The following is a 72089-nucleotide window of genomic DNA, read 5'->3' on the forward strand; positions in this document are numbered from 1 at the left end:
TGCAAGCCAATCGGCCCTTCAAGCCAGCACCGCCATTCAATGGTGATCATGGCTGATCATTAACAATCAGTACCCCGTTCCTGCCTTCTCCCCATATACCCTGACCGCCATCTTCAAGAGTGGATTGGCAGTGGAGGCCAATTCTCTGGAGGCTTTCAAGAGAGAAATAGATAGAGCTCTTAAAGATAGCAGACTCAAGGGATATGGGGAGAAGGCAGGAAAAGGGTACTGATTGTGGATGATCATCGAAATGTCTATTTCATGAAATATATATTTTTTCGGGGGTTATTTTACTGCTTCTAAGCTTCGGTTATGTAAACTACCAGCTACCAGCTTGAGAATCACTTTCAATTTATTGAAAATGCAGGAGCTTCAGGGGGCTCTGCCCCTGGACCCAACCGGGGGCCTAGCCCAGCCTCCTGGACCCCCGGCCAATATTTCTAACTTTATTTCTGGAGGTGAATATCATGCTTAGTCCACATTGTTTAAAAATTTGGAGCCTACTGTATGAGAAGGATTTAAAAAAAAATGTATAATAGTGTAATTCAATACAAAATAATAATTAAAATAAAATTAAACGGTTATTAAAGTATCATGTAGGCTAGCCGTAAACAATAAACATTCACATTAAGGATGTTTCATTCTAAATATATTTAATATAAAATAATTATAAATAATTGAAAACACTATTATTATTTATGACATAAATTAATATTTGTGGTGTTCTGTCGTGGAACAACCCCATTGATGAAGATAACAGTGGTTGCCCAGACCTCGTTCCTGGTTGCGAAGGGGCCCCATAACTGTTCAAGCTTCAGGGCCCGCCACTGGATGGGGAGAAGGTTGCAGCCAACAACTTTCTCAGCAGCAGTTTTTAAAAACACTCCCCTACCAATAAGAGCCAAATATGGGTGGAAAAGGGCAAATTCTACACGCAGTTCGATAAACTACAGGAGGCAGTCTCCAAATTATTTGTTTTCCCACACAAACATAAAGAACCTCAAAAAGGAACATGCGGTGCCCACAGGCACCATGGGGGGTTTCCAGCACCGCTGAGCATTGTGGAGGGTTGACTGCCTCCTAGATCAGGATTGTAATATAGTTATTTAATATTTAGTATTTAGAATATTCAGTCATTTTTGTATTTGGCAGTACAGCTGGTTTTTAAATATTATTGTTTGTAAATAATTGAATTTTTATTTTTGGTTAAAAAGTATTCTCCCAACAAAGAATATTGTAATTTCAATACTACAACAACATGCTATTTGAACGCTGGTCCTAAAGGAATGGTGTTACTTTAAAGAATCTTCATGGGCGAGGTTCAATCTGTGTGGGAAGCAACTGCAGACGCTGGTTTACACTGGAGATAGACAAGAAATGCTGGAGTAAATCAGCGGGTCAGGCAGCATCTCTGGAGAAAAGGAATGGGTGACGTTTCGGGTCGAGACCCTTTTTCAGACCACCTGCTCCTTCTCTCCAAGAGATGCTTCCCGTCCCATTGACTTGGCCTCCACAGCCTTCTGTGGCAATGAATTCCGCAGATTCACCACCCTCTGACTAAAGAAATTCTTCCTCCTCCTCTCCTTCCTAAAGGAACACTGAGTTACTCCAGCATGTTGTGTCTATTGGCGGTTGTATCTGTAGACTGGTTCTGGTCATGTATAACCTTACTGGCAGCTTAGACGGCGTCGTTGTGGATGGACATTTGATCTCTTCAGTTTCACAACAATGATATCAGCAGCGATTTACGTCGGGCCCCACCCCAGTACAACCCATGTTGTAGGTATGTTGCAAAGCCTACCTGAAGCGTCGTTGAAAATCTGTCGCTGCGGGTGTGCGCGATTTTGGCGCCGTTTAGAGGGGGCGGGATTAAAACGCGATTTTCTCTAGGCTGTTCAAATCGAAGATGTTCAGCCTAGTTAATTATTAACGAAAAATCGCTGGAAGACCCCGTCGCAAAAGCTATTATTAGTTTTAAAGGCCTCGTATAATAGTTATAGTAGTTTAAAAATCAATCTCTAAACCCGCGACCGCCAGCAACCGCAGGGTCTCATAAAGCAAATATCTGAAGTTAGGCTGTATATTTTTACATTAAAAAGGGCTTCTAAAGAACCCTTTATACAAAGTTTAATATTGCGAGTAGCTCATTTTGGGCCGATTATATCCCGCAGTATTTTTCTGGGCATTTGGGGCACAAATCTACAGCAATGTGAACGTTCTAAACCAGCGCGTTCCACAGGGACCCACTGGAAAGCTGATTTAAATGGGCATTTATTTACAGCAATTGAGCACTAAATTCCTTCCATTTGGTCTATAAATTAATGTAAATGAGATTTAAAAATCATGTTTTATTGTGAATTATTTGTGAATATTATTTGGACATTTAGGCTATTTAAAAATGTTAATCATTTATTAAGAAATGGATAGATGTTTAGATCTAGTAATTGAAGTCTGAAATTAGCTACAATTAGGTAACTAACTAATTATATGCTTTAATTTCAGGTCATCCAAGTAAGATTATTTTATATTTGTTTCAGAATGCTTCAATCTATGATAACTGAAAATTTCATTCAGTTCTCTTAATATTTAAGAAAGTTATGGGCTTTTGACTGTTCACGATCACAGCTTTTTTGTTATGTCCATAGAAAATCAATAGGGAACAAGATGCTCATTTCCGAGTATGAAAATGGCCATAACTTTTTAAATACTTGAGATATGAAAGTGAATTAGGTGTCAAATTAAACTTATTTTTATGCTTTATCTGATGGGATAAATTAGACTTGATTTTTAAAATCTCAAAATTTTGTAACATTGCTACATGTTGTCTCTTGGGATCTAACATATTGATTCCAGATGTTACAGTAGGTATGTTGCAAAGCCTACCTGAAGTGTCGCTGAAAATCTGTCGCTGCGAGTGTGCGCGATTTTGGCGCCGTTTAGAGGGGGCGGGTTTAAAACGCGATTTTCTCTAAGCTGTTCCAATCGAAAATGTTCAGCCTAGTTAATTATTAACGAAAAATCGCTGAAAGACCCCGTCGCAAAAGCTATTATTAGGTTTAAAGGCCTTGAATAATAGTTATAGTAGTTTAAAAATCAATCTCTAAACCCGCGACCGCCAGCAACCGCAGGGTCTCATAAAGCAAACCACAGAAGGTTGGCTGTATATTTTTACATTAAAAAGGGCTTCTAAAGATCCCTTTATACAAAGTTTAATATTGCGAGTAGCTCATTTTGGGCCCATTATATCCCGCAGTATTTTTCTGGGCATTTGGGGCACAAATCTACCGCAATGTGAACGTTCTAAACCAGCGCGTTCCACAGGGACCCACTGGAAAGCTGATTTAAATGGACATTTATTTACAGCAATTAAACACAAAATTCCTTCCATTTGGCCTATAAATTAATGTAAATGAGATTTTAAAATCATGTTTTATTGTGAATTATTTGTGAATATTATTTGGACATTTAGGCTATTTAAAAATGTTAATCATTTATTAAGAAATGGATAGATGTTTAGATCTAGTAATTGAAGTCTGAAATTAGCTACAATTAGGTAACTAACTAATTATATGCTTTAATTTCAGGTCATCCAAGTAAGATTATTTTATATTTGTTTCAGAATGCTTCAATCTATGATAACTGAAAATTTCATTCAGTTCTCTTAATTTTTAAGAAAGTTATGGGCTTTTGACTGTTCACGATCACAGCTTTTTTGTTATGTCCATAGAAAATCAATAGGGAACCTATTTTCCCAGTATGAAAATGGCCATAACTTTTTAAATACTTGAGATATGAAAGTGAATTAGGTGTCAAATTAAACTTATTTTTATGCTTTATCTGATGGGATAAATTACAGACTTGATTTTTAAAATCTCAAAATTTTGTAACATTGCTAGTTACAGTGAGATTTGCAAGCGAGGCGAGAATTGGGTGCAAAATTGTCTCAGTAGTTTGCGTCAGTGCATGGAGAGGTGTGGGGGTGGGGGGAGGGTGTTTCCACGGGAGACGCTGTGCTCTCACCTGCCGACAGGTAAACGCCTGCCCAAAATAGGCAACAAACATCCGGACGGCAGCCAATAGCCGAGGTAGCGATTCGCACCTGGACTAGGAGCAACGCCTCCTGAAGTTGGCGAGGCGTTAAATCTTACTCAGAGGCGAAAGTTGGCAATAAGCCCCAACGCAGGAGAAGCAGAGCGGAGAGAGACGGAGCAATACCGGGGAGAGACTGAGAGTAATACCGGAGAGAGACGAAGAGCAATACCGGGGAGAGACTGAGAGCAATACCGGAGAGAGACGAAGAGCAGGCAATCACTGGCGTTGCAATGAGTAGTAGTTCTACCTTCTCCTTGGGAGTGTTCGCGCTGTTGCTGCTGTTCCAGGTAAGTCCTGGCCGCCGCCGCCCTCAGGTGTGTCCGCCCGCCCGCCCAGCGGGAGAGTTTGGCCGCTGCGATCCCAGATGTAAACTGCGCTCCTTGTCTTTCCCCGTCATCTTATTGATCTCACGGCAATTGGAGTTACTCGAGCGGGGACAGTTGCGGCGAGTGGCGTTGGGTTGGACAAGGGTTGAGTTTGTGGGGGGTGGGGGGGGGGGACTGGTTGGGAGGTTGTTTCTGTTGTCTAACACCAAGCGGCATCTCCTCCACAGGTCTGGGGCGGCGAGGGTTCACCGCGATGCCCAGGGTTCGCTCAGGACACGTACCTTTTCCACGTGGAGTCTCTGGCGCCAGGTCAAGTCGTCGGCAGAGGTGAGACGGAGGGGAAGGTGTCGGGGTGGGGTGGGGGGGTTAACGCGGGAAAGGTGCCCGGCGGCAATTCCAGAGTCTTGCCAGGAAAGGGTGGAGATTACTAGCGGAGTGGACATTGTCTCGGGGGGCAGCGCAGCTCCACAGCCGGTAGAGTTGCTGCCCCTCACACCGCCGGAGACCCGGGTTCGAGCCCGACTTCGGCGACTCTCTGTGTGGAGTTTTTTTATAATGTTCTCCCCCCGTGACCGCGTGGGTTTAGTCCGGGTGCTCCAGATTCCCACATCCCGAAGGCGTAAATTGGTCTGTGTAAATTGCTCGCGGTGTGTAGGAAAGTGAGATAATGTTGAAATGGTGTGATCGATGGTCGGGGTGGGCCGAAGGGCCTGTTTTCCATGTTGTATCTCTGAACTAGACTAGCGATGCTTTGATATGAGGGGGGAGGTAGGTGGTGAGGGGGGGAGGTAGGTGGTGAGGGGGTGGGGGGTGCGGTGGGGGAAGGGAGGGATGCGGTGGTGGTTTCCTCACAACGCGCATTCTCCCCCCAAAAAAGCACAGTGAAAATTGGATGGTTAAAAAGGTTGTGGCCATCTGCACCGCGTGTGTGTTTGGGCGGAAACGGCACTTTCGATTATGAAGGTGTGTATGTATTCCTCAGATGCGCCTTGCAGTAAGTCGAGCTGCTCTGTGAATTGCAACTGTGTATTGTCTGTTCCAAATACAAACCACTTGCTACCGTTGAAAAATCTTTGAGTGGTTTTGTGACCTGTTCCTCTACTGTGGTTCCAGTAAAGTTGTGAACAGGTGTGCAGTTATCGAGATAACATTGTCATCTTGGGTAGACAGCAACTTTTTGGCCAATTTGTGTTTTCTAAACTAAAAGTTTATAACTACATCAAACAACTATATTCAAAACTTTAAAAAAAAAAGTTTTGCTACCTATGTTTTGAACTATTTTCTGTGTTTGATTTTGGATCAATTTTGTACAAAATGGATTCCATCAAATTTCATAAACAGATTCCATTTACCTCAGAAGAGTCTTCTGACAAATGCAGTGTGCCTGTGACTCTCATAGCAAATAGTTGGGGGTTTTTTAAATAATGGGTGCTTTTCATTGAAATGGTTTACTTTCCACAGACTGGACTGATGTCCATTGAGCAGTCCTCGTGGAACTAATCCCTGAAACCTTCAGGGGTTTATTATGTAGCCTTCACTGTAGGATCTGGCAAAAATGTGTTTGCATTGGTGTAATAACTGTCACAATAATGACATTCATTAAATGCAGCAGTCACTGGATTTGCAGTTTTGTATTTTCATTTAGTTACATAATTTAAAATGCAAAAGATTGGTACTGTTCAACCCTGCAGCATTTTCTCACAAAGACCCGTCATTTATTTATTTGCCTCAGTACTCCACAATTTGAGATTTGTAATAGAAAAAATCACATGTGGTTAAAGTGCACATTGTCAGATTTTAATAAAGGCTGTTTTTATACATTTTGGTTTCACCATGTAGAAATTACAGCAGTGTTTATACATAGTCTCCCCATTTCAGGGCACCGTAATGTTTGGAACACAGCAATGTCATGTAAATGAATGTAGCCGTGTTTAGTATTTTGTTGCATATCCTTTGCATGCGATGACTGCTTGAAATCTGCAATTCATAGACATCACCAGTTGCTGGTGATGCTCTGCCAGGCCTGGATTGCAGACATCTTTAGCTTATGCTTGTTTTGGGGGCTAGTCCCCTTCAGTTTTCTCTTCAACATATAAAAGGCATGCTCAATTGGGTTCAGATCGGGTGATTGACTTAGCCACTCAAGAATTGACCCTTTTTTAGCTTTGAAAAACCTGTATGTTTGGAATTATTGTCTTGCTGTAGAATGAACCGCCAGCCAATGAGTTTTGAGGCATTTGTTTGAACTTAAGCGTGTGGGATGTGTCTATACACTTCAGAATTAATTATGCTACTACCATCAGTGGTTGTATCATCAATGAGGATAAGTGAGCCAGTGCCTTCAGCAGCCGTACATTCCCAGGCCATAACACCCCCACCACCGTGTTTTACAGATCTTGGGAAGTTCCTTCTCTCCTCCATACTTTGCTCTTGCCATCACTCTGATATGTTAATCTTCGTCTCATCTACAAGACCTTTGTCCCAAACATTACGGAGGGCACTGAACATAATTTAAAATGCAAAGGTTGCTCTTTTAAGTACTTCTTGGCAAACTATAACCTGGCCATCCTATTTTTGCGGCTAACCAGTGGTTAGCATCTTTCAGTTTAGCCTCTGTATTTCTGTTCATGAAGTCTTTGGCAGACAGTGGACATTGAGAAATTCACACCTGACTCCTGAAGAGTGTTTCTGATCTGTCGAACAGGTGTTTGGAGATTTTTCTTTATTGTAGAGAGATTACTTCTGTCATCATCTGTGGAGGTCTTCCCTGGCCTGCTAGTGCCTTTGCGATTAGCGAGCTCACCAGTGCTCTCTTTCTTCTTAATGATGTTCCAAACAGTTTATTTTGGTAAGCCTAACGTTTGGCTGATGTCTCTAACAGTTTTATTCTTTTTTCTCAATCTCATAATGGTTCTTTGACTTTCATTGGCACAATTTTGGTCCTCATGTTGATAAAACGGCAATAAAAGTTTCCAAAGGTGATGGAAAGACTGGGTGCTGAACTCTTTTATACCTGCATGAAGGAGGCATTTAAACACACCTGAGCAATTACAAACACCTGTGAATCCCTGTGTCCCAAACATTATGATGCCATGAAATGGGGGACTATGTATAAACACAGCTGTAATTTCTACATGGTGAAACCAAAATGTATTAAAATGGCCTTTATTAAAATCTGACCATGTGCAGTTTAACCACATGTGTGATTTTTTCCCCCTTTTTTTTTCTATTACATATCTCAAATTGTGGATTACTGAGGCAAATAAATAAATTATGGGTATTTGTCCCAAACGGAGGGCACTGAACATAATTTAAATACAAAGGTTTGATACAGTTCAACCCTGCAGCATTTTCTTAGATGGTAACATTCCACTGAGGTTTACTTGATATGCAAGGGTATGTTTGAAATGTTCCATTATACTTTATTCACTCGTGATAGTACAAAGGGACCAATAAAATAGTTCTTCGATTTCAAGCCAGCTTAAAAGTTAAGAGCCCAGCCAACATGTACAAACATGATAAATGAAACACTACCCAACATGGTTCCATCTTAGACACTACCCAACATAACAAATCCATGGTTCCATCTTAGACATTATAATTTATTCACTCGTGATAGTACAAAGGGACCAATAAAATAGTTCATCGTCAAGGGTTTTTTCTTGTGTGAGGTGAAGTTTTATTTGCCAGGAAGGAATTAGATAATTAAATAATGTCCAAACACCATGCCTGTTCTTTTCCTCCCTCCTCCCCACCCAGCTACATCTTGCCACCATTTTAAACATATTTTCCATATAGTCATGCTGTCACTTTTAAATAGGATAATGAGGAGCAGCATAAAGAGAAACATCATTCCTTATAGCATTAGAACAATGTATACTTTCTTTCAAGTAATCGCCTCCGACCCATTAAGCTTCATGGCCACCACCTCTACTGTGCCATTTCTATAAATCTCAGACATGGAATGTGTTGATGTATAGAAATTGACTACATCAACACGGAAAGTCATGGTTTATTTTCATCACCCTATGAATTGAATGAGTGAATTGCCAGGGCAGTAATTAAGTTTCACATGACTTGTGACACATGCCTATCTAATAATGACAACATTGTTGTGGTGTTCTTTTCTGTAACCCTTCCAGCTGATCAGTTGCAATTACATATTATCAACAACAACCGTAGCCTTTTGGTTTGGGGCTTGTTTTATTTTTCATCTCAACTTCAGCCCTGTTTATTTTGCAATCTATTGATTAAGAGATCAGAAGAGTCACCACTCCTCTGTTTTGAAGTCTTTGACATCCATTTAAAACAAATTAACTTTGAGTCAGGAACTTTTTTATAAGACTGCACCTCGTATGAAAATGGTTTGTCAGAGATGGATACTGTGAAGCGTAAAAAAATAATAATAATTTGGTGAAATGAAATCATAATTTTTTATTTTTTATTTTGGAGAAGTGTGTGTAATGAAGAGTTACTAGGTTGTCATCTCGTATGGCAAAAATGCAGATAGTTGGAACGCTGGAAAATTGTATCTGTTCAAAGGCTTGTGTAAGGTTGATAGAACTCGATTGTTTAGTTTTTGGTTCAGGAATGATAAAAGAGCAGAGAAAGATGTAACTTGAATTTGCTTCCAGGGTTAGATGTACCTCAGCCATGGTCAATGTTCACAGTTAAATTTGAATGGAGAGCTAGGGGATACATAAGGAACTGTGCGGAAATGTAAATAAAACCATGTCTAAGATGGAACCATGGATTTGTTATGTTGATTAGTGTTTCATTTATCGTGTTTGTACATGTTGGCTGGGCTCTTAACATAAGCTGGTTTGAAATCGAGGAACTGCTGGTGATCAGAGGCTGGTGGAAATACCCTGTAGGTTAGTGAGCACTGCCTGAGAAGCAGTTAATGGTTTGGCTTCCAGAAAGTATTTTTAAATGTTAAACCTTCAATGGGAGTGCTGTACACTAGTGTTTTACACGTATTTGACTTTCCTCAAGTATAAATTTTGACCTTTTGTGCAGTGAATTCAAAATGTAGGCAGTGTGTCATGTTACATTCATAGCCGAACTATACACACAATGAAGGTACACAAAATTGCTGGGGAAACTCAGCGGGTGCAGCAGCATCTATGGAGCGAAGGAAATAGGCGACGTTTCGGGCCGAAACCCTCCTTCAGACTGGTGGGGGGGGGGGGGGGGGGGGGGAAGAAGGAAAAGGGGTGGGGGGGGGGGTGGAGCCCGAGGGCGGGCGGATGGGAGGGTGGGAGGAGACAGCTAGAGGGTTAAGGAAGGGGAGGAGACAGCAAGGGCTAGCAAAATTGGGAGAATTCAATGTTAATGCCATACGGACGCAATATACACACAATGAACTTTGTTCTTTTCCACCCCTTCCTGGCAAATAAACAAATTGAAATTGCAAATGCTGTAAACATTTAATTGGTCTGTCGAAGGTGAAGCAGAGATTCAATTGGAATGCTTTTGGTTGATAAAAGGACACAAGGTGCTGGAGTAACTCAGCAGGTCAGACAGCATCTCTGGAGAACATGAATGAGTATTGACATATTTCATGTCCATACCCTTCCACCCAAAGATCATCTATGATCTTTGTTTCTACCTATCCACGTTCTCCAGAGATGTTGCCTGACCTGCTGAGTGACTCCAGCACTTTTTGTCTTTGTGTATTAACCAGCATCTGCAGTTCTTTGTTTCTACTTCTTCTGATTCATCTTTGATCTGAAATGTTAACTCTGCTTCACCTTCTATAGACACTACCTGACCAATTAAATGTTTATTGCATTTGCTAATTCAAGAATTTGTTTATTCATCATCAGGGAGGAGTGGGAAAGAACAAAGTTCATATTGTGTATGACTTTGCTATGAATGTAATGTGATACACTAACTACATTTTGAATCTTCTGCCCAAGTGGTTAAAATTTAAACTTTGGGAAAGTAAAACACAGCGTTGGTTTTTGTAAGGAATTGTGTCATTAGTTTAGCAGGTCAAAATTATCACAATTCATTATGCTTTCAGTATTACTGGCAAATCTGCTTGTTTATTTTCTGCACAATTACTTAATAGACCCAGTACCAATTGACTGAACTTAATTTAATGCAAATCTTACCTACCGATAAGTTTAACATGCTTAAATTATTTGATACAAGAGTCCAGGCAAAGGTGTTTAATTGTCAGATGTACCAACAATGGAACAATGAAATTCTTAATTTCAGATGCATAAAAGGCCTGTAAAAGCTATACATAGATAATATATAACACAAAGATCAATAAATTAGAAGCCCCAATAAAAAAAGACTGTAGTCTTCAGTGCAAGACAGTTCATAGTTGAGATTGGTGCTGTGGCAGCTTTGACAGTCCGGAGTCGCCTTCCAGTGGGAAGTGCTTCAAAGAGTTTGTGGCCAGTGTAAGAGGGTGATCTTACCCGCAGTGTACGGTTCGTCGATGGGGGGGGGGGGGGGAGGTGACACCATCATGCCAGCTGTGTGACTTCCTGTCTGTAAGCAGATTCCTCCCCATCCTGGATCAGACCAACCAGAGTTGTGTCATCTGCAAACTTGAGAATCTTGTATAGAGGGGAGCCCCAATTGGGTTTACACTCCCATGACCCTGATGCCCACAGAAGAACCCTGCAGATTCTGAATCTGATAGTCAGTCGATATGGCTTGATACGGTTATCATTTTCAGAAAGGTTTTCTTTAAAATAATAACATCTAAACCATAAAACTGGAAGATAAGATTACAGTAGCTGCTAGTTTCCATATTGTATGATTCTTGTGAATTATGTCTAGGAAATTTGCTTCCATTCCTTTGGTGCCAATACATTGTTTGCAGTAAACTTGCATCCATTTTGGATTATTGGAAGACTTTTATTGATGATGGTCTTTTTCACAGTGTGGTGTTCCTTGTGATATCGAGGTCTATTCTCATTCTCGGATCAGTCCGGTCATTTCCCTGCAAAGTATCCCCTCACCTATGCCTACTTAACAACCAGTTTCTACCCCTTTCAATGAGCCACCAATTGTCCACACTAGGGGCAATTTACAGTACCCAATTGATGTAACCTACTGCACATCAATGTGGGAGAAAACCGCAGCACTTGGGGAGAGCATACAAACTCCACAAAGATAGTACTGCTGTTCAAAATCAAATGGAGCCCCTAGGCGGTTGCACTATCTGCAGCATTGCTGAGCTGCCCTGTACACTTTGTTGTGTATTTATAGTTCAAAGAACACTTCTGCTCTTGTTTTAAAGAGTACCATTCTTGTTTTAAGTCATTTGCTCCCTGTGCCAAAGTAGAAACGAGAGCATCTGGGTTATAGCAATGGTGTTGCCACTTTTGTTAAACTGGGAAACCATATCCCTAACAAATGACATGCACGGTGACTAATCCATCGCTAAAATCCACAACATTCCCATTTGCAACCTAGAAACAGTTCCCCTCATCTGTCATTGCATTGAGGCCCAGTTTCAATTTCTTGAATTGTGTTACAATGAAAGTGAAAAGATACCTACTATAGGCTATTCCTACTGGAGTAATACAGTACTTATACTTAATACAAGTTTGAGTAGTTTTTGTATGTAATGTAGGTCCAATGCATATATGCAAAGTTTAGAGATGTACAGGGCAAGTTTTTTTTTTTTCCCCTTCATGCAGAGTGGTTGATGTCTGGAATATGCTGTCAGGGGTGGTGGAGTCAGATGTAATAGTGGCATTTAGGAGGCCTTTAGATAGACAATGGGCATGGGGAGATATGGATCATATGCAGGCAGAGGAGATTAATTTAATTTGCCGTCATGTTTGCTGAGGACATTTTAGGCCAAAGGGCCTGTTCCTGTGCTTGTTGCGAGGGCTTTGAAGGCAATACATAAAGATTTGTAAGGCTAGGACACTTCGTAGCTGACGAGTTGTGGAGAAAAAGAATAAAGAACAAAATATTTAGTTTGGGTATTTTTTGTTTAACTTGTTTATTTAATTGAAGTGCCTACTTCTCTAGAAACGTTAATATCTAGGTGTGTAAATGGTCAAACTAATGTGTCTGCCTGTCTGTGTGACTAAAGATAGACACACACTCAGCGGGTCAGGCAGCATCCCTGGAGAGAAGGCATCAATGACCTTTGCGGAGATCCTTCAGCCTGAGTCACGGGAGAGGGAGTCTAGAGATATGGAAGGGTAATGTGTGAAAATGACAGTTCAACGTTTGTGATGATGGGGAAATGTAGAAAGGTTCATTGTTAGCTGAGGGGAGGTGACAAGGAGGCATCCGATCAGTAAAATGATTTGGAAGGACAGTGAAACACTGGAGAACTAGGGCGAGGGAGGGATGGAGAGAGGTAAAGCAAGGGTTACTTGAAATTGGAGAAATCAATATTCAGACTGCAGGTTTGTAAACCACACCTGTCTGGCTAGATGTGGGTGAAACTGTAGGAAGAGGAGATGACAATTTCTCTGTGAAAGGGCAAACCTGATTTCATATTTTGAGAAGCTCCATTGAAGTCTGCCCCTATGGGGATGTCAAGTCAACCAAATCAACTTTATTTGTCACCTACACATACAAGGTGTACAGTGAAATGAAAGTGGCAAAGCCTGCGGGCGGGATTGTGCAAAACAACAGAATGTGGATCACTCCTCATTCCTGGTTGTTTATCAGTATGAGAGCAAAGGCACCAACCACTGCTATGAAAGCCGTCTTGTGATATCGTCCCCAGAGCACTCGATTTCTCTTGACAGGAACAAATTCAAAGAGGTAGAGCATTACATGTGGGAAATGCTGGGTTGGATAACATAAGCTGCTTGTGTCAAAAGAGAACTGCATCCTGTGTTTTGAGTCTCTTGCTGTTGACTTTTGGGTCTTCACCTGTGAATAGGCGTAACAAAGAGGAAAGTAAGCTTTCGCTCCAGCATTGTCAGTATTTATACTGCGTTGCTATTTATTTTCCTGTGTTCCTCTGTTGGTTAAACATTGGCAGTTCATGTTGCAGAATTCATGAACTGCTACCCAGCTCTTCCCTATTTCTGAGAATAGTGACTTATTGGAATCGATCAAACTCACTCGACCCCTATTAGACTGAATGTCACTAGTAGTTCCTGACTAGATAACTAACCCAATTCAATTAGTTTTGGTTTTGAGGGTTGTATATGAGCGCATGGATTTTTCTGGCTGTGCTGCAGATTCCTCTGATCCTGGGCGTGTTTGGGCTGGAATGTGGTGCTGGAGTAACTGAACACCCGAGGCTGTGAAACCAGTTTCGGCAGTTGCAGAAACAGGGCGAGGCAAAATAATTACAGTCTACCTTTTTTGTGCCTGTGGGTTTAATAACACATTTGTGGTTGTAGCAAGGATTTACATTTAAGAACGCTGTTCTAATGGTGAATGTGTAGAGAATATATTCTATTGATTCATGTTTTGTCAGGTGGCATGCCTTTAAGGTGAATTACATTCGACTCTTCATATCTATATCCACCGTGTTGCTGGTCTGGATACACATCTTTTAGTGTGTGTGTATTTTCCTTCTACATTCTTGCCTGTTCTGCAGGGGTATTCCTAGAATAGATGCCCCCACCATAGTGTGTTCTTCTTGGATAGTCCCATGGAATGCATTCCTTACTTCCTTTTTTTGTTTGTTCAGTATTGAAGCAGTCTTGATTTCCCCTCCCATCGCCCCAAAGAGGAAGAGACTGGAGACTGCAGGTGCTGAAATCTTAGAGCAAAAATTCGACTGTTGCAGAGTGCTGGTGTCGGGAGGCCTTGACTGCGGTCTGAGGAAGGGCCTTGACCCAAAGCGCCACGTGACCAGTTCCCTTCACATATGTTGCCTGCCCTGCTGCTTTCCTCTAGCAGTTAGATGCAGTTTACTGCAGTTTTGTCCATTTTTGCACCTGTTGGAGGCAACTTTGGTATGGGGCAAAGACAGAGTTGAAATGGGGTGTACGGGGAGACTGGAAACAACTACTGGGCCTTATTGATTTCATTGACAGTTAACTATGACACAGAGCAGTATTTGGGAAGACATTTGCTTTGTGTATCGGTTCTGACAATTTGGGGTAGTGATTTTTTTTGTGCGAAAAATAAACAGCAGTGGTACCTCAATGTTATTTACTGAAACTGTGAAGCACTCTCTCAATTTTGTTTTATTTATATTCAAGTTTTTTACTAAATATTTTCTAGCATTCTGGAAGAGCAGGAAAGCTCTTAAACCCTAAAGAGAATCTTCTTGTGCATCCCGATTCCTTTAATTAATTTATTGGGTACCTTGGTTTCTTGGTCCTCCAAAATATTCCAAATGGAATTTAAACTGGAGGTGGTGAAGGGAGGGCTTAAGCCAGAAAGGTTATTGGGAAGAAAGAGCTACTTTAAATTTAGTTGCTTCTGGTTGGGTAACTATAGTTGGGTGGAGATTATTCCATGCTTTAATTGTGCGGGGGAAGAACGAATTGCTGTATACATCTGTCTTTGTAGCTGGGATCACAAATTGGATCGAATGCCCTCGTCTGCTCCTAATTGGTTTGGGTTTGGTGTAGGTCTTGTAGTCTATGTCTAGCTGACCATTTAACATGTACCTGGGATCTTGCGGTGGGTTCCTGCAATGGCTGTGAGTGTAAACGGGCAAGTCCGTTTTAACAGTTCCTGCTCTCGGGTGGCTGACTGCTCGTATTTCTACATTCCTGCCTGGGCATAAATCTTCACCACCCTCCAAATCGGTACAATGTTCTTTTTATGCCCATAACCAATTTAGTGACGTGTGATCTTGCTCCAAACAGTCCCGCAATGATTAATCTGTGTTTTGTACAGAGCAGCATTGAACCTGGAAACTAAGGTCACTTATTCCTTTGTGTGAGTCGAGTGTTGAAGTGCCGAGCATTCTCTATGCACCTGGTGGTGTGACAACGTCATGTAACTTAGTGGTAGCTATGCAGATTAGTTCACAAAGAAATACCGGTGTTCTGATCCTATTATATTAATTGGTATAAGCATTGCTTGGAATAAAAGGTGGTGCTGGTTTAGATTAAGAAAAACCTGATGCAAATAGATGGTGATGAGAGGCCTGATGTTGTTACAAAATGTTGTTGGTTTTGAAATCTATCTATATGGGCTGTTCTGGACAAATTTGGTTTTGGAACAAACTTTATTTCATGGATCAGGTTACTATACTCTCATCCCACAGCCTCAGTTCAAACTAATTCCCAGTTGTCCAAGTCGTTCGACTTGCATCGTGGAACCCACCAGGGGTGTCCTCTGAGCCCCATGCTTTTTGACTTGGCTATTGAACCACTTGCCATGACCTTTCGCAGCTGTGAGGACAGAGCCGGTATTTGGAGGGGCAGTACACAGCATAAGGTCTCACTATATGCTGATGACTGTTTGCTTGTTGTCTCAAACCCAGGCACCTCTCTGCATTCTGCTATGCCACTGCTCAATAATTTTGGTCAATTTTCAGGTTATAAGATAAATCTTGGAAAAAGCAAACTGTTTCCCATTAACTATGAAGTACAACCCTCGGATCTTACCAACTTGCCATTCATAATTGGGAAAAAAACAAGCTCTCATACTTGGGCATTTCAGTTACGAGGAAATACAAGGATCTTTTCAAAGAGAATGTTATCATTCTGTTAAACCAGATCAAACAGACACGAACACAGTGGTCACCCTTGTCAATGTCACTTGTCGGCCGGATAAATTCAATCAAAATGACCATTTTACCAAAGTGAAATCAGTACAAATTATTTGAGAAAATCATTCTTCTGAATTATTTTTGGGCTCATTGTTCCAAATGTTGTGTGGACATGGAACTCTTTACGTAGACAGAATTCAGATGGGGGGGGGGGGGGACATAATATAAGAATGTACTAGTAGAGTTGGATCACTCAGCTTCTCTGCTGTTGAATCGCGTGTTGGATGAACTCTTACATCTATGCTAATTTCTTACACTATCCCCCTCTGCTTCAATTCTTCTAATATTCAAAAAATCTATTGACCAATATTAAATGCAATCAATGAATGCACCTCCACAACCCCCTGGGGTAAAACATTCTAACCATTCACTCCTTTTTGAGTGAAGCAGTTTCTCTACTCTGAAAGGTACACAAAAATGCTGGAGAAACTCAGCGGGTGCAGCAGCATCTATGGAGCGAAGGAAATAGGCAACGTACAGCATTTTTGTGTACCTTCTTAAACACTTTCTCTACTCTGAAACATGATTCCTCTAACTTCAAATTTGTTTGAGACCGTTGTCCTCAATTTTAGACTTCACATTGAAGAGGAGCATCTTCCCAGTATCTCCTCTGTTAAGCCCTCCGAGGGATTTTGTATTTGTCACCTACTGTTCATTCTATTAAACTCTGAATAATTGCCTTGGCCTCAACAAATCCACCACCCCAGGACTCTGCCTGATGAATCTTTCCTTTATTCCTTCCATAACCAGTCAATGCTCCAACACCTGAATTGGATGCCAAAACAGATGAGGTTTTGAATTATCATGGCAGCTTTAATGATTCAGCATTTGGGCATGACATGCAATTTGTCAGTCCAACAGAACTGAGTTACTGTGCTTGTTTTTCTGATGTCCTTCCTGTACAAGCAACTTGCTTGACATTATGGCTATTGAGTTCACATGGTATTCACCATTTTCTATTCACCTTGATGTGGTGAAAGAGTGGGTGTCTTTCGTGAGTTATTATTTGGCAATTATGCTTCATTTCTGGTGAGGTTAGAATAATAGCATGCCAAGCCTCGGGTACCAGATCAAGAAACACCAAAGTAGAAGGATCAGAATGCAACAAAGGAAATCCCCTTTAATGATCTTTTTGATTGCATGCCAGGTGTTTTTTGATGTATAATAACAAATGGCGACATGCCAAGGTCATAATTCTTGTTGTATAGTCATAAACTCTTACAGCATAGAAGCATGCCGGGAAGCCAACTCATTTGTGCTGTCCAACATGCCCCATCTGAACTCATTTGTCTGTGTTTGGCCCTTATCTTAAATCTTTCCATTCAATGAACATGTTTTTTAAATGCTATTGTACCCGCTTCAACTACCACCTTTGGAAGTCTGTTCCATGTACCCTTGTCCTTGTGTAGGGGGACAAAAAAGTTGCCCCTAAGGTTCATATTAAATTCTTCCCCTCTTAACTTACACCCTAGTTCTTTCTTTCCCCTACCCCGGTGGGAAAAGTCTCTGTACATTAACCCTATCTTTTCCCCTTATGATTCTATACAGCTCTAAGGATCATCTATTCATCCATGTACTTGTACTCTTAGATCCATCCCTCTGTTCTACAACACCCCTCAGGGCCTGTTGTTCACTGTGAAGATACTGTCCTGGTTTGACTTCCCAAATTCAACATCGCTCACTTATGTGAATTCAAATCCATTATCCATTCCTCATCAGTGCATCTGCTCAGGTTATGAACCTGCTGTAATTCTTGGTGACCAACTTCACTGACGATACCACCTATTCTAGTGTTATCTGCAAACTTACTAATCGTGCCTAGTGTGTTCTCATCCAAATCATTGATATAAATGACAAGCAGCAATGGGGCCAGCACTGATCTCTGAGGCACGCTATTTGTCATGGACTTCTAAAAAAACCTTTATCTACACCCTCTGCTTCCCACCTTAAGCTAATTCTGGATTCATAGCTCTCCCTGACTCCCATTCAATCTAACCTTCCTGAGTAGCCTAACATGCGGAACCATATCACCTTGCTGAAGTCCATATGGACTATGTTAACAACCCTGCTCTCAGCAACCTCCTTGGTTGCACTACATCACAAAAGCACAATCAAATTTGAGACATAATCTCCCATGCACAAAACCATGCTGACCATCTCTGATCACCCCTGTTTTTCCAAATGCATGTATATTCTCTCAATCCTCTAATAATCTTCCTAACACAGCTGTTAGGCTTGCTGGCCAATAGTTCCCAGGTTTTTTCTTTGCTGTCCTTCTTAAATGGATGCAAAACATTAGCCACCTTCCAGTATTCTAGCACCTCACTTGCTTGATCCATATCTCCAACAGGGCTCTTAGAATATCTTCCCTCGCTTCCCACAGTGCCCTCTGACATATTTGATCAGGTCAGAGAGACTTGCAGTGCATTCAGAAAGTATTCAGACCCCTTCACTTTTTCCAAATTTTGTTACGTTACAGCCTTATTCTAAAATGGATTAAATTCATTTTTTTTATCAGCAATCTACACACAATAGCCCACAATAAAAAAGTGAAAACAGGTGTTTAGAAATTTTTGCAAAATAATTAAAAATAAATAACTGAAATATCACATTTACATAAGTATTCAGACCCTTTACTCAGTACTTTATTGAGGCACCTTTAGCAGTGATTACAACCTCAAGTCTTCTTGGGTATCACGCTACAAGTTTGGCACACCTGTATTTGGGTAATTTATCCCATTCTTCTCTGCAGATCCTCTCAAGCTCTCTCAGGTTGGATGGGGAGTGTCGATGCACAGCTATTTTCAGGTTCCTCCAGAGATGTTCGATCGGGTTCAAGTCGGCTCTGGCCGGGCCACTTACGGACATTCACAGACTTGTCACAAAGCCACTCCTGCGTTGTCTTGGACGTGAGCTTTAGGTCGTTGTCCTGTTGGAAGGTGAACGTCTGCCCCAGTCAGAGGTCCTGAACGCTCTGGAGCAGGTTTTCATCAAGGATCTATCTATACTTTGCTCCGTTCATCTTTACCTCGATCCTGACTGGTCTCCCAGTTCCTACCGCTGAAAAACATCCCTACAGCATAATGCTGCCACCACCATGCTTCACCGTAGATATGGTATTGGTCAGGTGATGAGCGGTGCCTGTTTTCCTCCAGACATGACACTTGGCATTCAGGCCAAAGAGTTCAATCTTGGTTTCATCAGGCCAGAGAATCTTGTTTAGGTGCCTTTTGGCAAACTCCAAGCGGGCTGTCATGTGCCTTTAACTGAGGAGTGGCTTCTGTCTGGCCACTCTACAATAAAGGCCTGATTGGTGGAGTGCTGCAGATATAGTTATCCTTCTGGAAGTTTCTCCCATCTCCACAGAGGAACTCTGGAGCTCTGTCAGAGTGACCATCGGGTTCTTGGTCACCTCCCTGAATATGTTAGTAAGTCTCTATCCTAAGGCCCTTCTCCCCCGATTGCTCAGTTTGGCCAGGCTCTATGAGGAGTCCTGGTGGTTTCAAAGTTCTATTTAAGAATGACGGAGGCCACTGTGCTCTTCGGGACCTGCAATGCTCCAAAAAATGTTTTATACCCTTCCCCAGATCTGTGTCTCAACACAATCCTGTCTCGGAGGTCTACAGACAATTCCTTCGTCTTCATGGCTTGTTTTTTTGCTCTGACATGCACTGTCAACTGTGGGACCTTATATAGACAGGTGTGTGCCTTTCCAAATCATGTACAATCAATTTAATTTACCACTTGTAGACTCCTATCAAGTTGTAGAAACATCTCAAGGATAATCAATGGAAACACGATGCACCAAAGCTCAATTTTGAGAGTCACAGCAAAGGGTCTGAATACTTGCGTAAATGTGATATTTCAGTTATTTCTTTTTAATTATTTTGCAATAATTACTAAACACCTGTTTTCACTTTTATATTATGAGTTATTGTGTGTAGATTGATGATTTAAAAAAATGACTAACCAATTTTAGAATAAGGCTGTAATGTAACAAAATGTGGAAAAAGTGAAGGGGTCTGAATACTTTCTCAATGCACTGTATGCCTGTTAGAGGTGAGGTGCAACATTGCAACAAGGAAGATTGAGGAATATTCCTGTGATGGGAGCAGAATTAATCCATTCAGCCCACCATGCTTACTCTGCCATTCAATCATGGCTGATCTATCTCATTCCCATCTAACCCCATTCTCCTGCCTTCTGTACTAATCAAGAGTTTATCGATCTCTGCTTGAAAAATATCCATTGACTGCCTCTGCAGCTTTCTGTGGCAATGAATTCCACAGATTCGCCACCCTCTGACTAAAGAAATTCTTCTTCATCTCCTTCCTAAAGGAACGTTCTTTAGTTTTGAGGCTATAACCTCGTCCTAGACTCTCCCACCAGAGGAAGCATCCAATCTATCCAGGCCTTTCACTATTCGGTAAGTTTCAATGAGGTCCCCCCCTCAATGTAAAAAGCCTAAAAAAAAGACAGCCATTCACAACTGAAATGAGCAGAATTGTGTTCAGCGGAAAATAAGTGAGTTTTTGAAATTCTCTTCCCATGAGTGCCATGGAAATGCAGTCAGTGAATAAAGAGAATACTCCTGATCAGACCAAGTCCTAGTGATTTGTTAGATAACCGAAGGAGTCTTTTAATGTGGCTAAATCTGTGCAGTCCAGCTACTGTGGCCCCTCCTGTTTGTTGGGTGTGGTCAGGTTTTCTGTAAAAGACCAAGATGAGCCAACTTTGTTGGGACTTCATCATAGTTTATTTTCTTTCAGCGATATTAATAGTGGGTTTTTTGGGGGGGGGGGGCCGCTGCACTAGTGAAGATGCAATAAATTGGGGACGGTAGTCCTGTAATGTTGCAGGTGTGGATGTCTTTGTCATCTGTAATTGTGGTGTAATTAATGGCATAGACGGCTGGCGTATTCAGTATTTTCCGAAGTGTCTCCACTGAAGGTTAGTTTGTTACATGTTTATAGCTGTGTAAATGGCATGTATATGGAGGACATCGCATCTTGGTCTAGTGTGTTTGTCTATCTGTTTATATAAACACCACATATGGTGAATTATTTGTTCTTTTAGTTCGAAGAAGACCCTTGTTCCAAGCTCTTGTGGCATAACATTGCTAGTGAGCTGAACATACCAGATTCCTAGTTTTAGGTTGTTTCAAGATTCAGGCTGAATACTGTCACGGCAAGAAAATAAAATGCAGATAAAAGCTCCTGAAGTGTTAGTCTCTTAAAGATCGAATGGGTCAGGCAGAGATCATCCCATAATTCTGTTAGGCAGGCAGTTCCAGGATTTAGACTGGGCAACAATGAAGGGAACGTTGATGCATTTCCAGCTCGGACACATATGATATTTGGAGAATGTGGGTTGGTGTTCCCATGGACTTGCTGTCCTTAGTGGCTGAGGTGGCAAGTTTATGGTAAGCCCTTGGCATGTTGCATTGTTGCACTTTGTAGATGGTGATGCACTGCAGTCAGTGTGTCCTAGAGTAGGAGGGAATTAATGTTTAATGAGATGGATGAGGCTGCTTTTTCCTTGTTTGCATTGAGTTTCTTGAATGTTGTTGGGATGTGAATAATATTTGTATTGTAGTCCTTGTGAGAAGTTCCATATAAATGGTGAGAAGACACTAGGGTGCTGGGAGTGAGTATTGATGTTGTTGCAACCAATTTACTTGTGCAAGAATGGGATTTACTTGGGCTATGTGGATGGCCATGTGCTAAATTTAGCCTGTAAATGAGAAGCAAGCATCTCCAGGTTCCAAGATGGGTAAATAGCCTGCGATTCATTCTATAAGTGGTCAGAAGTTAAATTTGGTTTGAAGTCCAATAGAAGTAAATAAAAACTTGAATAAATGACACGGTTGATTACAGAAACTTTTTAAGACCACTTGGTTAGTTGTTCAAACCCATTTGTTTTCGGTTAGAATTTTCACGAGCTGCTGTTTGGCAATAAAAAAATCAAAAAATTGCATACACGTTTGATGTTGGAAGATTGTCGAGGAAGTGAAGCATGTTCAGAATTGAGTTGCCCTGGGCATTGGTACCAAAATAGTCTGCTCTGGAGATTTTGACAATTAACAAAAGCCTTAATTATTCATTCATTGAGAATAAATTCTTAAATTTTTTTTTTTTAAGTTTTAAAGCCCAGTCTTGAAATGGCTACCACTCTAAAGTAACGGTTATTTAAAATACAATGAATTCTAAATTGGCTGAGGATAATGTCTATTTGGGAAGTCAATTTTGTATTTCTTCGCTATCATATTCTTTAATGTGGCTCCAGTATGATTCCAGTGGGCATTATAGTGGAATGATCGCAAACAATATTCCACAAGCTGAATAAGGATAGCAGCAATTAAAATGGATTTTGTAAATGTGACATACTGCCTTTGGGCAAATGTATTTGGAATCTTAGAAAGGGTCTTTTCATCCACTCGGATATTTTCCAAGTGTTATTTCATTCATATTTATAATTGGCCTGCAAACTAGATTGATAGAAATTAATGTAACAATATTTTATAAAAAATTTAATAATTTGCGCAGGACTTACAAGGATTCTTACAAGGATTCTTCACAGCACTGCTGTGAATCTGTTGGAGAGGGAAATATACAGTTTGATTTGGTAGAATGATATGGATGGTTAGAATCTTCCATGTGTTTCTGCACTTTGCCCATGTAAGTGTCGTGGAAATTCCTTTTTAAATATAATAATCTGATTCCACCAGCCCTGGCAGCACAATCCAGATATCGACCACTGTGAGCTAAAACTTAATTCTCCTACTTCCCAGCTTAAAACTCTACGCTCCTGTTTTTAATAACCCTCTGTTAGGAAAAAGATTCTGCACATCTACCCCAAGATGGCTATCCGAAAAGTCACCATTCCTTCTCTCCAGAGATGCTGCAGCCTGTCCCGCTGAGTTACTCCAGCATTTTGTGTTCATCTTCGGTTTAAACCAGCATCTGCAGTTCCTTCTTACACATGGCTATCCATCATCTTGGATACTTACCAGGTCACTATTCGGCCTCCTTCACTCTAGGCAAAATAAATCCAGCCTAAACTCTTTCTTTCTCTCTCTTCCCCCCCCCCCCCCCCCCCCCCCAATCTAGGCGCCATCCCGTGGAATCTCTGCCCATTCCCTCGCACAATCGCATCTAGCACACGGTTCTTTAAGTGTGGCACAATTAGCGTTTTGTGAGGTTGAATCTTCATTGTGAGTCCATTCTATGCCCCAGTATTAACTAATTCTCTTTCCAGCATTTTGGGTTTCCAGAACCTGGAGCTTTTTTGATAATATCTTTGAATGGTCCATTATTAAAGGCTTTGCTCTAATCTCTCTACATAATTAAATATTCTTACCAGGATCATCAAACACGGGTATGCATTTGCCAAAGTCTGAAGCCTCCACCAGTCATATTGCACCCACACCTGCACGTCCAGGATTTCTCTCGCTCCACCATTGGCAATTGTCAAATAGCACTGAGTGAAAACAAGCCAACTTTTCTACATGATCAAACGTGAGGAGGCACAAGCAGCTGCAAGTGTGGAACATGAGCTGGTCTTGTTTTGAGGAGGAGTTTTAATCCCCCCCCGGATTGATATTCTCCCCTCGCTCCCTGTTCGTACTGCTGTGGTTCTCTGGCTCTAGTGCATGGCAGCTTGCATGGACGAGAGACCGATCTGAGGGCAGCTCCCTGTAATTGTGGACATTGGTTTGTTGTGTATGTAGGAATGAACTGCAGATGCTGGTTTAAACTGAAGATAGACAGACACAAAAAGCTGGAGTAACTTAGCGGGTCAGACAGCATATGATGCCTGCGTCACATGATGGGTTTGCCTGTTAGACAGCAGAGGTTTGTGCACCATAGATTGGATTCAGTAAGTAAGGAACTTGAGGGTGTCACCTTGAGGCAAGTGGTCTTTGTCAAAATTTCCCTCAAATTCTGAATAACTGAATCTTTGGAAAAGATATGGGAGCTGATAGCTATGTCAACAGTTTCCCTGATACAAACATACAGTGCCCTCCATAATGTTTGGGACAAAGACCCATCATTTATTTATTTGCCTCTGTACTCCACAATTTGAGATTTGTAATAGAAAAAAAATCACATGTGGTTAACGTGCACAGTCAGATTTTAATAATGGCCATTTTTATACATTTTGGTTTCGCCATGTGGAAATGACAGCAGTGTTTATACATAGTCCCACCCCTATGTCAGGGCACCATAATGTTTGGGACACAGCAATGTCATGTAAATTATATTTTGTTGCATATCATTTGCATGCAATGACTGCTTGAAGTCTGCGATTCATGGACATCACCAGTTGCTGGGTGTCTTCCCTGGTGATGCTCTGCCAGGCCTGTACTGCAGCCATCTTTAGCTTATGCTTGTTTTGGGGACTAGTCCCCTTCAGTTTTCTCTTCAGCATATAAAAGGCATGCTCAATTGGGTTCAGATTGGGTGATTGACTTGGCCACTCAAGAATTGACCATTTTTTAGCTTTGAAAAACTCCTTTGTTGCTTTAGCAGTATGTTTGGGATCATTGTCTTGCTGTAGAATGAACCGCCGGCCAATGAGTTTTGAGTTGTGGAGGGGACATGGATATGTGATGATGGGGGTCCGAAACCATCTTCAGACTGGTCCACTCATCTGTGTCCTCCAGAGATGCTGCCTGGCCTGTTCAGTTACTCCAGCACTTATTTTGGTAAACCAACATCTGTAGTTCCTTGTTTAAGAAGGAACTGCAGATGCTGGAAAAATCGAAAGTAGACAAAAATGCTGGAGGAACTCAGCGGGTGAGGCAGCATCCATGAAGCGAAGGAAATGGGCAATGTTTTGGGTCAAGAACCTTCTTCAGACCTTATCTCTTGGGGTTTGCATGCTTTCCTGTGCTGTGGGGGCATTGACCCAGTAAGGAATCAAGATAACTAATTATGTGAAACATCTGTTGAAAGTGTGTAGTGTGATTAACCTGTGACCACTGAAATGTGAGTGACTTATTTTTGTGTCTGAATTATGTTATCCCTTGTGTTGTGTGTCTAGCAAATTATAATTTAATAAATTCAGTTTGCATGAAGAAGGTGTTCCTTCTGAATGTTCAAGTAGCACTGGGATGAGGTAAATGCTGATAATGTGCTTAATTGTTCTTGCATTTTTATTTTTGTAGTTCACTTCAACTGCAGTGATCAAAAGGGTCTGGAATTCCACACGAATGATCCGCATTTCCATGTTCAATCTGATGGAAAGGTGCTTGTCGGAAGATATGTATCGTCAACAAACCAAATAAGTTTTATGATCACTGCACTCAGTGAGACTAAAGAGACATGGAAGACTGCCGTCAGCATCCTAATAAATGGCGAAAAGGTATTTATTTATTTTTAAAATTCAAGATGAATGTTTGAATAGTAGTGACCACAATAAATACCAAAGATTTGCAATATTCTAGCATTTTTGAACAATGGAGGTTTGGGAATAGATGAATGGGAGCATTCCAACTTTAATGGCTGTTGTAGATTTAGGCACGATTCTTGGATTTTGAGCAGAAACACTTTCCCGCAACAGGTGAAGTTATTGTAAAGAACCACTGCCTTTTGCGTTACAGGTGAAAGATTCTACGGGGAGCACACCTGACGTGCCAGTGATTATGTGGCCTTCACGGTTTTATCGCTCCGGATTGAGACGGTGGAAGCGAGAGTGGGTGATTCCTGTCACCAAACATCCAGAAAACGATATAGGGACTTTCCCTAAGCAAGTTGTACAGGTTTGTATTTAAAACTCAAATTGTAGTGAAGTACCGTTTTGGGAATTGTGGCGGTATTGACTTCAAACTGAGTCAGTTTTGGCTCAAATACTGTTTGGAATTAAGTAGTATAAATAACACAAGCGTGAAAGTGGCAACTAAATTATTACCGACTATCTAATCGTCAATGAAGCATAGGAATGTAAACCAGTGGAATTTTTTTCCAAATAATTTCATACTTTTTTTCCAAATAATTCCATACTTTTTCCAAATTTCAAAACAAGAATTGTATCTTAGTGACCCAGAATTTGTAATGAGGAAAACAATGATGCTTTTTGTGCTGTTATGGAGAAAGAGTTCAACCCCACACTGGTGTGCTCCTACAAACAGGCATTGGTCCACACCTGCAGAGGCACAGATATATAATAGTAGAAAGCAGATGAATGGTAGCGATGTCAGTGATTGCCCCTCCACAGAGTGCCGTATACCCGACTTTTCCATTGATTTCAGTGACGTGACTCTTTCACATGGTTATAACCTGTCACTTTAAAATAAGAACAAATGTTGTACCTTCATTCCCAAGAATCTTATAGAAACTTACAAAATTCTTAAGGGGTTGGACAGGCTAGATGCAGGAAGATTGTTCCCGATGTTGGGGAAGTCCAGAACAAGTGGTCACAGTTTAAGGATAAGGGGGAAATCTTTTAGGACTGAGATGAGAAAAACATTTTTCACACAGAGAATGGTGAATCTCTGGAATTCTCTGCCACAGAAGGTAGTTGAGGCTAGTTCATTGGCTATATTTAAGAGGGAGTTAGATGTGGCCCTTGTGGCTAAAGGAATCAGGGGGTATGGAGAGAAGGCAGGTACAGGATACTGAGTTGGATGATCAGCCATGATCATATTGAATGGCAGTGCAGGATCGAAGGGCCGAATGGCCTACTCCTGCACCTATTTTCTATGTTTCATTGAATGAGATGTAATGTCATTTTTAGTGGTGTGCTAAAATATAATTATTGCTTAACCACTCTGAACCTGGGTGCCTGTCCACACCTGGCTCCATGCTTGGACACATGCCTTGCAGCTCCTGCCTATCCAGACCCACTTTCTCAATACCCAAAGGGCTGATGCTCTGCACCTATCAGCAGTGAATGGGTCTGCGAGCCATGTTTGAGCATTCCAATAGATTTTAAAGATTTTTTTAAAATACAAGAAATAGTTTTGTTTTAAACCATTAAATTATAATAATTCATGCCCACACATTGGGGTTGTCATTTTGATACCTGCATTCCCTGGCATATAATTAAGGATCCAATGTGGCCCTTAACTATATGCCGTTGGCACCTTTGCCCCTCACCCTCAAGTCCTGATCTTTTCTTATTACTCTACTAACTGGGGAAGCCGCCACCTATTTGTTTCCTCATGTTGCATCCTCTTTCCTTGGATTTCCTGTACTCCCAGTTCCCAATTTCCCACCAGGGTTACAGGAATGTTTGTTTCCAACCTGGTTGTCTCCACCTACATCAGCCAGTTTAGAAAAGACCTTGAAATTGGGATGTATTGAACCCTATCGTTCAATGTTCATGTGGTGTCTTGAGGTAATTCACATTTGAGTTTTTTGTTGATTGGTATAGCTTTTCTGACTTGCCATAAAGTGCTTGCAAAACTGTTCTCATCAGATTTATTCTTCTCTCAACAGATCAAGTCTAACCAGGCAAATATATATTACGTTATAACAGGCCCAGGAGCAAATGAGCCACCTATTGGGATTTTTACTATAGATAAAAAGAATGGTTATATTTATCTGCATAAACCTTTAGACAGAGAAAAACAAGACAAATACAGAGTGAGTATAATCTATATTACTAAAACTCTTCTCTTGTGTGTATGTACATGTGTGTCATCTGGGCACAATCGGGTTAATTCCTATTTTCTTCCAAACGCTAGGCCACAGCCATTTTCACACATCCTACTCACATTTTTCCCCCGGAGGCGATAAACACCCTCCCATCGCATTTCCACCTATATTTCTGAACTTTCTGATCCTTGTAATTTTAAAAAACAGCCCAAACTCGCCCGTTTTGAGGAGAAATCCGGCTAACGTCACAATGCACTCACACGGCAGGGAGGGACACTCCGGGAGGGAGGGAGGGGCACTCCTATGCTCGCCATCAACGAGCAATGGCGGCAGCTTCCACCTCTACCCTCTCTACCCCACCCCCACCCCCCCTCCCTCCCTCTCTACCACCACCCCCCCTCCTCCCTCTGTCTGTTAAGAACCAACTAACTAGCCTGACTATTTTATAAGAGTCTTAGATTTCTGGTTGAATGGTGAAGGGATGTGTAGAAACGAGGAACTGCATTTGCTGATTTACACAAAAGGGCACTGTGTTGAAATAACTCAGCGGGTCCGGGAGCATCTCTGGGGAGCATGGATAGGTGACTTTTTGCATCCCAACCCACTGAGTTACTCCAGCACGGTCCTTTATTTTTGAAATAATGTTTTTTTAATTGCAAGAGGATCACTTCTCTAATGACCACAATTTTTAATCTATCTGAAATAGCTGTTGGCTCATGCCTACGATGAAAATAATAAGCCAGTTGAAGAGGCAGTGGATGTTCTCATCGAGGTTATTGATATGAATGATAATAGACCACAGTTTATTGAACCAACTTTCTATGGTACGGTAAAAGAAGGAGCTACGACAGGTAAGGCACTTTTTCATCTAATTTCTGAATTGATATTGAATGACCAATTCTTTATCGGATGAGAATTCCGTGGTGTTTTGAATTGTTATCCCAAATCTACAGCGTAAAGGGGCACTATGGTTCCCTTTTCACCTTTGAAATTTGTCCTGCATGGGTAGTGGAAAGAGAGATTATAGACAAAGACTGCAGATATTTTTTTCTCTCAATGGGTTATTTCTACTGTTAATATATCCTGGTTGGACAAGTGTGGCTAGTTAGGCCAAATGTGACAAATCTTTTATTTATTTATTTATTCCCCCCCCCTCTTTTTTTTTTTTTTACCCCCCCCCCAAAACAAAAAAAGAGAAAGAAAAGAAAGAACCAAAAGACAACAGAAAAAAGCCACCAAAAAAAATAAAAATAAAATAAAGATTAAAAAAAAAACAATTATTTTGCCTTGCTGCCAAATTTTTACTTGTTTTCTCTGAACCCATTACATATGTTTATTTATAAAATGAATGAAGGGTTTGTCGTCTTCAAAGAATCACTGTCCAGAAACAGCCACGACAATTTGCTTTTGTAATGCTTTAGTTGGATAAGCAGACTCGACGCATCCACATCTAGTGATGTAGTTGCCACAACATTGTACCACAGTTACAGAGTACAATCCAATCAGAGGAATAAGTGTACTTTGGCTCGGTAAACTGATTAAAGAAATTAGGATCACTTAAAATGCTTATTAGCCTATCCTGGTATTTGCAGTTGGCTCCAAAGGAATTGGCACATGACTAAATCTGCCAAGGTTGCCACAGACTTACTCTGGCTTTCGAAGATGATTCTGGGCAAAGCAAACTATCTGTTTCCTCTCGAGTGGGGAATGCAGCTTTACTCAGAACGCTCCAGTCAAGAGTGCATTATGATAACATATTTACATAGGAAATATTCTTTTTTTAAATTTTTGTATTTTTATTAGAAGCAATGTAAGACTTCCGGTGGCTGCTATGAAGCAGTGAAGGCAGCTGCACTGAGCTCTCCTCCAACAAATCGTGTTTAAGTCGACTCCCATGCCAGGATCGAGTTAAAAAAATCTTATCAGGTTTGCTGAACGTCGAGGGTACTGACTCAATCAAACGGTACCGGTGGATTTGGGATTTTAAACGATCTTATCCTTAAAACTGGATGAGAAAGCGAAGAGGTCAGAAAGGACCCAAGAAAACTACAATCAGTTTCCAGCTCCAAAAAGCTCTGGATGAGCTTGAAACCACCCCGGAACTCACTTTTGAAAGTTTGGAAGAGGAGCTGGAACCTCAACAACCTACAAGCGATATGGCTGCGAGAAGTGATACAAAGGAGAAAGAAATGAAAAGCTGGGAAGAAACGGTAAGAGCTAATATTCTTAAAGATATCACTAAAGATCTTCAGAAGCAATTTGCCAAAATGAATTCTACAATGCAGAACAACTTCTCCACTATGGAGGGCAATCTTTCTAAGAAAATTGATAATAGCTGCGGCGAAGTAAAAGAGCTTTATGTATCCCTGAACCAGCAGTTTAAAGATTTGGAGTCCAGGCTGGCGAAGGAATTGGAAAGTATCCAGAAAGAGTATAACAATAAACATGACACCCTGCTGAAGCAATTAACAGACTCGGAAAAATTGAGGGAAGAGATGGATGGTGAAATGGAACAGATGAGCCAAGAAATACAAGGTCTGAAAAAACAACACGATACTAATTGGGAGCTAACGAATAAACTAAATGAGAAATGTCAAGATTTAGAGGCCAGGTCAAGGAGGCAAAATCTGAGAATAGTAGGAGTTCAAGAGGGTGCTGAACACGGCCTTCAAATGCGTGATTTTATTACTAATCTACTTAAAGATGTTTTCAAACTTCCAGAAAAACCAAAGATAGATCTGGCTCATCGAGTGGGTCGCTTCCAAAAACATGATAATGCTAAACCAAGGCAAATTATTGTAAAGTTCCTGGATATTTCAACTCTGGAAACTCTATTAAAGAAAATAACCTATGGAGAAAATCTTACATTTGCTGATAATATCGTAAGATTCTACAGGGATTATCCTCGGGAAATTTTGGCAAAAAGACGTGAGTTTAAAAGGGCAAGCAGTATTTTATATGGACATTCTGAAGTTCGTTATGGCGTGATCTATCCAGCGAAAATGCTAATTACGTTTAAGGGCAAGCAACGCTCATTTACGGACCCGGACTCTGCTTGCAAATATGCCCAGGAGATTTTAAACAAAATTCAAGGAGGAACAGAATAATAGACATTTTATCTGTGGAACTTTGTTTTTTCTGTTTCAATTAAGACACTAGAACGCTTCAGACGGTTACCAGACAGGCTTATCTGGCAAGAATGTGTTGTTCAATAACAGAGGCCGAATTAAACTTCTGAACTGAAAGCACAGATGGAAGCTCAAGGTCGCAAGCTCGTCAACAAACCCCTCAGCACGGAGAACTATGAGACCGTCTCCTTTTGAAATGGCCATTATGAGGCATCTGTTCCACACTATATGATATATGACCTATTATTTATATATATAATTAACTAACTAACTAACCACTTACGCGCAATAAACTCAACTAACGTTAAAGGCGCAATGTACTATACTAACACGACTAACTATATAGCAGGAAGGATGGGGGAGGTTAGACATATATTTTAAATACTAAATACTAATTATGAATTACTTAACATACAGGTAAATGAAAAGTGTCATTATTGACGAGGTACTTTAACCCATAATTACTTTAATTTTAATCCAAATCTTCTACCTTCCCTTTTATTTTATTCTATTTTAAGCTGTTCAGCTGTTGACCTGATATGATAATTTTGGTAACAATTAGAGGGAACCGACTAACGTTGGGTCAAATTCTAATAGGGGGACAAGGCCCAGTGCATAATTTCATCGACGGAGGTCAATTTAAAAACAAACCTAGCTACCTTAGATGGCTTTTTTGTAATTTATCGCTTTTTTGATAAATTACATTCACTTTTTTTGTTTATTCACAATTATTTGTTGTGTGACTTAACAATTTTTATGTACACTTTATTTTATGTTTTTCTTTTTCCCTTATTTATATTTAAAAGTGTCAGGAGATGTAGAACTACTGTAGAAATTATGAAGGACAACTCTGGATTCGGGATTCCGAGGTACTTGGCTGCATCACATGAATCATACAGTCTGGTAATAATAGCCAATGCAAGATAATAGTCGAATAAATATCGGAGGTCTCACCTTCTGTAGTTGGAACATCAGAGGTGCGAATGAGCCAATTAAGAGGGGTAAAATTCTGGCACAATTAAAATCATTAAATATGGATATTGCTTTCCTACAAGAGACACATCTGAAACAACAAACTCAGATCAGATTAAGGGCAAATTGGATAGGTCAAACCTATTACTCCTCATTCACCTCTAAAGCAAGAGGCACGGCTATTATAATTCGGAAGGGTATACCTTTTAAATTAAAGAAATCTATATCTGATAAAGAGGGAAGATATGTTATAGTCACGGGAGAAATTTACAATACACCATTAACTATGATAAATATTTACGCGCCTAATTTTGATAACCCACAATTTTTTAGGAAAATAATAGATTTAATCGCAGAGCATAATTATCAAAATATAATAATGGGGGGAGATTTCAACTGTGTTATAGATCCATACTTAGATAAATCAATAAAGCTAGGGAAGCGTCTTGTTAAAACTAAGACCTGTGAATTTTTAAATACTTATATAAAAAATAATAACATAGCTGATATTTGGAGAATAGCAAATCCAAGCGGTAGGGAATACTCATTTTATTCATCAGTTCACAAAACTTATTCGCGAATTGATTATTTTTTATTGGACACAAAATTAATCCCGTATACGAATAAACCATCATATCATAATAGTATTATTTCTGATCATTCACCATTGACTTTTATACTTAAAATTGAGGGAATGCCGAGTATAAAACCTTTTTGGAGATTCAATGTACATATATTAAATAACCCGCAGGGTTATGAGTATATAAAAGAACAAATAAAACTTTTTTTCGAAATAAATGACACGTCGGGTATTTCTGCACCGCTATTATGGGAAACCTTTAAGGCATATATTCGCGGCGTCATAATTTCTTACCAAAGTTTTCAAAATAAGGAAAATAAAAGAGAACTTCAGCGGATAGAACAGAAAATAAAACTACTAGAACTGGACAATGCAACTGACCCAACCATAAATAAACATAATAAGATAACTTTATTGAAATATAAAGTCAATAGAATACTATCGGCTAGAGTAATAAAATTATTCCAAATTACAAAACAAGCACACTTCGTATTTGGGGATAAGCCACATAAACTACTTGCGAGGCAACTGAAGCAACGAGAAAAGGAAAAAACTATTACTAAAATTAAATCGGATAAGGGCGAGTTTTTAACACTGCCTAAGGATATTAACAAGAGGTTTGCCCAATTTTATCACAATTTATATACATCTAAAATAAATACAGATGTAAGTAAAATTACAAATTTTTTAGATAATTGCAAGCTCCCAAAATTGGATAGTTTAGAACAAGAGCAATTAGGAGCACGGATTACTAATGAAGAAATAAAACAAATAATAAACTCACTGAAAAATGGGAAGACCCCAGGACCAGACAGTTTTAGTAATGAATTTTATAAAAGATTTCAGGAGTCAATTATACCAAGAATATTCAATTTATACACGCAGGCTTATACCGAAAATAAACTACCAGAAACCCTAGCAGAAGCAACAATAACACTTATACCAAAAAAAGATAAAGATTTAGATGAACCGGGTTCTTATAGAGCTATTTCACTACTAAATACGGATCAGAAAATTTTAGCAAAGATTCTAGCTAGAAGGCTAAATATTTATATTAACAATTTAATAAATACGGATCAAACGGGATTTATACCCAAAAGACAATCATTTAATAATTTGAGAAGGCTTTTCAATATAATGTACTCTCATAATGAGGACAATGAAGATATTTCAGTTATCACGCTGGATGCAGAGAAGGCATTTGATCAAGTAGAATGGCAGTATTTATACAAGGTACTCCAAAAATTCAATATGGGAGAGAATTTTATTAGATGGGTTAAACTACTTTACGATAGACCTACGGCAAGAATATTAACTAACAATACGCTATCTCCAAAATTTTACTTATCAAGGGGTAATAGGCAAGGGTGTGCCTTATCACCATTGCTATTTGCCCTTATGATAGAACCGTTGGCCGAAAGGATTAGAAATCACCCGAATATTCACGGATATAACACTAAGGATTCAAAGAATAAAATTTCACTATATGCTGATGATATTCTTTTATATATTACTAATACACAAACGAGTATACCCACCTTATTAACACTAATTGAGGAATTCGGCTCTTTTTCAGGATATAGAATAAATTGGGATAAAAGCGAAATTATGTCTTTAAAACCACAGGATTCGAGACACTTACTAAAATTCCCCTTCAAAATTGCAACAGAAAAATTCAAGTATCTGGGTATTCAAATTACAAGAAGACACAAATCATTATTTAGTGCCAATTTTATACCACTATTAAATAAACTGAATGATATGATTAAATTTTGGAAAACACTTCCGCTCTCATTGATAGGTAGAATCAACGCTATAAAAATGACTTTCTTACCACAATTAATATATTTGTTTCAAGCGATCCCAATATATATTCCAAAATATTTTTTCAAAAAACTAGATTCCACTGTTACTAATTTTATATGGGATTACAGAACACATAGAATTCAACGAAAGCATTTGTGCAAATCTAAAGAAGTTGGGGGTTTATCATTACCTAACTTTATGTATTACTACTGGGCAGTGCATATTAAGAACATAATGTACTGGCTGGATAGTTCCACTCAGCAGTTGGAGTGGATAAGAATGGAGAAAGAGGAGTGCTATCCGCACGATATAGGAACGATCCTGCTCTCACCGATAAAATTGAATAGTATAATATACAAGAAGAACCCAATTATTCACAATATAATAAGAATTTGGAAACAAATAAAAGTATCCTTGAAATTAAATAATTTATCAGTACTAACCCCACTATTGAACAACCCCGCATTCAAACCTTCTCTCATCGACAACACATATCAACAATGGGATAGACTGGGGATTAGGAAAGTAGGGGATATGTATGAATTGGGCAAACTGTTATCATTTCAACAATTAAAATTAAAATTTAAATTGAAGGATAATCAATATTTTAAATATATACAGGTATGTGACTTTATGAAGAAATATATACATAGATTTCAAACTATATTTTTAGACCCTTTAGAAGAAGCAATGAATATTAAGGCTGATTCACAAAAATTAATTTCATACTTTTATAATAATATATTAGATAGAGAATCACCCTCAACAGAAGCACTAAGGGAAGATTGGGAACATGAGCTAATGATAAAGATCTCGAAGGATAGATGGGAAAAGTATTTGATGAATACACATAACTGTTCTATTAATACAAGACATAATTTAATTCAATTCAAATTATTACATAGACTATATTATTCAAAAACGAGGTTGAATAAATTTTATCCAAACGTCTCTCCCAGATGCGATAGATGTTTGTTTCAAAACGCTAATATAACACATTCATTTGTAGGATGTACAAAGTTGAATAAATTTTGGAGTGATATATTTGATATATTTACAAAGCTCTTCAAGTCAAGAATAGAACCCAAAATGGAATGGATTATATTTGGAATAATAGGAGAAGATACCAATTTAAATAAAGACCAAAATGTTTTTTTTAATTATGGGTTAATAATTGGAAAGAAATTGATACTTAAATTTTGGAAAAATACAACCATACCAACTGTTAAAATGTGGATTAGGAATATGATGGACATAGCACGCCTTGAAGAAATGAGACTCCGACTAATAGATAAATATGACCAATTCTTAAGGAGTTGGTCTCCTTTCATCGACCTTTTGGAATCATGTGATGCAGCGGTACCATAAGGATTGCTGATTTCAGTTCATGACGTGGATAGATCTACATCTCCGAATATAGATTTGAAAAATTCTCTTTTAAGGGGCCTTTTCTTTTATTTCTACTTTCCACCTTTTCTTTTTTATTTTATTTTTTTATTTTTATTTTTTATATCCACACTTCACATTTTTCTACTCTCTACCATCTATTTTTCCACTCTTTCCCCTTTCTATTGTTTTCTTTTTCTTGTCTTGCCTACTCGTAACATAAAACTAGAGGTTGTACATAGAATGGATTACGGTATGACATAGTTGGCACCTAAAATTAGGTGCCACTGTATTGTTTTGTATTGTATTAACTTCTAATAAAATAAACAAACAAAAAAAAACAAAAAAAGAAGCAATGTACAGTAGTATAGCCCGCAGCATATGACAAAATACATTTAATGTACATCTTCTATTTTAAATTTAACAGGATAAAAATAGAACAAGAGAGAAAGAATGAAAAAGAGAGAGTGTGAAAGAAATAGTGATGTGTAAACCCCTAGACTAGCATAGTGCAGTCCAGGAGTGAACGAGTAAAAGCCTATAGAAGAGAAAGACGACAAAAACCAAAAATAATAACAAAAAAGGGAAAAAAAATAGACCCTTATGTGTTGATATACCTGCTTCATTTCTCGAACCTGTTCGTGAATCGGTTTAATTCCAGAGTTGTGTTGCATCATATTATACTTGTAATGAATCAATAAAAGGAGACCATACCTTTAAAAATTACTCTGATTTTCCTGCTAAGACGAGTCACATATCTTCAAGATGTAGCATCTCAGACATGCTTGTGATCCACATTTTAAGCGTTGGGGTAGATGCATTTTTCCAAAATTTAAGTATAGGTTTTTTTTGCCATTATCAAGCCGTAGTTGAGAAAACGACTTTGAAAGGTCTGAAGAAGGGTTTCGGCCCGAAACGTCGCCTATTTCCTTCGCTCCATAGATACTGCTGCACCCGCTGAGTTTCCCCAGCAATTTTGTGTACCTTCGATATTCCAGCATCTGCAGTTCCCTTTTGAAGACTTTGAAATATTGATAGCTCAGAGCAGGCACCTGTTATTCCAAAAATAATTATTTCTGTATTGGGATCCAGTTTTGTTTTTAACAATTTTGAGAAGATTTCAAAGGTTTCTTTCCAAAATGTATGGAGTTTTATGCAAGAGGCGAAGGAGTGTGCTATAGTTGCTTCTTGGGATAAACATTTGTCGCAGATGGGAGATACATTTGGGAACATTTTGTTCAGTTTAGTTTTTGAGTAATATAGTCTATGTAGTATTTTAAATTGGATTAGAATATGTCTTGCATTAATCGAACAGTTATGTACATATAGAAGATATTTTTCCCATCTGTCTTTGGGAATTTTTAAACTTAATTCCTGTTCCCATACATAGGAAATATTGTAAGGGGCTTCAACAGGATGGATGCTTTTCCTCCTAATGGGGCAAGCTGGGCAGCACAGTGGCACAGCGGTAATGTTGCAGCCTTACAACACCAGAGACATAGGTTTGATCCTGACCACTTGTTGCTGTCTGTGCCACGTGGGTTTTCTCCGGGTACTCCGGTTTCCACCCACATTCCAAAGATGAGCAGCTTTGTAGGTTAATTGGCTTCTGTAAATTGTCCCTCGTGTGTTGGATAGGACTAGTGTCTGGGTGATCGTTGGTCGTCATGGTCTTGGTGGGTCGAAGGGCTTGTTTCCACACTATCTCTAAACTCAAAAACCAGGTATGAGGTTATCTAGTCTAGATGTAATCGGGAGGAATTGCTTCTGATGGGTGTGAATGTTTAGAATTGTTTGCTCCAGGGAGCCATCGAGTTGCATTCAAAATGGAGGTGTTTGTTGGGTAGTGAAGAAAGTGTGAGGAATGGGTAGTAAAGTGCAGATGAGCCTTGGAACATTGTGTTGGAAGCAGGTTCTAGGGTGTGTGAACTTCTGCATTTTATTGTGGTGCAGTAGTTTAACTTAACAGTGGGGCCCTTACTTCATCCAGTTCTATCTAATTGTGTCATGCTCTCATATTAGTATTTTGGAGTATTGTTTCTTGTACTGAACAAACCGGCAGATTTTTATCATAAAATGTGTTTATGACAATGGGGTTGATGAGATTGCAGTATTGCTGGTTTGTTGAAAAATGCTGACATGTCTGTATCTCAGTTCAGTTTTTAAACCTAATATTTTCCATGGGCTTGGGAGAAAAATGTTTGTGTCTATACTGATGTAATTTAATGTACATTTGTTGGCAGGTACTGCAATCATGAACTTGACAGCCACGGACGCAGATGAGAAAGATAATTTGAATTCTATGATCAAATATTCCATTCAGGATCAAGATCCAAAATTTCCTGAGGCATCTATGTTTACAATTAGTGATAAAACTGGACTGATCAGTGTGCTGACAGAAGGTCTGGATCGGGAGGTGAGTCTGTACATTTCACTGCAGAGTTTGTAGGTGAAAATATTAACTCTTATTTGAAGCATCCCTTTGGTTTTTCCTTGGTTTAATGAATAAAGAGTGTGCCTATTTAAAATATTGGGTAGCAGTAGATTTGTAGCCTTGTGGCACAAGTGACCTGGGTTCAATCCTGACTTTCGGTTGCAGCCTGTATTTGTACGTTCTCGCTATGACCGCAAGGGCTTTGGGTGATCTGGTTTCCTCTCGCATTCTAAAGACGTGTAGGTTAATAGGCTTCTGTAAATTCTCCCTAGTGTGCAGGATAGAAATAGTGTATGGGTTATCGCTGGTCTGTGCCGACTCGGAGGGCCAAAGGGCCCGTTTCCAAGCTGCATTTCTAAGCTAAATAAATAAACTTCATTTGCAGTGATGCTGAAGTATTGGAGACCACGGGGCTTGGGGGCCCTTGATGGATGTAGCATGTTTGGAAAAGGGCAATATTCTCTACATTAGGGACTTGTTGGTCATTAATCCTTGGGAGATGTTTTTCTGTTGGGATGGAAGAAATTAATGTGGAAATTGTAGACATTTAAAACTGCAAGAATGTTGCCAAATTACAGTTAGAGCTACTGAGAAAGGCGCCGATGGAACATTTAATAGTTGCCATTTTAACTATAGACACTTTATCTGTGGTATTAATTTAATTGGCAGAATTAGCGGGCAATTGGGGGAAAAGACTTTCTCCTGGCGGGCATGGTGAAAAAAATAAACCTTTATTACATTTGAAGGATATTTGGACAAACTATTGAAGGTGGTGCCACAGACCATGGGTTGAGAACTCAAGTGGTTGTCAATTAGTTTGTTTTTTTAACCAATGTAGTTATAGAATGTGTTGTAATTATCTGACTATGAAGAATACGCTTCAAACATGCTCTTTAATTTTATTTCATTTCAGAAATACGATAAATACACACTTGTAGTTCAAGCAGCAGATAGTGACGGTGAAGGGCTGGATACCAAAGCCACAGCAATAATTACTGTTCTGGACAGAAATGATAATGCCCCACAATTTGTGACCACTTCGGTAAAGATTTATTTTTTTTGCATATTTTACCATTTTCCTTTTGCATTTTTAAACATTTCCTGCGGAGTACAATAAAACGGATCCTTAAACTTGACATGAAATTAATGTTTCTAATTGTTTGAGGTGGAATGTTGAAGCATTGCATAATATTCTGGCCATTTTCACTTGTGTTTGCCAGGCAAAGGATCTTTTAACTTTGTGAAAGAAGTGCTTGCACCTTGTACACTTGGAGTTGGAATTACAAAGTCCCAGACCATCTCTAATCAACTGTGACTTAGAGAGATGCTCCCCTTATCCTTGCGAAATGAAAGCTCATTTGGGCAATATTCAAGAGTATTTTGGGAACCATTCTGTGGTAAATTGTTAGAGGCTTCAGGAGAATGGAGATTTTTCTTTTTGAGATTGGATGGCTGCAAGAAGAGAACAAAGTTGAATCCACCCTAGCTTGGGTGTTGAGTTGGAACAGTCTGTAAATCATAAAGCCTGTTGAATTAGGGGATTGAAGGCTTTGTGGCCACGTTTACCGATGATACAAAGTTAGTGATACAAAGATATTAAAGATACAAAGGGGCAGGAGTGTAGAGAAGTTAAGGGCTCTGCAGAAGGACTCTGACCGGTTAGGAGAGTGGGCTGAGAAATACAGTGTAGCAAAATGTGGAATCATGCATTTGGTAGTAGGTATAAAGGCGCAGACTATTTTCTAAACGGGGAGAGAATTCAGAAATCGGAGATGCAAAGGACTTGGGATTGCTGGTGCAGGATTCCCAAAAATCTAACTTGCAAGTCGAATCGGCAGTAAGCAAGGGGAATGCAATGCTAGCATTAACTTTGAGAGGGCTAGAATACAAAAAAACAAGGATGTAATGCTGAGGCATTATTAGGCATTGGTCAGACGCGTTGTTTTGGGCTCCATATCTGAGGAAGGATGTGCCGGCATTGGAGAGAGTCTGGAGGGGTTTACGAGAATGATCCCAGGGATTATTGGGTTCATGTGATGAGCATTTGAAGGCACTGGACCCGTACTCGCTGGAGTTTGGAAGGATAAAGGGGACTTCATTAAAAATATCCATTGACTTGGCCTCCACAAGCTTACTTACTTGTGGAGGCCAAGTCAATGGATATTTTTAAGGTGGAGATTGATAAGTTCTTGATTAGTACATGTGTCGAGCGTTATGGGTAGAAAGCAGGACACTAGGATTGAGAGGGAAAGATAGATCAGCCATGATTGAATGGGGGAGTAGGCTTAATGGACAGAGTGACCTAATTCTGCTCCTACAACTTGTAATAATTACTATTTTTTTAATTGCAGGTTACTGTTAGTGCTCCAGAAAATGAAGTGGATTATGATGTATCAAGGCACCCTGTAACTGATGCCGATAAGGCATATACACCAGCCTGGAAAGCAAACTTCAGTATAATCTTTGGGAATGAGAGACAGCAATTCACTGTGGGGACCGACTTGGATAATAATGGAATCCTTAAATTGATAAAGGTATGGCACTCCAGTCCACTGGTAACCACACATTTTTGTATGTTGAGATGGGATTTGGGCAGTTTGGAACGGCTGCAATATTGGCATCTCCTGATAATGTGGAAAATTGCCTTGATGTCCTCTCCATGTAAAACGAAATACTGGTGTAAATAACATTAGATTAACCAAACCCAGTCAGGCCAACAATATGGTAGTTTTGCTTTCACGAAAGGGCAGAAAATGGGCCTTATTACATGGTAATAAATAACATCACATGCTCATTGAATCTTGGTTTGATTATCAGCAGATAGACACAAAATGATGGAGTAACTCAGCGGGATAGGCAGCATCTCTGGAGAGAAATAATTGGCGACGATTCAGGTCTCGTCCCTTCTTGACTCTTGTCACTTGACACCGGATCTCAAAAGGGTTAAATCCCAGAGATATAGGGGGGGGGGGAGATGCCACTTTATTGGCCCAAATCACACCTCATTCACATAAGTGAAGGTCTTTGTGGCATGCAATTGAAATCCCGCTTTTACTTCACACCCACCACGCTAGGACTGCTTGCAGATGTCCCTTCGTGTTCTGTGATCAGTCATTATATACTGCTTCCATAATAAGGTCACATGTGGGGCCATCTACTTATTTCCACGGCAAACAATGTCCAGAATTTTTTTGCTATCTATATTACTAAAACTCTGTTCTTGACCGCTTTTGGCGATCTGTGCTGCGATTTCCGAGAGAACGCCGCCACCTACGGCCGTCATTTTTGGCCACCTCGCTCAGAGCCCCCCTCCGCATGTGTGCAAGGATTTTTCCCGTCGATGAAATATGACAGAGATATTAATGCTTTTACAAAATTCCCCATTCTCTCTGCTGCCCCTGCTGGCGGCAGGGGGGAGGGACTATAAAACCAGGAAGTGGTGTGCCTCAATCAGTCTCTGCAAGTGGTGTGCCTCAATCAGAGCTCTGAATGACACTGAACAAATGTCTCCACAGCTGTGAGTACCCATAATGTGGTTTGAAAATGAATATATGGTTAGTTGGAAGTAAAAAAGCACTGCCTGCAAATGGTTGTTTGGGTTTGGGTTGAAGTAAAAAGGCACTCTCTCTCTCTCTCTCTCTCTCGCTCTCCCCCCCCCCCCCCTCCTCTCTCCCCCCCCCCCCCCCCCTCCTCTCTCTCTCTCTCTCTCCCCCCCCCTCTCTCTCTCCCCCCACACCTCTCTCTCTCCCCCCCCCACCTCTCTCTCCCCCCCACCTCTCTCCCCCACCTCTCTCTCCCCCCCCCACCTCTCTCTCCCCCCCACCTCTCACTCCGCCCCACCTCTCACTCCCTCCACCTCTCTCCCCACCTCTCTCCCCTCCACCTTTCTCTCCCCTCCACCTCTCTCTCCCCCCCCACCTCTCTCTCCCCCCCCCCCCCCTCTCTCCCCCCCCCCCCCTCCTCTCTCTCTCTCTCTCCCCCCACCTCTCTCTCTCCCCCCACACCTCTCTCTCTCCCCCACCTCTCTCTCCCCCCCCACCTCTCTCTCCTCCCCCCCACCTCTCTCTCCTCCCCCCCCACCTCTCTCTCCCCCCCCCCCACCTCTCTCTCCCCCCCCACCTCTCTCTCTCCCCCCCCCCCTCTCTCTCCCCCCCACCTCTCTCTCTCCCCCCCACCTCTCTCTCTCTCCCCCCCACCTCTCTCTCCCCCCCCACCTCTCTCTCCCCCCCCACCTATCTCTCCCCCCCCACCTCTCTCTCCCCCCCACCTCTCTCTCCCCCCCCAACTCTCTCTCATCCTCCCCACCGCATCTCTCCCCCTCTCTCTCCCCCCCCCTCTCTCTCCCCCCCTCTCTCTCCTTCCCCCCCTCTCTCTCTTCCCCCCCCTCTCTCTCCCCCCCCTCTCTCCTTCCCCCCACCTCTCTCTCCCCCCCCCCCTCTCTCTGCCCCCCCACTCTCTCTCGTCCCCCCCCTCGCTCCTCTCCCCCCTCTCTCTCTCCCCCCCCTCTCTCTCCCCCCCCTCTACTCTTCCCCCCCTTCCCCCCCTCTCTCCTCTTCCCCCCTCCCTCTCCTTTCCACCCCTCTCTCTCTTCCCCCCCTCTCTCGTCTCCCTCTTCCCACCCGTCTCTCTCCTTCCCCCCTCCCTCTCTCTCCCCCCCCCCACCTCTCTCTCTCCCCCCCTCCACCTCTCTCTCCCCCCCCCCCACCTCCTCTCCCCCCTCTCCTCTCTCCCCCCCCCTCTCCTCTCCCTCCCCCCTCTCCTCTCTCTCCCCCCCTCTCCTCTCCCTCCCCCTCTCCTCTCTCCCCCCCCTCACCCACCCTCCCTTTTTCTCCTCCCCCCCCCCACCCCCCTATCCCTCTTGCCCCTCTCTCTGTGTGTGTCTCTCTCCCTGTCTCTGCCCCTTCTCTCTCTGCCCTCACTCTCTACCCCCGCCACCCCCCCCCCCCCCCCCCATCTCTAGATGTGACTGCAAGTTGGGGGCTATGCGTCAGTAGATAGGGTGGTTATGGGGTAAAAGGAGCAAATTAATAATATTAATATAATATCAAGGGGGGTAATTAGTGTGAGTGCGGGGGGGGGGGGGGAGATAGTTAGTGTGTGTGACGCTGCATGCCGCCTCCCCCCCCCCCCGCAACCGCACGTTGGGGGAACAGACCCAACGGGTCTGCATTTGGTCTAGTACAGAATAAAAGTGCATCAGTTCATGTCTGTGTGTGGCAGTATTTAGACAATCATGAAAATAGGCTGCAAACGTGTATATAACATGCATGACACATGTGCAAGGCAATAACGATCTTGCAATGAGACGTTTGGAGCATTCTCTTGACACGACTACAGAGTTTGTTCAAAAAAATCCCTTGGGACGGGGGAGTGAACTAGGGCAGTCTTGAATACTGTGGAGTGGTCAACAGGTCAATGAAGGACTCAACAAGACTACTTTGAAGCTGGTGTGACTTGGGTGGGGGAGGGATGGAGAGAGTGAATGCAAGGGTTACTTGAAGTTAGAGAAATCAATGTCCATACCACTGGGTTGTAAGCTGCCCAAGCGAAATAGGAGATGCTGTTCTTCCAATTTGCGTTTGGCCTCACTTACACAATGGAGGAGGCCCAGGACAGAGGCGGCAGTGTGGGAAGGGGAATTAAAGTGTTTGGCAACTGGGGGATTGGGTAGGTACTGAGCAAAGGTATTTCCCAGTCTACGTTTGGTCTAGTTAATTCTTCCTGCTTGCCATTGTGAAGCAACACGGTGCTTTTAGCTCTCTGATCAAATGGTACTTTCTAAAAGCATTTTGTTGGGATATTCCCTGTAGTTTTTGCATATTTAATTGTATTTGTCAATGTGACTTTTTCATTTATCTCACATATTTTTGTTTAAATTGTTTTTCATGAAGAGATTGCAGGGTGACTTGGACAGGTTGGGAGGAGTGGGCAGATGCAGTTTAATGCGGATAAATGTGAGGTTATCCACTTTGGTAGCGAAAACAGGAAGGCAGATTACTATCTAAATGGCGTCAAGTTGGGAAAAGGGGAAGTACAACGGGATCTGGGGGTCCTTGTTCATCAGTCTATGAATGTAAGCATGCAGGTACAGCAGGCAGTGAAGAAAGCGAATGGCATGTTGGCCTTTATAACAAGAAGAGTTGAGTATAGGAGCAATGAGGTCCTTCTGCAGCTGTATAGGGCCCTAGTGAGACCACACCTGGAGTATCGTTTACAGTTTTGGTCTCCTAATTTGAGGAAGGACATTCTTGCTATTGAGGGAGTGCAGCGTAGGGAATTTACAAGGTTAATTCCCAGGATGGCGGGGCTGTCGTATGCTGAGAGAATGGAGCGGCTGGGCTTGTACACTCTGGAGTTTAGAAGGATGAGAGGGTATCTCATTGAAACGTATAAGATTGTTAAGGTTTTGGACACGCTAGAGGCAGGAAACGTGTTCCCGATGTTGGGGGAGTCCAGACCCAGGGACTACAGTTTATGAATAAGGAGTAAGCCATTTAGAACGGAGACGAGGAAACACTTTTTCTCACAGAGAGTTGTGAGTCTGTGGAATTCTCTGCCTCGGAGAGCGGTGGAGGCAGGATCTCTGGATGCTTTCAAGAGAGAGCTAGATTGGGCCCTTAAAAATAGCAGAGTCAGGGGATATGGGGAGAGGGCAGGAACGGGATACTGATTGGGGATGATTAGACATGATCACATTGAATGGCGGTGCTGGCTCGAATGGCCGAATGGCCTACTCCTGCACCTATTGTCTATTGTCTATAATGCTTAATCAATATATCACTGATTTTTTTTTTTTTAATTTTCCAATGCAGCCCCTGGATTTTGAGAAGAGCCATAAGCATATCGTGACAATTGAAGTAAGGAATCAGATGCCTTTCCCTGATACCCTATCACTCTCCTCAGCTACAGTAACCATCAACGTGATTGATGTCAATGAAGCGCCAATATTTACTCCAGAAACAAAGACTAGCACGCATCCTGAGAATCTACCGGTTGGCAGTACTGTCACTACAAGCAAGGCAAAGGACCCAGACAGTGCACAGCACCAAAATGTTAGGTATGAAATAGAAATATGGGGACACCTTCAAATTAGCAATATTTTCCTGTGCTGAGCTGCTATTTTGAGTAGGATTATTAATTGAGAGCTACAAGGTGGGTAGTTTCAACACTGTGTGTAGGAATGAGCTGCAGATGCTGGTTTACACCAAATATAGTCTGAAGAAGGGTCTCGACCTGAGATCACCCATTCGTTCTATCCAGAGATGCTGCCTGTCCCACTGAGTTTCTCCAGCATTTTGTGCCATCTTAGTTCAGGACAATATCTGTTGAATGCTCTTTGTAATTATGAATGCTGGGACCTTGAGTTAGATACTAGATAGTTTCATTGGAATGGGATGAGGCTATGCAGCCTTGGAGCCTGCTCCATTGTTCAAATAGATATTGGCTGTCCGGATCTTTGGCCTCTGCTCCACCTTCCTACCTGTGTCCTATAATCTGTGCCAGACCAAAATCATCTGTCCTCGGTCTTGAATGAGTTGGCCTCAGCTTTTTGTGATGAGGGATTCCCTCTCACAAATTTGTTATCCCAGAGATAAAGTTATCTTGAATTCTGTTTCTGAAACCATATCCTCCCCTGCGGCTCTCCGCAGTCCTCCCCTGCGGCTCTCCGCAGTTAAGCTTCCTGCATTGTCCCAGATGCTACCTGACCAGCTGAATTCCTCCGGTAGCTTTCTTTTTGCTCCAGACGTCAGCACCTGCAGTCTCTTGTACCTATCAAAATATTTAGCGTGCACTTTTTTATAATTTCAATATCATCCATTTCCTTTCAGGGTATAGGTATTTTGTCACTCCTGTAAACCATTAGATTTTAAAGTGCAAATTGGGTATCATTATCGATATGAAGAAAGACACAAAGCTGGGGTAAATCAGCGGGACAGGCGGCATCTCTGGAGAGAAGGAATGGATTACATTTTGGGTCGAGGCCCTTCAGACTGGTTAGGGATAAGGGAAAAAAATGATTTGGTTGTGTCTTCAATGTTATTGAAACCTTGTATAATAGGCCGTAGTCTGTTTTGCCATTGTCTTTTTTTAAAAAAGGATATAATTTAAGGATTTTTTTAATGCTGTACGGCCATCCACTAGTGGATATGGCCTGTCCAGCTGTAATGGGGCACAGTAACAAGCGGCACAAAGTGAGATCCGTTTATCTCAGCCCTCGTACTAATTTGGCTATAAATTAAACTAGTCAGTTTAATAATTTACACATGCTAAGTGTTTTAAAATAAAGTATAAAATCAAGAGAGGAATAGATCATGTAGATGCACAGAGTCTCTTGCCCAGAGTAGGTGAATCAAGGACCAGAGGACATAGGTTTAAGGTGAAGGGGAAAAGATTTAATAGGAATCTGAGGGGTACGTTTTTCACACAAAGGGTGATGGGTGTATGGAACAAGCTGCCAGAGGTGGTAATTGAGGCTGGGACTATCCCAAGGTTTAAGAAACCGCTAGATGGGTACATGGATAGGACAGGTTTGGAGGGTATGGGGTAAATGCGGGCAGGTAGGACGAGTGTAGCTGGGACACGTTGGGCCAAAGGGCCAGTTTATAATGCTTATTTATCTTGTTATATATATAAGTATGTGTGTATATGTATATGTGTGTGTGTGTGTGTGTGTATATATATGTGTGGGTGTGTGTGTGTGCTCTGATAAATCTCTAGTTTTCCACAAAGGCTGCACTTAAAATAACATTGTATTGCTTGTGGGGAGGAAAAAACATCATTTTCTTTTGACTTTGGGATCGGTGATAGTACGTGAATTTAATTTTGCATATATTGCAGGTACCGGATGGGAAGTGACCCAGCACAATGGTTTGAAATCGAGATGGAGACTGGCATCGTAAAACTAATCAGCGATATGGATAGGGAGTCAGAATTTGTTAAAGATAACATTTACACTGCCACGGTCCTGGCTTATGATGATGGTGAGCCTCCACAGATCTACATGGCCACGTCCTGTAATAGTTTAGCCGCCTTCACTAATCATTAATGTTTCAATTTTTTATCCACTGGTCATAGGACAGTCACAATGAGGTTAATTTAATGCTTGATATGAAAGTGGGAATGGATTTTGAGAGGTTTTTCTGTCCCTCCATGTAGTTTCGCATTGAAGCTTTTAAAAAGTTTTCAGAATCCAAGGGTGAACTGAAGTACAAATGAAAAGAAATTGGAGCCAATTTCAAAATGACGTTATTTTTGGTTCTGCAGTTTTCCAATGTTTGTTTTTCCTTTTGATCTGCGATGTAGTTCATCAGTACTGTTTAAATTGTCCATTTGAACCGAATCGCAAATGCAAATTTAGAACCTCAGAAAAATTATGCAATGAACTGTTTATATATGACATGATTTCATATTCGCTATGTAAATAGATTTGCAGAACATTTCCCAATGAAACTGTTTTTATGACAAGCAATGAAGATTTTGCTCCTTAAAATGTAAATATAAAGGAACAATATTAAACCAAGATAACATTTTAAAGTGAAGTTTTGCAGCAGCTGTTGCGTTGCATAGTGTTTCCCATTGATTGCATTAGCATTTGCTGTTTTCAGCAGGATCGTTTCGCCTTTAAGATCAGTCATCCTCACTTTGAAAAGCTGCCTTACGTACAGTACCTGTTACATTTCTGCTCCAGTGGTGAATTAGCCACCATCATTTCTAGCAAAAAGGTATATCTGTGTAATTTTCCAGGTGCAGCAGTCAAAAATTAAACTAATACTGGGGTAATTATAGGAAGCCTCTAGCAGAATGACACCCTGGCCTTACCCAGCAATTCTTTCCTCAGAGTTATGGGAGGGGTGTGACCATGTTAACATTGGCTATCGTCCAAAATACCAACTAAGATGGACCAGTAGCTGATACTAATGCTTAAAAAAATAAAAAATAAAAAAGTTTAAATTATTTCAATCAATTTTCTTCATAAATAGATATTAAGATAAATGCTATAATGGCAACCCTGCGGTTCATCTGGAGGAATTAACTAAAGTGGTCAATTCTTCATCCATCAAGTTTAGCTTTATTGTTACCAATGTATAGTGAAATGCTTTGTAGGCATTGTAGCGCATCAGTCTATAGCTAAACGTTCAATCTCTACAATGACGTAGAGGTGAACCGGATAGTATCCTGCCTTGTGGAAGGATCATTGGAAAGCTTGATAACAGATGGAAAGAAGCCTCGGTCACTATGTGAAAAGACAATTTACTAGTCCCAGACAACATGAACTTTTTCCAATGTTTGCAATTGGTTTCAGAATTTTCCTTTTTGTCTGCAGGGAGTCCACCTGCCACTGGTACTGGGACTATCCTTGTGGATCTTGAAGATATCAATGATAATCCACCCATTGCCAATTCACTTCTCAACCGGGTGTGCAACAAGAATGGTCTCCCTGTGAATGTGACCATTGTAGACAAAGACATTCCACCCAACACGTTTCCTTATGCAATAGCGCTGGTTCATGGAGCTGAGAATAACTGGACTATTGAATCAACAGGCAGGGGTAAGTTTATTACATTACAAACAGAATGATGAACTAATAAGCATTGTAACCCTTTATCCTCAACGACTAGTCTTTCCTTGTCCGCTGCCTTGCTACTTGCTAGATATACACGCGTTAGTAGAAAGCTGAATGCTGAGATGTGGGAACCTTAACTCTGCCTCTTATCAGCACACCACTCTCCCCTCACACATCCTCAAGGGCCTGCCCCACTTACCCGATTTTGCCGGCACCCATCATAGTCGCAGCAGGTCGCCGCAAATTTTCAACGTGTCGAAAATCCAGCGGCGACCAGAAAAAGGTACGAATCTTTGGGCGACTACTCATCATCAAACAGGCGTCACCCCGCGACCGTACCCAAAGAATCATTCATTATGCCAGCAATTATCTTGCAACATGCCTTTGTTATGGAATATTGCACGATTTTCAAGGAACCTACTCCAATGTAGGAAACTGGGAAGGATTAGGAGACCAGTCTAATGATAAGAGATGGAGCATATATCAGCAACAAGAGGGATAGATGGTGCAATTTGGTATTGTGAGGGTGATGTGTTCGTCGTGAAGTTTTGGATGCAGTGGAGTCATCACTCCTGAGGATGTATTTCAGTTGATTTGGTTATGATACAATAGAACTTTATTTTTCCCAGGAGGGAAATTGAGGTGGAGTTGGATGAAGGGAATGAAGACATGGGCCAAATCAAAGTGGCAGGTAGCAGCAAGGCTAATAATCTGATGAGAACAAACACAAGGGGCCATCGCCCCATAGCTTGCAAACTGGCACGTTTCGAGTTAAGCAATCCGTGATTCTGCGGAGGTTGCATAACAATCTGCCATCTTTTGTTCAGATGATGTGAAGCTGTTACGGCTGAAAAGAGAAATTGATCCGAACATCTATGAAGTTTCCATGAGAGTAACAGATGGCGGGACTCCACAGATGTCTCAGGTCACTGGACTGCGAGTGGAAGTGTGTGACTGTGAAAACGGAGCATGTAAACAGAGGATCGCTGCCGCTGCTTTTGGTATCCCTGGCATTCTGGCTATTCTGGGCGCTATCTTGGCCTTGTTGAGTAAGTATCATCTCAATTTCAAAGTGATCGTTGCTTCAAGAGTTGGGCTTAATCTTCTTCATTCCAAATCTTCAACTAAGCTGAGGTTCTGTGTATATGCCTTCTCTTTGGTCGAGGATGGCATAGGATTCTCTCCCCCTGCAATCTTTAGAGGCGGCTGTAAAGGGTGTGCAAGTAAATTGCTGATTAGAAATGCCACGTGATTTGGAAAACGAGTGAAGCAAGTCATTTGGCCCACAATGTTTGCAATGCCTGGGTCAAAGAATTATCCACTTAGTTTCCAACTGGAATGTAGATCTTTAAAGGAAAGGAATTGAACTCTGAAGGAGCAGTCAGTTTCTAACTGTATTTTTGTTTTGTTTTTTTGCATTCCCCTCAATATTTTCCCATGTTTATATATAATCAATACTGTTTTTACAGCTAATTCTATTTCAACCTCATTCAAACATAGAGATGTCATGTGACATTCTTTTGATCCTTTTGTACCAATTACATGCAACATTCTCTACTTGCCAATACCTTGCCCATATGTGCTCTATTAACTTTTATGGTTATGAATGTTAATTATGTCTCGTTTGAAGGAAAATGATTGTGGATTCCATAGATGGGTTTTAGTTCCATTTATTCCTCCTGTTTCATAACTGCAGGATGAGTTGTTTAAATTTAGGATATTTATCCAGTCACAGCCGCCGAGTACTGCACCTTCAGAGTTCAATTCCTTTCCTTTAAAGATCTACATTACAGGCTGGGCTTTTTGCTATTGCATCCATATGCTATGTATAATCCTTTGTAAGTTAAATGTATCAACATTTATAAAAAAACTCATATTTCCAATTGAAGACTTTAAATATTTTTTGTTCTATAAATTCTAGTAAATTTTTTTAAATGTGTCTTTTAGTTTTGGGGCTCCTGCTCCTGCTCTTTATTAAAAGGAGGCGAAGTGTCAAGAAGGAGCCCTTATTGCCTGAGGAGGACATTCGGGATAATGTTTACCATTATGATGAAGAAGGTGGTGGTGAAGAAGACCAGGTTGGTGATGAATGGAATCGTTTTTCAGGGAGTCAGGGTGCAGATGATTACAAATAGTTAAACTCCACTATCATGTTTTATCCTCCCCATTTGGCCAGAGTTGTGTCCTTGTCCTGCAAAGGAATCAAACGCTTGCATCATGTGCACTTGTGACAGGTTGCTTAATGCTTCAGGTGTGTTGTGTTTCGGCTGTTGTAATAACTGAAGCCTTACACCTAGATAAAGGTCCAAAGACTTTATTAACGACATAGCATATATAACTTCATACTGGCACGTCTTTCTAATTCTAAAGGGAACAGGCAGGGAGGACTACTGTAAAAGTAAGTGGGCATAACTACCAAAGCATGACTCGTAACATGAGTGACACTGATCTACAAGGTGCAAATACCCTGCTCCAAGCTGCATTAACAGTTCATGCGTATAAAGCCTAGCCACCCACAACTCACTCCCACCTTGGCTGGACACTTTACCAGCTTCTACTCAGTCAGTAAGTGTGCCCTGTCTGTTTCATAACAAACGGGAAGCATATCATCTTGGTAAGATGTCCACTGTAGGTTTGCTTGAGTCCCATTGAGTAGTCTGGGCAGTTGGCAGATAATATCTTTATTATATAACTGTGTATCAAAATATCTCCATGCAATGTTGTGATTATAACTGTCTCGTTTAACAGGATTATGATCTCAGCCAACTGCACCGGGGCCTGGATGCCAGACCGGAGGTTGTTCGCAATGATGTGGCTCCTGTCCTCATGGCACCACAGTATCGGCCGCGCCCTGCTAACCCTGATGAGATCGGCACCTTTATTGATGAGGTAGGGTAGCAACCAGTCTGGAGACGGGTCTCGACCCGAAACGTCACCCGTTCCTTCTCACCAAAGATGCTGCCTGTCCCACTGAGTTACTGCAACATTTTAGTGTCTATCCTCAGTGTAAACCAGCATCTGCAGTTCCTTCTTACACATTATTAAAATAACCTTGCTCTGGTGGGGGGGGGGAGTAAAATTCGAATGCTGTTGATTTTGTATTACTGTCATAACCCAACACATGCAAGAAGTAGAAATTTGGATTATTTTGTTAATATTACTTAGATTCGCGTTATCCTGGCAGAAAATCCTTTGAGCCGGGCTGTTGCTGGTCTTCAGAAGTTCCCTGCTTTATACTAACTATCACTTGGTTTTGTTCCCACAGAACCTGAAGACCGCTGACAATGATCCAACTGCCCCTCCGTACGACTCGCTCCTGGTGTTTGATTATGAAGGCGGTGGTTCGGAGGCGGAATCTCTAAGTTCGGTGAACTCGTCCAACAACTCTGATGAGGACCAGGATTATGACCACTTGAACAATTGGGGCCCGCGCTTCCGGAAGCTCGCTGAAATGTACGGCCACGGGGAGGAATGAGGAGGTGCAAATGAGCAAACATTTTACGGACTTGGGTTTCAACCACTTAATGATTGGAAAATATTGTGAGCAGAGTGCATGGCACAATTTGGTAGCAGGTGGAATGGATAACACTTTCCAGTTGGTCCTGCATTGAAACTTAGCAAATTGTTATGATGAAAACGAGCTTTTCCTGAGCTAATTGCAATGAATTATTGCTCGGAGCTTTATTTTCATTAGTCCATGACTCTCTCTTTAATTTTCCCAAAGTATAAATGAGCCAAAGTTTATTCTATTTTATATTACCCTACTCTGCTCTTATGGCAATATTCCACTGCTCAAATAATCTCTCTGCAGCTTTTTGAATGCAAATGAGAATGTTATTGGTTTTAGGTATGCAATAATGTAATATAAAGATAGGATTGCTTTTGAATAATTTACAGATCCATATGCAGAGTTTAATGTGGTTAAAGGCATCGTGGAATCAAATCTTTGCAGCTACTAGCCAAAATTTGCTTTGCATAAACGGCATATGCATTCTCAGGAAATGCTCATTTAGGAGCTTTTAAGGAAAGTCCACTTTTTAAACAAATATAGGATTACCTTCCTGTATGTACTACTGATTAATGAGTTGAAAATAAATGATTTTTTTACTAAATGTGTGAAAGCTGGTTTTATGATTGGTAGGTAGACTTTCAAAGCAAGAATCTACTGTCAGATCTTTGCAGTGGATGTGGTTTATTTGCACCATGTTTCCAAATAGTATTTTTAAATGATGTTATCTAATAGTCTGACCCATTCCCCACCAATCTTTGCCTCTAACATTATATATGTGGAACAAAGAGGGGACAGAATTTTGTTAATCCAATATTAGATTCTCTAACAAAGTCCTCTGCACTGGAGATTTTGAATGCCAACAGCCCTGTAAAACTATAAATCAATTAGAGGTGACCTAGATCATGTGCATCAACTTCCACAACCTTTTCCTTGTCCTGTTGTCCCTTCCTAAAATCCCATTCATTTATACCTGAAACTAATCAAAAGTCCAGGCACGCATTGAAAAAAAACAACTTGTCAATAAGGTGACATCTAATTTGCATCATAACAGCAGTGCAAATGTTTTTCCCTTTGACTTGCGTGACTGGACAACTTGGATATAAGCTCGCACCTGCACTTGCAGTTAAGCCTTTAGTGGACACTGCAGGCTATAAGTGCCTTCCTGGATGATGGCGTCATGAAAGTGGTTCATATAGCACAGCACTGATTTATAGTTTTTCTACTATAATATTTCATATTTGCTAACTTAAGTAGAGCATAATTTGTGATATAAAACTGCAATGTAGATGATGTGACGACTAATGTTGCACTTCTCTGGTGAAAGGGTTGAGTTTTTCTGTTTTTTCTGTCATTTTAAAACCAAAGCTAGTGCCTATTATTTTGATGCAATTAAAATTGATGAAAAATTGGCTCCTTAAATGATTTTTATTTTATATTAGTTTCTTATTTGGCTGTTGCAATTTTAATTTTTCTGCTTTTGATGTTCAAGTGTATGTATTTTAAATAAATGTTTGTTGCAAAACACATCTGCCTCAGATCTTGCATGGATTGTTGTAGTAATGTGCTTTGAGGGTTTTGAGCTATTTTCACATTGGTCTTGAACAAAATGAATGAATTGCCCTTTCAACATCTTCCTAATCGTTGATCCTGTGATCTCATTATCCCTTATATGCACACGTTGGGACAGGACATACAGTAACAGCAGCATGACTCCGTACATAAATATAGGAGCAGGATTATAGCCTTCTCAAGCTTGCCCTGCCATTCAATACAATGTGATCTGCCCAGTCCTCATTCCTGACTGTCCCAGCTCCAAAAACATGCCGTTCTAAAATGCTTCTACCTCCTTTTAAATACCTCACTCTGAGAATGCCAAAAAATTGCCATCTTCAGTGAGAAGTCCATTCTTAAGTGCACTTAATAATAATGGAAGCACAGTTCAACGTCAGTCAGTGGCTTTGAGGAAAAAGCTGCTTAGGACAACTTTTCGTAACACAAATAAATTGGAACAGATCTCTAAATGGGCTGTTCATGGCCCGGAAGTTAGCCTTGGTACAGTGGGTGAAAGTAACCAAACAACTGACATCAAAACCCATGACTGTTTCTTGAGCGTGTAGCCAGGTAAATAATTCAATCCTTAGAAGCATTCCCTTTGTATTGAGGAAGACATGCTTCCACTCCAGTTCTCATGTAATTTGAGGCAATTGTGGGCATTGGGTGAGGGGGTTGCAACTTACATTGGGCTTCTACCTATAGAACACAGTGGATTAGGAACCACTTCTGCATCGCATTGGATTCTATCCACTGATGGGCACAGTGGACAAGGCCCCCTATGAGATATCAATACCAAGAGAAATGTAGGGAGCATAGCCTTTTACAAGCTAAAGCCTTCATTTGTCAACTGGGAAGGACTGTACAGTACCTTCCAAGTTCAGCTGCCTGCAGAAATATGTCCATCTAACAATGATTTTATTATTATTATTTTTAATTTATTTATTTATTTTATTTTTAAATAGAAGCAATTGTACAGAGATAAAACATTTGGCATCTAAGATCATACAATTATTGTACAGGTTCATTTTTAACCGTATAACCTAAAGTATGAAAATGAGAAAAGAAAAGAAAAGAAGTAGTATAGTTCGTCGATGGGGATACTAACAGCAAATGTAAAGGTGGCATTGCAGCTGTGTTTGGATACATGCCATGGGTATAGAGGAGAGGAGAGCTGGGGATTGAACACACGGCCATGAGGTGCTCCTGCGGTGATGGTCAGTGAGGAGGAGGTGTTTTTCCAATCCGTACTGATTGAGGGCTGCCAATAAAGTCGAGGATCCCAATGCATTGGGAGGAGCAGAAACCCAGTTCTCTGAATCTAACAAATGAGTTTGTAAGGAACGATGGTGTTGAAATATACAACAACCAATGACACAATAAATTAGCCTGGAGATGCCTTTGATGGTGGGGAAGTCAACACCGGCAGTGGACTGGGCAATGGCCAGCGTTTTCTACAGCCCTGTTCATCCCTGGGCATTTGAGTTACTGAACCAGGCCATGATGCAACCAGTCAGTACGCTCACCACATCAGTTGAAGTTTGATTGAGTATTCGGTGAGATTCTAGTGGCCTTGATGAGGTTATTTGAGATTCCATCAATGTGCTGGGCCCAAGCCAGATCTTCAGAGATATGCACACACAACCAATTGATGCCATTGACTTTCACCACTGTCTTCCTGTTGATGAAGATAGGTTCATGGATCCTTGGCCTTCCCTTCCTGAAGTTAACAATCAGCTCCTTGATCTTCATAACATTGAGAGCAGGATTGCTGTTCCAGCAGCGTTCGATCAGATCCATCTCCCTTCAGAATGATGCACAGATTGTCGTGCAGTCTGCAGAAGTGTAAACAATAATACTAAAGTGCAATGATGGAACAACTGAATGAGTCGGGGTTAAGAGTGTGGCAGCATCTCCGGGAAGTGGGAAGAAATTGTTCTTAAGGCTGTACATCCGGGATTTCAAGCTCCTGTATCTTCCCCCAGAAGGTAGAAGAGAGACAAAGGAATGGCCAGGGCGGCAGGCATCCTTGACGATACTTCCGCCCTCCCTGATGCAACCATTGTGCAAACTGGCTGTCTGCGAGGGAGTGAAATGCCTTTGGTGGACTGGGCTGAGTCCACTTCTCTGTGGTTCACGTGACCAATATCAGAGTGGTTGTGATCCCAGGCTGAGATGCATCCCATCAGAATAATTTTTATGATATGACTGCAGAAATTCAAGAGAATACTCATGGATCTGCAACATCATCTCCGATGCCTAAGAAAGTAAATTCATACGTTCTAAGGAGCAGAATTAGGCCATTGGGCCCATCAAGTCTATTCCACCAGTTAATCATGGCTGAATTATCTTTCCCTTCCCTTCTCCCTGTAACTTTTGACACCCTTATTATTCCTATCAATCTCTGCTTTAAAAATGTGGAATTCATTGCCGTTTGTGGCATTGAATTCCACAGATTCACCACCCTCTGGCTAAAGGAATTCCTTTTCATCTCATTTCTAAATGTACATGCTTTTATTGTGAAGATAGACACAAAATGCTGGAGTAACACAGCGGGACAGGCAGCATCTCTGGAGAGAAGGAATGGGTGAAGTTTCGGGTTGAGAGCCTTCTTCAGACTGATGACAGGGGAGAGGGAGATACATGGATAAGGAAGTGTAAGGTGTGAAAATAGAAAAAGGGGAATGGAGATCAATGAAAATGTAGAATTAATCAATGTTAGTTGGGAGAAGGTAACAACAAAGCAAACAGAGATAAAATGGAGTCAGAGACAGTAAGACTGGCTGGAGAACTGGGAAGGGGGAGGGGATGGAGAAGAAGGGGAAGGAAGGGTTATTTGAAGTTGGAGAAGTCAATGTTCATGCCGCTGGGGTGCAAGCTGCCCAAGCGAAATATAAGGTGCTGTTCCTCCAATTTATGCTGGGCCTCACTCTGACAGTGGAGGAGGCCCAAGACAGAAAGGTCAGTGTGGGAATGGGAAGGGGAATTAATATGTTTAACAACTGGGAGATCAGGTAGGTTTAGGCGGACTGAGCGGAGGTGTTCAGCGAGACGATCGCCGAGCCTGCGCTTGGTCTCGCTCATACACAGGGGTCCACACCTGGAACAGTGGATACAGTAGATGAGGGTGGAGGAAGTGCAAGTGAACCTCTCTACCTCACCTGAAAAGACTGTTGGGGCCCTTGATGGAGTCAGGTGTTGCATCTCCTGCGGTTGCAGGGGAAAGTACCTGGGGAGGGGATGGTTTGGGTGGGAAGGGACGAGTTGACCAGGGAGTTGCAGAGCTAACGGTCTGCGGAATGCTGAAAGGGGTGGAGATGGGAAAATGTGGCGGGTAGTGGGATCCCGTTGGAGACGGCAAAAATGGGGGAGGATTATGTGCTGTATGCGATGGCTGATGGGATGGAAGGTGAGGACAAGGGGGACTGTCCTTGTTATGAATGGGGGGAGGTGGAATAAGAGTGGAGCTGCGGGATATAGAGGAGACCCTGGTGAGAGCCTCATCTATAATGGAAGGGGAAATTCCCTGAAGAATGAGGACATCTCCGATGACCTGGTAAGGAACACCTCATCTTGGGCGCAGTTGTGTAGATGGAGGAATTGGGAGTAGGGGATAGAGCCTTTACAGGAAGGAAGGTGGAAAAAAGTGTAGTCAGGATAGCTGTGGGAGTCCGTGGGTTTATAATAGATGTCAGTTGATAGTTTGTCTCCTGTGATGGAAACGGTGAGATCTAGAAATGGTAGGGAGATGTCAGAGATGGTCTAAGTGAATTTGAGTGCAGGATGGAAATTATTTTTAAAGTTAATGAAGTCAGTGAGTTCTGCATGGGTGCAGGAGGTAGCACCGATGCAGTCTTCAATGTAGCGGAGGTAGAGTTGGGTGATAGGGCCAGTGTACGCCTGGAACAGTGATTGCTCGACATACCCTACAAAGAGGCAGGCATAGCTGGGGCCCATGCGAGTGTCCATAGCTACGCCTTGGATTTGGAGGAAGTGGGAGTAGTCGAAGGAGAAGTTGTTGAGGGTTTTGACCTTCTCTGCTAGGCAGTTGAGACTATTAGTAGACGGAAATTGGATGGTTCTGCGATCGAGGAAGAAACGGAGGGTTTTAACACCTTCCTGGTGGGGGATGGAGGTGTAGAGTAACTGGACATCCATAGTAAAGATGAGTGAGTGGGGGCCTGGAAAACGGAAGTCATTGAAGAGACGAAGAGTGTGTGAGGTGTCTTGGACATAGGTAGGGAGGGATTGGACCAGGGGGGATAGGATGGAGTCGAGGTATGTGGAAATTAATTCAGTGAGACATGAACAAGTAGAAACAATGGGACTGCCAGGGCAGTTCTGTTTGTGGATTTTGGGGAGGAGATGAAACGGGGCCGTGCGGGGCTGAGGAACGATAAGGTTGGAGCCTTCGCAGGGCAGACAGCTGGAAGTAATGAAATCTGAAATGGTGTGTGAGATTATAGCCTGGTGCTCATCTGTGGGATCATGGTCCAAGGATAAGTCGGAGGAGGTGGCTGAGCGTTGTCGCCTGGCCTCAGCCCATGCTAGACTCCCATCTTGTTTAGAAGCCTCATGTGCGGCACCTTATCAAAGGCCTTCTCAAAATCCAAATAAACACCATATGGGCGGCACGGTGGTGCAGCGGTAGAGTTGCTGCCTTACAGCGCCAGAGACTCGGGTTCGATCCTGACCATGGGTACTGTCTGCATGGAGTTTGTATGCCCTCTCCGTGACCTGAGTGGGTTTTCTCCGGGTCCTCTGGTTTCCTCCCACACTGCAAAGACGCACAGGTTTGTAGGTTAATTGGCTTTGGTAAAATTGTAAATGGTCCCTAGTGTGTAGAATAGTGCTAGTGTGCGGGGATCGCTGGTCGGCCCGGACATGGCGGGCCGTATCTCTGTACCTCTAATCTAAACTAAACATACAAAATTCTGTTACCTGACACAGTATTTTATACACTAAGCAACTGAAATGTATTTATAGGAAGCACGACAAGAGACAAAATATTACAGTCTCCAGTTGTCTTAATCCTGAAAATAAATGAACACTAATGGTTAGTTTATCGAGCGATATCCAGTCAACACCAACATGAAATTTGCCAAGAAGGATTGCCGTTTCAGTTTATGCTGAGAGTCAGGGTGGATGAAATGTTATGATCAATTCTAACCGACTGATGTCTGGAGTCAGGAACTCCAGAAGAGCTCGTAAGAGTTTAGAGCAAAAAAACAATTTGCTGGAAGAACTCAGCGGGTCAGGCCGCATCTGCGGAGGGGAGTGACGCATGGCATTTTGGGTCAAGACTCTTCTTCAAACTGAATAGATTAAAGTTTAACAGCAGTAAGAAATTAGAAACAAGAAACAAGAAAATACATCAGTGAATTTATTTTCAAAGTAGATAAAGCTTAAGGAAATGTTAATGTAAATATTTATATAACATTTTAATGTAGACCCATACTGATTACCAAATGTACCTTAGATTGGCAATCTGCCTTTGACAAACTACACAGAGTTTAGTTTAGTTTAGGTTGGGGATGCAGCAGGGAAACATATACTTCACTATCTTACACACACTAGGGATAATTTACAATTATACCAAGCCGATTAACCTATAAACCAGTGTGTCTTTGGAGTGTGGGAGGAAACCAAAGGTCTCAGAGAAAACCCACGCAGGTCACAGGGAGAATGTACAAACTCTGCACAGGCAAGCACCCGTAGTCAGGATCGAACCCGGGTCACTGGCGCTGTGAGGCAGTAGTTCACCCAATGTGTATTTGCTTTGTTCTGTATCTTCCGTTGATATTCAGAGTTGATTGTTTAATGATTAAAATGGAGGGTAAAGCTAATATTTGATACCTTATCTGTAGTTTCTAGAAATTCTGATGTAACTTCTGAGAGGCATAAAAATACATGTGGTCATCAGTACGTGGTAATATTAAAATGTTATATAAATATTTACATTAAAATTTCCTTAAGCAATGGGTAATGAACACTTTATGCTGAATCATGGATTTGAGAGTGTGTCTACCCTCAGCTGTTCGGCATCAATGGATCTCTCTATCCACAGATATGGCGCTCAGCATAATTCCACAGAGCTATGATATAAACAACACCATACAATAGACGAGTGAAATTGATCTGCCAACAGTCATACTAACACAAAATACATGAAACTTGAAATTAAAGTGACGAGTGGAAAGGCTTGGGGGGTGTGCAAAGATTGGGGGGCGGGGGGGGGATAGCCACAGGGAGGAAGGATCTCCTGTGATGTTCTGTCCTGCATCTTGGTGGAACCAGTCTGTTACTGAAGGTGCTCCTCAGGATGACCAGTGTGTCATGGAGGGGGTGAGCTGTATTGTCTTAATACCTGTCTTAAGCAAGATACATTTTGTCCGTTGGGGACCTTGCAGTGACCTGGTGCAGGCCTTTCGTGTTTTGATGCAGCCTTTCAGCTGTGGAACAATTTCCAGGCCTCAGTCTATGCCTCTTGTAGAATCAACGAACGGCTAGTCTACAACAAGGTTGATGCAGGATTCAGCCAAGGATAATTCTGCCTTCAGCAAAAATGAAAATCATTGCATTATAAAATTTAAAACCAGTCGTTTATTGCCTCTTCACTTTCTTCCCACATTTCAAATCAGAATTTTATATTTACCGAAATCCATTGGTTGAATGTTTAAAAAATCATCTGCAGAATCATGCATTCTTCATGTGATCTCGAGTTCACGTCTGAAAGAGGCATGAAATCTTTTGTGGTCATAACCATGAATAACCTTTTGTTAAATAATTACTTTGTCTATCAAAGCTTTCTGTGTATTTTAGTATCATCCAAAGGAGACTTTAACGGGCTCCTTTGTTTGTAACTAAGTGTTATTTTCATTTTGTAACATGCAGTTGTGATGGGCTTCTTTGACATGACTACAATGGACGTGGTGATCTCTTTTTCGATCTCCTGCTTCATCTTTCATTATTTTGAACATTGTGAAATATCATGAAATATTTAAGTCATTATCTTTTTGAAAGACAAATTGTTCCTGACCAAGGCAGCAACAGTCAAAGGAAGCCATGTGACAATGTGATTATTGATCTCTATTTGCTATGTAAAATTACCCTTCCCATTCCCAGGTTCAAAGCTGGGCTGGGATATTAAAATTCACCCGCAGTGGGAATTCTGGAATGGCACTGTGGCACAACAGTAGAGTTGTTGCCTAACAGCGCCAGAGATTAGTGCGGGTGACTGTTTATGGGGAGAAGGCAGGAGAATGTGATTAGGAGGGAGAGCTAGATCAGCCATGATTGAATGGCGTAGACTTAATAGCCAAATGGCCTCATTCTACTCCTATCAGAGAGTTAGGTTTAGCTCAGGGCTAACGGAATCAAGGGATATGGGGAGAAAGCAACAACGGGGCACTGATTTTGAAGGATCAGCCATGATCATAATGAATGTTGGTGCTGGCTCGAAGGGCCGAATGGCCTACTCCTGCACCTATTGTCTATGTGTCTATATGTGGCCAGAGATGCTGCCTGCCCGCTGAGTTACTCCAGCTTACTGTGTCTATCTTCGCTCAATGAATGAGATGGGAGCCAAATAGATTGCCAGGTGTTTCTTCGCAATACTCAGCTCAAGTTAAATTCAATCTCATTATTTATTCTTTTACATTTTGTGTAATATTTATTATCCAACTGTGGAAATTATGGGACTGGAATTCCGCAAGTCTTATAGTACAACGGAAAATGTTTGCGCATTAATATTTTGGAAACTGGGATGCTCTGTTAATAGTTTAATATTTGCAGTTTTTTTCTGAATTTGTTGTTGAATCTCTGCATTTCTTTCCTTCTAACTTGTCATTCTATTGCTCAACATGACAAGATGTCTCCCACTGTAGGCTGCACCATCAGGGATAAACTACACGGAGATAAAATCAGATTTTATTTGTTTTGTCTTCTCGTGTACTTAGTGGCAAGTCTTCAATATTGGGTAGATCTATTCAGATAATGGTTATACATTTAATTATGGTTTTTTTAATGTTTGTGATGACACTAAATGCAGAAATCATGGTTCAGTACTGAGAATAATAATTCAGAGCCGTATTTTACTGTGATAATGACAATGGTTTTCAAGTGCAAATGTGGTAGCAACTTCCAGTGACTGCACGTGGGCCGTTAGATACAGAAATGCTGCCGTATCTTCCCCATAGCTTTAGAATCTGTACTACAACAGTATCTTCCTCGTACGCTTCACACAGAAATGGCTTGGATTAGCATTTTTTAGCATTACACACAGCAGAAAATTTGGAGATTTCAGTTTTGATTACAGCCAAATAATTAGTTTGTGCTGCTTTATAAATGTAGAGCCTTGTTCTTTCAGATTTTAATGACTGTTGAAGAATTAAAATTCGTTTTGTTTTAATTAATTAAATTAATTTAATTAAATTTGATATTGAATTTATTGACGTGGTCCTTGCTGGTTCAGCCCCTTGATCTTTCCAACCCCTTTTTCAATGGGATTGTTTCAGGAAATGAGCTACTGCTTGGACCGTTTTACCCAGGATCTATTGTATATGCCTTAAGAAAGTTCTGCAATGAAATAATCTCTAATTAATGCAAAATCTCACAGAAACGCAGTGAGCGAGTGTAAGTGCGATTAATGACTTGTACTGTCATGTATTGTCTTTCTGCTGCCTGGATATTATGCGACAAAAGCTTTTCACTGTACCTCGGTACACGTGACAATAAACTACACTGAACTGTCTGACGCTGTTTGACATTTAGAGCAAAATCCAACCTTTCTTTTCTCATGAACTATAGGGAATAAAATATATAGAAAAAATAGAAAATAGGTGCAGGAGGAGGCCATTCAGCCTTTTGAGCCAGCACCGCCATTCATTTTGATCATGGCTGATCATCCCCGAACAATAACCCGTGCCTGCCTTCTCCATAGAAACATAGAAAATAGGCTAATGTATATAGTATAATGTTCCTTATTTATTTCTAAAGTAAGCATTCACTACTATGATTCTGTGCCATGGAAAGCTTTCCTCTGCAAATGTTTGCAAATTGATATATACTGTAAATCAAACAAATGAGTTGTTCCCACACAGACCACTTCTCGGAATTTCATCCCCTGTGTGAGCTACTTCACTTTAATTTTGTGAAAGTGTTTCACAATTGCATGCGGCCACATTCTCAGATCTCTCTCGAGTCAGCACTGGTCGGCTGTAATGTGTAGGAAGGAACTGCAGATGCTGGTTCCACTCGTTCCATTTGCACATCATCCACTGCGAGAAAAAGTTGCCCCCTTGGGTTCATGTTAAATATTGCCCCTCTCACCTTAACCCTGTGCCCTCTACGTCTTCATTCTGCTACCATGTCCAAAAGACTCTCTGCATTCACCCTGTCTATTCCCGTCACAATTTTATACACCTGTATAAGATCCTCAGCCTCCTGGAATAAAGTTCCAGCCTAAGGAATAAAGTTCTAGCCTGCCCAGTCTCTCCACGTAGCTCAGGCCCTCGAGTCCTGGCAATATCCTCGTAAATCCTCTCTGCACCATTGTGTCGGCCAGAAACGTCAAGTCAAGTCAATTTTATTTCTATAGCACATTTAAAAACAACTCTCATTGACCAAAGTGCTTTACATCAGTGCAGGTACTAACGTGCTACAAACAGTGGCACAATAGATCAACAATACATACATAAATACATACATACAGTGTTCCCTCAGAGGCCCTTAAGAAACGCTTGTGAGTAGAAATAAGTTTTAAGTCTAGACTTAAAAGAGTCGATGGAGGGGGCAGTTCTGATGGGAAGAGGGATGCTGTTCCACAGTCTAGGTGCTGCAACCGCAAAAGAGCGGTCGCCCCTGAGCTTATGCCTGGACCACGGGATGGTCAGTTGCCCCAAGTCGGCCGACCTGAGGGACCTGGAGGTAGAGTGGTGGGTTAGCAGATTTTTGATGTAGGTGGGGGCACAATGTAATCGTGCCCTGTTGTGTAGATGGGCCCTGTGGTGTAGACGGGCCCTGTGGTGTAGATGGGCCCTGTGGTGTAGATGGGCCCTGTGGTGTAGATGGGCCCTGTGATGTAATCGGGCCCTGTTGTGTAGATGGGCCCTGTGGTGTAGACGGGCCCTGTGGTGTAGATGGGCCCTGTGGTGTAGATGGGCCCTGTGGTGTAGATGGGCCCTGTGGTGTAGATGGGCCCTGTGATGTAATCGGGCCCTGTTGTGTAGATGGGCCCTGTGGTGTAGACGGGCCCTGTGGAGTAGACGGGCCCTGTGGTGTAGCTGGGCCCTGTGGTGTAGATGGGCCCTGTGATGTAATCGGGCCCTGTGGTGTAGACGGGCCCTGTGGAGTAGACGGGCCCTGTGGTGTAGACGGGCCCTGTGGAGTAGACGGGCCCTGTGGTGTAGACGGGCCCTGTGGTGTAGACGGGCCCTGTGATGTAATCGGGCCCTGTGGTGTAGACGGGCCCAGTATGTTGCTGTTGCTGAGCTCCACTGGACTCGAGAATCACGGTGACACGTCATATCTGCAAATAACAATAGAGGGGGATATTGGTAATTTGCGTGTAATTCCCTGGGCAGGCCATGAGTAAATAATCTTAGCAGAGACTTTATTTTTGTTATCTGGTGATCATTCATATTTTTAGCAGGAGTCATGGAGAGAGCAGAAAACCCCAACTAATATTTACAGTCTGATTCCAATCCCAGTTGCAGAACCCAAACCTTGACAGAACATTTAGTGCAGATTAAATGGAAAGTGAGGCCCCTTAATGGCAAAATATTGAAGAAAAATATCTATTTGCCACTTAAATTTTCTAAATTGTCCTAAGAGTGATTCCAAATGCAACATGTTAATCGACTTGTTGAAGAGAACAAAGAATGAATCTAGTTATTCACATTTACAAACATAAAGGCCGAAATGAAACTAGTCCCATGTGTAAGTTAAAAAGAACACACAAAAAATTCTTCTCAACCCACCCCTCCTCCCCATAATAATCAGCCAGGTGTTAACCTTGGGAGACATTAACTGTAGTGATATTAATATTCAGTTTAACAATCTGAAGATTGCATCAATCATAATTTCTATTACTCTTGGTTTAGAATTACATGTGAAAGATGACAAGGTGCTTCAGGGGCTGCAGACACATATGAAATTGTATCCTAACACAAGATTAAACCAACAGGAGAGGTAGAGAGGGAACTTGCAAACATGGCGACCTCCATTGATTTCTGCTCTCTGTCTTGGTTGCGTCTGGATGCAGGGAAATCAAAACCATCCAATAGTTATGGAGGGAAACATTGAGACTTTATATTTGCCTACTGTTCAATCAATCCTATTGGAAAATGCATGGGAGCTTGGAGTGGGACAAGATCAATCTTATTTCATGTAAAATAAATATGTGCATGAAGAAACACATTATGTACGAATATCGTACAACATTGCAATGCATATAAAAACACCCCTGTTAATGACTAAAGTTATTATATATAATTGGGAGATCCTGATAGAAATATTGCTTGGACCCAACGATCCACACCGGAAAGTGTGCATTGCAATGAGTTAGTCAGGTGGGAATAATCTGATCAAATTGTATTGTCAATGTGATTAAAACACTACAAAGTAAGTTGGCTTCATTGCATCATAGATACATACAGCACAGAAACAGGCCCTTCGATCCAACTTGTCTATACCCACCAAGATTCCTCATCTAATCTGGTCCTAGTTTGCCCTCTGAACCTTTCCCATCTATGTACCTGTCAAAATGCCTTTATTAAAAAAAAAGCATATTAAATGTTGTAAGTGTAACCTGTTTCAACTATTTCCTCTGGCATCTCGTTCCACTTGCCCATCATCCACTGTGTGAAAAAACTGCCCCTCGGGTTCATGTTATCTTGCCCCTCTCACCTTAACCCTGTGCCCTCTACGTCTTCATTCTGCTACCATGTCCAAAAGACTCTCTGTATTCACCCTGTCTGTTCCCGTCACAATTTTACACACCTGTATAAGATCCTCAGCCTCCTGCGCTCTAAGGAATAAAGTTCTAGCCTGCCCAGTCTCTCCCCTTGCCTCAGGCCCTCGAGTCCTGCCAATATCCTCATAAATCTTCTCTGCACCTTTTCCAGTTAATGACATTTTCCCAGCTTCCAACCCAATAATCCAATAGATAGACATAAAATGTTGGAGTAACTCAGCGGGACAGGCAGTATCTCTGGAGAGAAGGAACGGGTGATGTTTCGGGTCGAGACCCAGTTGTATTTATCACATCACAGGAGGTCTATGTATATGGTACACAAAATTGCTGTGGAAACTCAGCGGGTGCAGCAGCATCTGTGGAGCGAAGGAAATAGGCGACGTTTCGGGCCGAAACCCTTCTTCAGACTGTCTATGTATATATTTTGTTTCAGTAACTTGTTCTTTGGATTCTAAATTATGATCATGAAATACAACTCGCTGGAGGTAATTCCACTGTTTACTAGATTAGATATCTATGATTGTATATTAGCCTGCTTACAACATTGAATATTGTCAATATCCAGAAACTTTCCAGTATTCAAAAATTGCCAACGTGTATAAAATAATAAATAAAACGATGAAAAATCAATCAAAACATTGCAAATAGAACTGCATTTCTTATATTACAATAGGGACTGCAAGTGTTGTACTGACTTATTGTGATGTTGCAAGGGTGGCAATGTAAATGCATGCCTTCCCCCTTTCAATGCGTTCTTTTTATACCTGAGCCAATAGTACGTGTATGTTACTGGAATCGTGTTAATAAATGACTCAAGTTTCACTGTGACACCATTAAAGTTTCTGTGCTTATTGTTCTACATCAGGCAGCCTGAGGTACATTCCTTTTGCATGAACACATCAGCTGCATGCATCAGCTTGGCATGTAACCACATGCCACTTCCTTTACAAGTGACCAGCTGCTTCTCCTGTTATGCATCTGGTTTACAGTTTGGCGTCAGTTATCGAATGTTACCCTACTTATAAGAAACATTAGAGAGAGGGAAAACTGGCTACACAGCAATTAGCCTGCCATGTATAAGACGGGAAATATGAGGAATCACAAGCACATATCCCAGTTGTTAAACACTTTAACTCCCCCTTCCATTCCCACACTGACCTCTCTGTCCTGGGCCTCCTCCTTTTCAAGAGAGAATTAGATTTAGATTTAGGGATATGGGGAGAAAGCAGGAACGGGATGCTGATTTTGGATGATCAGCCATGATCATATTGAATGGCGGTGCTGGCTCGAAGGGCCGAATGGTCTACTGCTGCACCTATTTTTTATGTTCAATGTTTCCATTGTCAGAGTGAGGCCCAGCGTAAATTGGAGGAACAGCATATTTAGCTAAGGCAGCTTACACCCCAGCGGTATGAATATTGACTTCTCTAACTTCAAGTAACCCTTGCTTTCCCTCTCTCTCCATCCCTCCTCCTTCCAAGTTCTCTGACCAGTCTTACTATCCCTGTTTACATTTTATCTGTTTGCTTTGTTGTTACCTTCTCCGAGCTAACAATGATCTATTCTACATTTTCCTTGATATACACCCCCTTTCGATCTCATTTCCTTTTCTCTGTATCTCCCCTTTCCCCTCTCCTGACTCTCAGTCTGAAGAAGGGTCTCGACCAGAAACATCACCCATTCTTTCTCTCCAGAGATGCTGCCTGTCCCAACTGAGTTACTCCAACATATTGTGTCTATCTAGAGAAAATATGAGATTCTATTATTAAGGAAGTCTTAGCAGGCCAGTTAAAAATAATGGAAGAATTGAACAGTTAATATTGATATGGAATCATTTCATTATCCATTATTTTTTCAGGATCTGGGCATCATTGGCAAAGCCACCATTTACTATCTGTTCTACCTTCTTGGAACACTGTTGTCCTTCAGGTGAAGATATTTTCACAATGCTGTGAATTAGGACATTCCTGGATACAAGGAACAGCAAGAGTCAGGCCGGTGTGTGCCTTGCAAATTGAACGTACAAATTATGTCCCTGTTCATCTTGTGTCCTTGTTTCATCTGAAACTTGAAGCGGTTGTGGATTTGGGAAGTGCTGTCTGAGCAATCAAGGCATGTAGCACCATATCTGAGGAAAGATGTGCTTGCTTTGCAGAGGGTCCAGAGGAGGTTTACAAGAATGATACCAATAATGAATGGGTTAATATATGATGGCCGTTTGATGGCACTGGGGCTGTACTTGCTGGAGTTTAAGATGAGGGGGGACCTCATTGAGACCTCTAGTGGGAGTGTCTCGAACTAGTGGTCATAGCCTCAGAATTAAAGGACGTTCCTTTAGGAAGGAGATGTGGAGGAATTTCTTTAGTCAGATGGTGGTGAATGTGTGGAATTCTTTGCCCCAGAAGGCTGTGAAGACCAAGTCAATGAATATTTTTAAGACAGAGATAGAAAGATTCTTGATTAGTACGGGTGTCAGGGGTTATGGGGAGAAGGCAGGAGATAGGGTTAGGAAGGAGAGATAGATCAGCCATGATTGAATGGCAGAGTAGACGGCTCCTATCATGACCTTATGACCAGTGTATTTTTTAGATGTATTAACACATTGCTGCCAGTCTGTACTGTAGGTGATGACAGGAATGATGCTTTATGGGCCTGTCCCACTTAGGTGATTTTTCAGGTGACTGCCAGCGACTGTCAAGTTGCCAGCAGTCACCTGAAAAACAGGCAACTGGAACGGCGACTGTCAGAGTGGAACACACACACACACACACACACACACACACACACACACACACACACACACACACACACACACACACACACACACACACACACACACACACACACACACACACACACACACACACACACACACCGCAGGCGGGGACAGGGCCAGTGGGGGGAGCGCTGTCTGAAATTCACACAAAGCCAAGGTGATACAGACACACACCGTGATGAACAGGAAGGTTGGCGATGTAATTAAGATGGCTAAAGCACAGTGTACGGTAAGTCCTTTAAAAGAGGGGGGGGACAACTTTTAAGAAGCCATACAACACTTAAGAAGCCAGAGATACACGTCTGTGAAGCTCGGCGGACATTTAACATTACCGGTCAGTTATCCTTGGTTCTGAAAACAACTGTTTTTTTCCCAATGAGCCAATGAAATTCACTGGTCAGCACCGGCTACAACCTACAAGAACCTACGAGAACCTTCAACATCCTGGCAACCCACTAGGACTCCTGGCGATCCACCTACGGCACGAGAATTCTCGCTACTCTCCATGGCGGCTTCATTCTAGTCGCCGCTAACTTTTCAACATTTTGAAAAATTCCCGGCGACCATAATGAGGCCACAACTAGTTCCCAGAATGCGGGAACTCCTCACGACCTTGAAGGCGACTCCCCGGCGACCACCCACGAACATGTGGCGACCATGTATTGACTGCATAGTCTCCTGCAGCGCCTAAAAAGTTGCCTAAGTGGGACACACAAATTAGGTTGTGGATAGGGTATAAATCAAGTAAGCACCAAGCTTTCGGATATTTATTGGGGCTTCACCACCCAACAAGGGGAGACTGGCCATAATGCTCCTGGTGTCTCCTTGTATAGGGCGTAGGGATTTCATGAACTTTCAGGATTCATTGTTAATTGTGATGATATTAATTATTTCATTGTGTATATAGGAGGTATGATATGTAAGTATGCAGATGACACAAAACATGCTGGTATTGTGGAAAACAAGGTAAGTTATCTAAGGTTTACAGCAGCATAATGATCAGGCAGAAATGTGGGCCTGTTCCTGTGCTGTACATTTCTGTAACTCTAAGACAATTGTAGTCATTAACTAGCTGGATCGGATTTACGTACTTGTTCTTTTTATGAACACGACTGATCTGGATTATTCTCTGTTCTATAGGGTATGGCGGGCCATGCGTTTACTGGCTGTGGAGAAGTACTTTCTGCTGGTGCTAATCTCAGGGATGCTCAGTTTTGAGCTGCTGAATCTTTTCAAAATCTATTCCATTTAACAGGTTGGTGGTGCCACACCACATAATGGGAAGTGTCATTGGTATGGAGGCAGGAGTTTTGGCTTCGCAAGGATTTTGTTGTGGTCTCTTCTATTAATACTATCATGGACAGATGCATTGTCCACCGACATGTTGGTGAAGGTAATGTCAAGTAGGTTTACTCCTTGTCTTGGTTCAATCGGTACCTGCCATTGTCTAGCAACTAGGAAAGAACTGCAGATGCTGGTTTAAATCAAAGGTAGATACAAAATGCTAGAGTATTTCAGCGGGACAGGCAGCATCTCTGGAGAGAAGGAATGGATGACATATGTAGGAAGGAATTGCAGATGCTGGTAGGGTCTCGACCCAAGACATCACCCATTCCTTCTCTCCAGAGATGCTGCTCACACGCTGAGTTACTCCAGTATTTTGTGTCTATCTTCTTCAGACTTCTTCTGGTAACTAGTCTGGGAGGACTCCATTTAAATAATACATCCCCCTATTTTTAATGCATTTGTGTGATTATTCACCTAGCATCCAATATCTATCTCCCTGATATGTAGTAAAGTGAAATAATAATTTAACATTTCTGCCAGATGTCTCTCACTACTGATAGTAGTTCCATTCCTTTTTGATTCATATTTTTTTAATCCAGTTAATTATTATCAAGTGTTTCTTGATAAATTAATGTCTTTGTTTCCCTTTCCTTCCTAATTGTTATTTTGACTTGTCCCTTAATCCCGTAGTACTGCCTCTTATTCTGCACGCCTTTGCTGTCAATGTCCTTAATGTATGCATTAACTTTGTTCTTTCCTTTATATTTTTCAGTTTAAATAGTTCCCATTGTTGTTTGCCAATAATTTGCCTATTTTATGTTCACATCTTTCTTCAATCTATTAACTTTTTTTTTACCATCCTTATATTTTACTTCGGAGTCACGTGAGTGACTACGTGAAGAACCCGTTTACGACGCATGCGTGTCATATCGCTACACGCATTCGAACTCGTCATCGCTGGAGGAAGGACGTTCCTCCAAATCGGCAGGGGTTGAACCTGCAACAGGAACGTAAGGGAACTTCGTTTTTCTTTACTTACCCTTTTTTATCTAGAAGGCTGATGAAGCTGGCTGGGGAGAGTCTGCAGATTTGCAGGCAGCCAGCAGCGGCCGGGGACCGTTAATTACTTTTAAACAGGAACGGAGCCGACTTTAGCGCTAAGGACAACGGTCGCTGGAGCAGGGGGTCTAAAAATAGCGGCGAGCGGTCAGTGCCCGAGAGCACTGAGTACACGTTGGACCCGCTGGACCCACTGGAGCACCGCAGAGGCGGGGGGGGGGGGGGGACAGACAGCAGCAACAGGCTGAACTCCCGTAGTGGGAATAGCTGTGCCAGACTTACCCCACCCCCCCCCCCGATTTTTGCTCCCGTTTTTTCGCGCCCGACTTTTGCTCCCGACTTTCCCTCCCGATTTTTTGCTCCCAACTTCACTCCCGCGCCGGCCCCGGCTGGTCGGGAGAGATAGGCATAATCAGAGTCGTTGACTTCGAGGAGTCCGACTCTGAATAGCCGCGAGCGACCAGTGCCCGTGCGCACTGGGGGTCGGTTGGAGGGGTTTTAGGAGCAGCCACGAGCGGACAGAGCAGCAGGGAGCGAGAGGCACAGTCTCCCAATAAGGGAGCGAGTGCTAATCACACCAAAACGGGTGGAAGAAAGAAAGAATCAGCACCACCATCTCCCGAAAGGGGAGTGAGTGCAAATCACACCAAAACGGCTGGAGGAGCTCCTCCATGGTGGCAGTCCCAGAAATATGGAGGCTAGCCACAGTGGGCAAAAGGTAAGTCCCACAGCAGTATCCCGTGTGGGGCTGCAAGATATCTCTTACTCCTCGGAGGAGAGTGGGCAGGACCAAATTTGGTCAGACCCTGACCAAGGCACAGGTTTACATAACCCTGAAGGAGGGGAGGAAGTGGACTCTGCATTTCACCCTGTGTAGGGAATGGACAGAGCAACGCATAGAAAGGCTGTAAAGAAGCTGCAGGACGTCAGTGGCGAAGGTGCCGGGGACCTGCAGCAGCAGCCGCCGGCACAGGCAACTTGTATGGAGACATCAGCTGTGCCGGATTTAAACCCCGTGCCGGGAAAATCAAATCCTAGACCGGGCGGGAAGGCAAAGCGCAAAGTACATCACTGCGAAAGTGATGTGGAGAAACAGCCTCCGGATAATACTTACCGATACCGAAGTAAGGATGAGCAGCTGCAGGATATAGCGCAGCCAGCAGCGGCCACTTTCGCGGAGCTGGGAAACCGGTACGAGTGGCTGCAGCATGTTCCGCCGTCAGCGACAGGTGCCGGGGAGTACCGGGACTGCGAGCAACAGCACAATTATATGGGGCGGCCGGGAGTGACCAGTGCCCGTAGGCATGGGGACCAGCTGTGGCAAAAACCGCGTGCGACTAGTGCCCGAGAGGTCGGCAGG

The 72089-nt window shown here is 41.7% G+C and overlaps 1 protein-coding gene across 1 annotated transcript; it reads left to right on the forward strand.

Moving 5' to 3' along the window:
* Positions 1–4175: 4175 nt before the first annotated feature.
* LOC116982457 (B-cadherin-like) lies at positions 4176–53606 on the forward strand. Its single transcript, XM_033035692.1, has 16 exons — positions 4176–4379; positions 4646–4745; positions 25271–25467; positions 25706–25864; positions 27543–27689; positions 28408–28552; positions 37817–37989; positions 38921–39049; positions 40359–40541; positions 44820–45064; positions 46846–46988; positions 48332–48556; positions 49399–49620; positions 50519–50649; positions 51320–51460; positions 51837–53606. Exons 1-16 carry the CDS (start codon positions 4323–4325, stop codon positions 52044–52046), a joined length of 2607 nt encoding a protein of 868 aa, XP_032891583.1. The 5' UTR covers positions 4176–4322; the 3' UTR covers positions 52047–53606.
* The last annotated feature ends 18483 nt before the right edge of the window (positions 53607–72089 follow it).

The sequence above is a fragment of the Amblyraja radiata genome, chromosome 17 (assembly GCF_010909765.2).
Source record: "Amblyraja radiata isolate CabotCenter1 chromosome 17, sAmbRad1.1.pri, whole genome shotgun sequence".
NCBI classification, from domain to species: Eukaryota; Metazoa; Chordata; class Chondrichthyes; order Rajiformes; family Rajidae; genus Amblyraja; species Amblyraja radiata.

Coding starts and splice junctions, on each gene's coding strand:
- LOC116982457 (XM_033035692.1), top strand. CDS start 4,323: ATGAGTAGTAGTTCTACCTTCTCCTTGGGAGTGTTCGCGCTGTTGCTG. Junction 28,553..37,816: donor AAAAGAAGGAGCTACGACAG/GTAAGGCACTTT, acceptor ATTTGTTGGCAG/GTACTGCAATCATGAACTTG. Junction 40,542..44,819: donor GAATCCTTAAATTGATAAAG/GTATGGCACTCC, acceptor TTTCCAATGCAG/CCCCTGGATTTTGAGAAGAG.